Source organism: Saccostrea echinata, unplaced genomic scaffold (genome assembly GCF_033153115.1).
Source record: "Saccostrea echinata isolate AGI-Se365-2 ecotype Australia unplaced genomic scaffold, CSIRO_AGI_Sech_v1 ptg000001l, whole genome shotgun sequence".
Lineage (NCBI taxonomy): Eukaryota > Metazoa > Mollusca > Bivalvia > Ostreida > Ostreidae > Saccostrea > Saccostrea echinata.
In genome coordinates this window covers 50,124,173-50,196,261 of record NW_026889750.1, presented here as the reverse complement: position 1 = coordinate 50,196,261, position 72,089 = coordinate 50,124,173, and the positions used below count along the sequence as shown (strand labels likewise).

Genomic DNA, 72,089 nt, shown 5'->3' with positions numbered 1-72,089 from the left:
GGCAAATTCTACCAGATAATCGCCCTATGGAGTTGCGTAAAGCTAATTCTTTGATGCCAACTTGCACTCCAATACCATCAAGAAAAAGCAAGTGATTGACTTCACTGGAGAACGGACTATTTGCATCACTTACAAGAGCGTAAGAAGTTGCAAGAACATTCCAGAAACGTTAAGGTTGACAATGTTATCTTAGTCAAAGTTGACGAGTGTAGACGCAATGAATGACCTACAGGAGTTATTCATAGAACATATGACTATAATGAGAGAAGTGATGGACTTGTTAGGAAGGTGAAAGTTGCCGTTATAATGGACAAGAAACGTACATTGTATAAATGTTAAACTGGTAACTTATCTTTTTTACTCTTTTTGGAAGTTACTAAATGAGTAATAACTAACCTGTTTGTGAAGATGTTGTTAGATACAGCCCCCACTTTTTTTTTGCAAAGATAGACATAAGATAGGCATTAAACACTGGGGCATAGGTTTAGCCCCCCCCCCCCCCCCCCACACACACACACACACACTCAACAGGCACATTGCAGTGTAATCAAAGAAAGGTAAGTGGTAGCGTTTGGAAAAAAATTGGTACTGAAAGAAGTTCAATCTTTCTATTAGTCCCTCCACTTTCAATTTGCTTCCGACGCCTATGTATGTACAGTGTATTCTTGAATTTGTTAATTGAATTGTGATGTTAGGTACCTAATTTTTCTGACATTTTATAATTTATGCGTAAGAGATTCGCTAAGTCAGAAAATTTTGTGTATCATTTGAATGAGTATGTATATAGAATCAGATTGTAATCATGTTTTGTATAGAGATTTTGAATTTTTATGAAAATTGTGATTTTTTGCAAAATCAGACGGGGTTGTTTCCGGGTTCGAGAAATTTGTCCTTTAAGGAGTTTTCCTTTGTAAAATGTTTAATGTTTCCGCCCAAGAGTGTCGGTGGTTGTATCAAAGTTGCCTACTACTTTTTTGAGAAAAAAGCCCTCTAAAGAATTTTTCACTGTGACGATTTCAAAAGGCAAATAACTAAATGTAGGATTTAGTATTCTCTTTAATTTTATGGGTTTTTTTTACCCTCTTCACGAGAAAAGTCTTGATTGAAATGAATACTAAATCGTACATTTAGTTTACATTTTGAAATCGTCACACAACGATGCGGTAGATACGACCTTTGTTTTTCTAGCACTATAATGTTTTACAGTGCATTTAAATTGTCAAAAATTACTTTATCATTTTTATTATACCTCCACTTAAAAAGCGGGGGATATATACATAGTGATAGGGGTGTCCGTCCTTTAATACGCCCGTAACACTCTGGGGTACCTATTCCTTATCCACTACTCCTCCTATCCACTGAATAAGATTTAAGGACCCTCTATATACACCCATGAACAATGTTTTTAGGACTTTGAGAGAATTAAAAAACGTAAAGGAGTACATATCAAAACTACCTAGTACATTTTTTAACATAGGGTGAGTGCCATTTTATGTTACCCAGGAAAAATCTTCCAAGACAACAAAGTACTAATGAAGAAAAATTGCGTTTGCTTACTCAAATGAGAAAAAATGTATTGTTAAGAATACTTGAATTAATAAATTATTTTATAATACAGTTCACATTGCAATTTATTCTAGTTTATATCAAATGATGGATCAGTTTAACTTCACAAATGTACCCTAAAATTAATGTGCAGTGTAGAGAGGGTCATTAATGAGGCTTTCACGGAATCTAAACTTACATAGTGGCATTGTGCCCCCCCCCCCCCATTTTTCGTTTTGATGGACAGATATTTGGTGTTTGTCATCGCAAATTATGGACACTTTATAACATGGGATACCCATCTCTTATGCACAACTTCTCCTAAACCGTTGAATAAAATTTAATGAGACTTGCAAAGAATCTTTCTTTCGTAGTAGAATTGTGCATCTATGTTCTGATGGGAGGAATATTTTGGGTTTCCCATTGTAAAACATGGAATTTTCCAATATACAGATAAGGGAGAGGGGTATCATCTTGTTAACCCAGTGCTCACAGTACCACTAGTTTATATATATATATATATATATATATATATATATATATATATATATATATATATATATATATATATATATATATATATATATAAATCATTCCATTTATGATACAAGAATTATGAAAGAAATATATGATTTCAATATGATATGTCTGTTTAAGCAAATAGCAAGTATCTTGTCCTAAACGCGATATAAAAGTTAACTCGAAATAAAAGACACACAAAGTCTGCCAACTCTGTTTCATACTTGTTTTTTTTTAATGACTATAGACAATAACGAAAAACTAATAACTAAATATATACAAATGGTATGACTTAAACTTTTCCATCGTCAGTTTCCCTTATTTATGTAGTAATATTCCAACATCACCTGTATATGGTTTTTATGTTTCATAACTGATTATATACGCAAGAGCATGCTCCGAGTACAATCAATTTTTAAACCGTGGCAAGCTACTGACAAATAAGTTCCCATTGATGTTACAAGGATTTTCAACAACTGATTTTGTTGTTATAATGACCCTTTTTGTAAATATTACCTATCATTGGGTTGTATTTTATCTGACATGTTTCATACCTAGAGTCGCGAAGTAAGGAGATGATCCTTACGTCGCGGGTTCGAATCCCACTGTGGGACGGGGAGACCGGTCCTTCGGATGAGACCGTATAAACCGAGGTCCCGTGTCGCAGTAGGTGATGGCACGAAAGAGATCCCTAACTGCTCAATGGCCGTAAGTGCCGAGTATAGGACAAAATTTGCAGCTCTCCATCGGCAAGTGGTGGCGTCTCCATATGTGTGAAAAATTCTCGAGAGGGACGTTAAACAACAAACAAACATACCATTTGTTAAATCAGTGTTTTTATATTAAACTTGACTACGGAGTACTCTGTCACTGTAACTTATCAATTCATAGGTCCCACGGCAAGTGTGACCGGTCGACAGGGGATGCTTACTCCTCCTAGCCACCTGATCCAAGTCTCTGGTGCGTGTGTTTACCCTGTTCACGATTCGTTTTTGTCTACTGTGTTTATGAAATTGATCACTGTTCGTTATCTTCACTTTTTACAAATTATCAGCACATACTGTTGGTCGAACATTAAATCTGTATTTAATCATGAAATATAAATACATTGGAAACATTTTTTTAGTTGTACAATTAAAAAACTTTTAAAAAATCCTATTTATCATATAAAATTTATAATAACATAATTGTAAAATTAAAATTATATAAAATTTAAAACAGAAAAATGTTATGTAGAATCAAAAGCAACATCCGTTTTTTGTATAATTATATCAAAACTGTCTGAAAATGGAATTACTACTTCGAGACAAAAGTTATTTATGTACATTTCTGCAGAATATCTTGTTTTTTTTATCACAATAATAAAAAGAGAACAAAACCAGATCATAAATAAGTATCGACTGTTTCCGTCTGCAGATTAAGTATTCCTGACGTTTCTGACACTTGCAAGGGGAGTGTATTTCGAATAATCGTCTCATTTTCAAAGTTGTCTGATCCTTTTTTTTCGAAAATTTCCTGTGCTTTTTTTCTGCGACTCGGATGGAATCTTTTGTCTTTTTTATACTTCCAGAAAGAGTCCCTGTTCACTTTCTTAATATGTTGTAATCTTTTAGCTGTTAAGGACATCACTATACCAGCTTTCCTACGAGTTGTACTGTTTACTGAGCTAAGACTGCTAACTGTGTCGCCGTGAACATTTTTGTGTCTGAATGTGGAAGCTGGAGAAATAGAATTAGCTGGTGACTCGCTCCAATCTGCTATACTACCCGATGTTAACGAGGGACTGTTAAAATGACCACCAGTATGTAACCTATGACATGTACATTTAAAGTAGTTACCAGTTGTAACATATTGTTCATATCTTTCTTTTAAACACTGGGATAAAACTTCTGCTCTATCACTGTGTTTAATGATGTAGAAACATTCGTTCCATAATATTTTTCTTGCGCAAAGTGTTGATCTGTTGACTCTGTCAACGAAGGATTCGTCAATTACTCTTTCCTGATATAGTTTGTCAATAACATCTTTTAGTTCGACTCTTGATTTGATTTTGCAGTGAGCACATTTAGGTGTTCGCTCAGTTTTCCCATTTCTGTATTCATTGTATCCCTCTCTCAAGATATCCGCTAAATCTTTTCGTTTTTCTTGTTGCAAAGCTTCAGTAAAGTGCATAAAATGTGTTTCATCATATTTAGATAGTCTTAATAGCAAACATCGCACACGTTCGGATCTGTTTGAATACGACATGATTGCCTCGCTATCGGATGGATAAATAGCTTTGTTTTCGACGAGTAAGTCCAACATATTGTCTTGAAGGGTGATGTTATCCATCAAATGCTTATGCTTGTCTTTAAGAACATCGACGTGAAAATCTAAAATAAAATAAATAAAAGATTTCCAATGACATGGTTTTAATTTATTTAAAATATATACAAGGCTTGTCCATAAAGTTCGTGGACAATGGCTCTTTTGTCAAAATGAATGGTTCCAGATACTAGTATACTTATTATATACCAAAACATTTGTTTTGAGAAGCCAAGTCAGAACAGTTTGGTTTTGATTGTTTGAACTTTTTTGGTAAAACTCGCGGTCTGCAAAGGTCGCAGATAGTGCACAAGTCCCTTGTTTTAATTCCATAAGCTTTTAAATTAACTGTTCTGATTAAAATGCTTATTTCCTTTATAAAACAAGTTGAAGCTTAATAAAAATTAAATGTGTCTTGAATAAGGGGTTGTCGTCATTTTCTAACTTAAGAATCGCTTACTTTATACAATGAAAATATTAAGTAAAAACCGCAAGAAATGGAGAGACATAGTTTGTCGAAATGCGCATATAAATTATCGTGTATTGTTTTGAATTTTATAAATTAAAATCAATTATTGTCTATACATAAATATTTTTGAACACACTTGGCAGTGTAGCATAATAAAGAAAATGTAGCTTGTGTCCATGAACATGTGCTAAAAATTCAAAATCCATATTTTTGACGTTATCATGAAATAATCTTTACGTCAGATTGGGCCGTGCGGCTTGAATATATTTACATTAAAATAGTGTGTATTGTTTTAATTTTTTATATATTTACTCAAACATGGTTTATATTAAAACATTATCGTACACGTTTGCCAGTTCGAACTTCGTATATTATAGGATAATATGTATGTAGTAATAAATCTGTTAACCTACCATCGCCTTGCTCATGGGAAGAGGGTGCTTTTGGTGTATATGTTTCTGGTCTCCTCTTTGTTTTCTTTTGTTTCATCTTTCTGACATTAGCTGAAACATTATCCGATGAACAAGGAATTTGATCACAAAGAAATTGTATTTTATAGGACATGTTCTCAAGTTTTTCTTCCATTAAAGGCAGTGTTTGAACTATAGTTTCCACTTTGTTGGTCAGGGCATTTAGGATATCCCATATCTGTAACACAAAATATATATTAAGCTAATGTAGTACACCTCTGTGATACCTCTGTGATGGGCAATAATTTCTGCTGTTTTGGAACTAGATCATATTTTGAATTGCACATATTTTATTGACAAAAGGGGCAAAAGGATTGGACAAAAGTTCTGAAATTTAGATAAAACTCTACTATTTGTAAAATTCAAAAATATAACTACATATAATATTATTATATGTATACATTTTGTTATTATCTAATGAAAATAATGTATACAAATCAAAACAATCTCTGTTAAATGCTGCACTTCGTTAGAACGTCATGGATTTACAATTTGACTCCAATTAGCGTTACGCTTTTATGACTTCACAATGGATATATTTTCCACATTTTTTTGTTTCAATATAAATATCCTTTTTTACATGATTTATTGATTAATAAACACATTTAAATATAAGAATCATTTACAGAAAACCGTCATATTGATAGCACACGTTTAGTACGTTTGCCGTAAGTTCATTTGTTCCTTTTTATTTTTTTATGTGTCAATATCAAGAAACAGACAACATAGCTATCAGTTAATTCGATAGGCAAGAGCATGCTCTATGTACGAACAATTTCTAAAATAAGGCAAGCTTTTGACAAACGAGATGATGAAACAGGAATATCAACAGTCTCGTTTAAAGTCACAATTTTGGAAGTTTTATGGTCGATACAATGACCTTGTCAGCAAATACAATTTATCATTAAGTCAAATGCTATCTGATGTTTTTCATACTAATTGTTAGGCCATAATTTACAAACTGAATTGTGTACGGATTTTTCCGTTTTTCCCCCGATCATGATAAGGAGCACACGGCGGGTGTGACTGGTCTGCAAGGAATGCTCACACCTCCATGGCACCTGATCCCACCTCTTATGTTATAAAGGTCCATGTTTGCTCTGCTTCTGACTTGTATTGTTTGAATGGACTTATGATCTTGAATACTGTTCGTTATCTCCATATTTCATATACAAACTATCATCATGTCTATTATGAAGGAACCATTTCCCTCTTTTTCCCCAAAGAACATACCTGGTTTTTCTTTTTTCATATTAGAAATTACAAGGAATGGCGATTTCTTACAAGTGAGCTATCTATCAGTGACAACTTCTGTAATCAATTGCAAACGTCTCAAAGGGTTAATCAAATATATTTTTGGAGGTTCATTTCAGACCTTTGTAAATGATTTTGTTTCTCTTGCTGTGGCCTTCAATTCAACATTTAGATATATCGACGACGATTTATCAATTAACAATATTATTTTCATTCCTACGTGGATTCGATATATCCCTTTGAACACGAAATAAAACGAACAAAACCACAAAGTCCCCCACATCTGTTTCGTATTTGGTTATTTTACTGGAAAAAGGAGTTAATGGAAACCTTACAACAAAACTTTAAGATAAAAGTGATGACTTCAACTTTTCTATCGTCCACTTCTCTTTATGTAGCAATATACCATTATCACCTATATGTGGAGTTCATGTCTGCCAGTTGATTCGATACACATGAGCATGCTCTACGTATGAAGGATTTCTAAAAAGAAGCAATCTATTGACAAATAAGTTGATGGTACAAGGATAGCAACAGTCTCGTTTAAAGTCAAAATTAATTTTGCAAGTTCTATGGTCGATACAATGACCTTATCAGCAAATGCAATCTGTCGTTAAATCGATTGTTGACTGACGTTTTTCATTTTCAAACTGTTTGGACATTATTTTCGCACTGAATTATCTATGACATTTTTCTTCTGTTTGCTCAAGGATGACAAGGAGCAAAGCTGATTTAATATTTTGAAAATTTATGTTTGGATTTGAAAACGTATTTTAATATATTTAATTTCATATAAATAACTCACATATATTTGATGTATTTATTTTAATTGTATAGTCATATATTAATTAATACAAACGTGTATTGTGATAGGTTTATAAGGTAACGAGTTCAATTATTACATTTACATTTAAATATTTACACTAATAATTTTTGTTGATACAACTGAAATTACTTATAGCAGTCATTCTACAAAAACATGACAAATTAAGATTTTTTTATGTCGCTTACAAATTTACCGTTGTAATATCTAAACGATGAATTTAAAGATCTATTTCTCAACTCTACCAACTCTAAGACTTAACATACACACATGGTTTTGTAAATATTTACCGATATATATGCAGTTACGGTGTTGATATGAACATAATGTAATGTTTAAACACGTATTCCACTGCAAATTTCAGTGTCGCTTCACTTATTTACAAATTTCAAGATGAAATTTTCAGCAGTAAAAGCGTGCCAAATAGATCGTAATGAATGTTTAAAAAAGTTTTTTTTATCCTATATAAAAGGAAATCAAACCAGCTCTCGCAAAGAAATGCATGGATTTTCTTTTAGGCGAAATTATAGTATGTCCCTAAAAATCGATTAACTTCCGTAACGATTTTGTACTAAATTTCACGCACAGAATGCAAATTTAAAAAAGAACTGAAACTTATCTGAAAGTGACCATGGAATCTGGTATATCAAAATTGTTGTAAAAAGTTAACGATACCAGATATGTGGACAATTCTTTTTTTTAAGTTCACCGATATGTCCTTTAGAGAATTATGATGTTCATTTTGCTATTTGAAACAAGTATTTTTTTTTCATGTTTTATACCCTGAATTGGTATCTTTATCTTAGAATGACTGAGAGGCAAGAATGGCACGTTATTTGAAGTATTTATTTACATGTAAAATCGAATCTACTGTATTCGCCAAGTTCAGTTTAATTCCACATGAAACATTGACTGTTTTTAGTACTTTGATTTTATTTTACAAACAACCCGAGAACTTACCTATGCCAAATTATGGAATGCCACAGATGTCTTAGATATTTATTATGAAGGGGTGTTTTTGCATTATATGCCGTGATTTCTTCATGAAAATGAGGTGGTTTTGCATTGTATGTCGTGGTTTCTTCATTAAAATGAGGTGGTTTTGCATTGTATGTCGTGGTTTCTTCATTAAAATGAGGTGGTTTTGCATTGTATGTCGTGGTTTCTTCATTAAAATGAGGTGGTTTTGCATTGTATGTCGTGGTTTCCTCATTAAGATGAGATGGTTTTGCGCCATGCATTATGCAGTGTGGGTTTTTTTTTTTCATCATGATGATTTGGTTTTTTTTTATTATTTGTGTGCTGTGAGACTTCATTATAAATTGGGTGGTTTTGCATTATATACTATGGTTTCTTCATTATGATGGGATTGTTATGCATTATATGCTGTGTTTATTTCACAACGCTGAGACGGCTTTAGCTCGCCTGAGCTGAGGGCTCAAGCGAGCTTTTCTCGGTGTCCATCTGTAGAGAATCGTCTTTCGTCTGTCATCGACTTCTTCTCAAGAACCACGTGGGCAATTTAACTAAACTTGATACAGAGCATCCTTAGGTAAGGGGAATTTAAGTTTGTTCAAATGAAGGGCCATGTTCTCTTTCAAGGGGAGATTAATAGTCAGTGAATATCTAATGGCATCTTTTAAAATCTTCTCAATAATCACTGGATTAGAAAAGGTGAAACAAGTGAAAGGTTCGTCATATAATATAGATTCAAGTTTGATCAAATCATGACCCCCGGAGGTAAAATGGGGCCACAATGAGTGATCAGAGTTTTACATGGGAATACATAGGGATTTTAAAAAAAATTCTTAGAAACAGCAGTGTCATGATTAGTCATATCTATATAAAAGCATCCTCAGGTAGGTAGTGTAAATTCAATTTTATTCAAATCATGACCCTCGGGGTAGGGCGGGGCCACAATCTGTAATCAAAGTCTTTACACAGGAATATAAAAGAAAAATCTTTAAAAATATTCTCAAGTACAGCAAAGCCATGATTGATCATATTAATATGGAAACATTCTCAGGTAGTGTAGATTCAAGCTTGCTCAAATCATGACCCCCGGGCATAGGGCGCTATGTAAACTATGGGCCTCTTGTGCATAATATGTTATGGGTATTTCATTTTGATGAGGTGGTTTTACATTATATGCTGTTGTTTCTTCATTATAATGAAGTGGTTTTGAATTATATTCTGTGGGTATTTCATTATTATGAGCTGGTTTTATATTTTGCTGTGGGTATTTCACCAGTGTGGTACTTTTGCATTATATAATCTTTTAAATTATCGCCAATATAGAAAGGGTACTGCAATCGGCAATCCTCCATGGTCTTTGTGAGCACATGAGTGTGAGAAATTCCAACTGATCACCTCATCAAAAGATATAGAAAAATCACCATATAATACATAATCATCTAAAACTGAACAAAAACCCACATCATATAATGCCAAACCACCTCATCATAATGAAGACACCACAGATATAATATAAAACCCTAATCATAATAACGGAATACTCACGGTATCAAATGTAAAACCACCTCAACATGTCACTTAATTTTTTTCTAGCGACAGCTAGGTGAAATTCAGTGATTGCCACCGGCTAGAATATGATACATGAGACCACCATATAGTATATCAATCCTGGTATCTACACATGCATATGTGACTAGTAAAATAGAAATTCACATACTCGAGGGTAATTGTCAAATTACATCTCTTTCACTTGGATTATTTCTTTACAGAAATTTTCAATCTGAATAATGTTGATAGATTTGAAAAATTTATTACAAATCCAATGATGTATAATTTGTAAAGTTTATTTTTTGGCAAAAATAAGATAGATGAACGGAATTTAATGTCATACCTTTAAAATAGGATCCATTTCAATCCGGCGGCATTCAATTTATGTGTTTAAATGTTTAATTTTAGTAATCAATATTTAGAAACCGGTCCAAGACTTTAAATTTATTTTAAATGCTTGCTTTGTATAACAGGTACTTCTGTTGGTCTTGTTTCTTTTCGTATTTATATGTTTTTGACATTGAATTTCATTCTAGCGTTACTTTGCACATCAAAACATGTACACGGTTTATATTTAGAAGAGAATAGTAAGGTTGTAATGTAATGTCTTATATCAACAAAGCTTAAACCATGCCCAAAGAAATATTTTGTATAAATGTTTCTCAAAAACATATAAAATAAACAATCTCTAGGAATACACTCAGCATTTTACAATGGTAAATTTCACCAATTTTACCTGTAGGTCTACAGATAAAAATTAAAAAATAAAAACATCTCAGTGACAACAAGGGCTTGCGAGTCATATTATAGTGAAGCATTCCCATTATGTGCAAATCCGGATTTGGTTATATTATGACCCCTTTAGCCCCTTCAATAATTATTGTAACTTGTATATTTTCCGGATCTTTCATTATTAAAAAGAAGTTTTAGTGAAATGGATCCTTTACCTGAAAAAATGGATACTTTACTTCTGAAAAGGTTGAAATTGGATCAGCGAACAGCTAGAGACATATTTCAAGCAATCAAAGATCAGAAAAGTTAAATGAGCCTTTGATATTGGTCTAATAACTGATACTATCCTGGAAGCTAGAAAAGCAAATTAACGTCTGCGCTTAATTGAGGTCTTTTATAAGATGAAATGCTTTCATAGATAATTTGAATTGTTAATGGTGTCAGCAACGTGAATGATGGCATTCTTAGAGTGTTGCATAAGGAATTCTAGATTCCTGCCGTTTGGTTGCTGGCCTTAAATATTTAAGCTATAAGTCCAATGCCCCAAATTCTATCAAAATTATCGACAATCAAATGACAATCAAATGAAACATCAGGGTACACTCACACATATAAAATAAGCTTAATATCAGCAAACTTCTGGTAAATACGTCCGTAAAACCAAGTGGGACAGGCTCAATGACAAAGGGACAGACAAACGGACAAACAGAGAGGAAATATATACTCCCCTCTAGTGCCATTATTAGTGGACTACAATAGGAACTGGTTCCCCTTTTCCCTTGCGTCTGTTAATGGTATTTAAATTCTGTCCTTTGGTATCCCTCGTTATTCACAAATGAAAAAAAAAATAGAAAAAAATAATTTATTTCAATAAAAAAAAATATCTCATATAAAACAACAAAATGTTAATAAAAACAAAATAAATTACAGTAAATAGCTAAGTTCTAAAAAAGGTTATCCATTACAAGTAAATGTACATTGTTGTGCACGTTCTTCAAAACACGTAGTTCCAGGACAGAATCGAGCTTGTGGAGCCTCACGTGTGCACGTGATGTATTTATGTTTATCATAAGGGTGTCGAACACTCCTATTAACAGGTACTCTCTCACATATCGTGGCTGTAAAGAAAAATAAAATCTTTTAAACAAAACATTAATAACATTTGCTTGCTAATTTTAGAGAAATTTTAACATTATTATTATATTAAACAAGTATAAACATAGGGAAAGCAATTGTACTCACGTGGTATGAGGTATACATTTGTTTCATCATATTTTTCGCCACTTAAGCAACGAATTTTGGCCTGATTCCATTCCATTGTAAATAGATACGTGGCATTAACTGTTTGAGTTCGATAACAGTTTTTGTCTTCATTTGTAATTTTGGCACTGTAAAACTGGTAAGGTCGGAATTCTGTTTCATTTGACAATTTGATTTCAAACTCTAAGTTTCCGTCTGGGTATCCTGGTCTACCAGTACAATTAAAGTCAATATTATTTTCACCAAAAAGTTCCTCAATCTTTGACAAGATTGGTTTTCCTTGAGGTGGAGCTGAAAGAAATAAGACTCGTTGTGGAATATATGATTTCATATTAAACATTGATCAATTTACACGTTCTTCAAGCCATCCCCTGTATAAAGAATGACGTAGTCATTATACCATAGCATTCATCATGCAAAATACAGAAGAAGTAAAATATTTTATGTATACTCATCAAAAACATGACAACTTACTTGTAACAATAGCTTCCATATCCTCAGGTTGTTCCTTATCTATCACACAGGTATACCGTCCCTCGTCTTGACAACGGAAGGTGGCAAATCTCATATTGATTTGAGCATTAGGTCCATCTATGTTGGGTTTTACAATCACCTTTCTCCGATTAAATCTCGACTGAACTCTGCCATTGTGATTAACACGGATAACAGGTACGTTGTTTCTCACAACATCAAAATGCTTCCATTCTTCAACATTTCTTAAATCACACATGATGTCCACATTCTTGGTTCCCATTTGTTTACGTGCAGAGGTTGCAAACATGGCTAAAAATCAAATTTTACAAATAATAAACATGTATGTAATTTAAATTTATAGGCAAATTGATTTATAAAAACTACCAAGACCTTACAGTTTATTAAAACATGGGTATGTGAAACAAACATGTACATTATATTTAGGCAATATAAACAAGATTCAAACAAAGAGAGTTGAAATTCAATAAATCTAAAACACTTGTATATACAACTAGGGTATAGATTATATGTGACCGCAACTGCGAAAAAGGGTCCAGATGAGTAAAAAAATCGAAATTAATTTTATTGCCTTTTTTAAACAGTTTAAAATATTATTGTATACTAGTATATACAGCATTTCATCAAATCGTAAATGAAATTTTCAAGGTAATTATGGAAAAACTTCCAATTAACATAAGCGCAAAAGTAACATGCAAAAAGAGGTGAATCCTAACTTCATTTGGATTTTAAGAAAAATGCTGCTTGCAAGTCCTTACCGCTTTCACAATTACGTCCAAACCAGGGGTCTGTACACTTGCATTCATACGAACCAATGGTATTTCGGCACGATCCACCATTCTGGCATGGTTTAGACAGGCACTCATCAACATCTTCAAATAAAACACCAAATGATATTTCAAATTAATGACTCATAGCTACCCTGATCTGAGTAGACCAAAATTATCAGAATTTGCATATAAAAAATACCGTTTGTTATAAATTTTCAATTGTATTTGTGCGGAAAGTGTCACATTTTATATAATATTTTGATGAAGTTTAATAACTGTCCTTACCTGTCTCACAATGTTTATCAGTCCACCCGGGCTTACAGTCACACATGTAAGATCCTGGCTGATTAACACACGCACCATGGCTGCATGGATTCTCAATACATTCGTCTACATCTGTAATAAATAAGGGAAAAATGAAAACAAACCTTTTCACAAATTATTTGTATTTGAAAATTTTTTCATGTAAATTATTTTCTGCAATACTATAATCTTAGTCGATACTATAGTCTCTGCTAAGATTCAGCTAGGCTGGATTTCAAGTATTCAACTGATGCCTTCGCCGAAGGCATCAGTCTTAATATCAAGCAGAACCAAACCTCGAGGTTAATGTATAAAACTATTTGGATATATAAAAAAAGAATCTATAAATAATCTTTGCTAACCTTCTCCACATGTCTGGCCTGTCCATCCCTCCGTACACTGACACATGAAAGATCCTTCATTATTCTGACAAACACCACCATTTTCACATGGGTTGTTGAGTTTACATTCGTCAATATCTATTGAAAAAAAGAATTCATACTCATTATTCTCTACACTGATTATATATACATATATAGATTATATATATAGATTTTATATATATATATATATATATATATATATATATATATATATATATATATATATATATATATATATATATATATATAAGAATTGCAATACAAAAATAACACTAGCAATTTTAAAACTACTTACCTGTTTTACAATTAGCCCCTGTCCATCCTGCAGCACAGGTACATTTATAAGATCCTTCAGTGTTTGTGCAGACCCCGCCATTTTCACAAGGATTGTTCTCACATTCATTGACATCTGTTTCAAAAAAAATCGTCATCTTCTGTAAACTACCTTAAAATTATTCGCGTGAGAAATATTCGCGAGTTTCGAGTCCTTTTTATCGCGAATATTTCTCGCCGCAAACCCTTTTTATTATGTATATATGAAGAACGTTTTCTAGGTTTAATTAATCAATCACATGGATATGAATATAAAGGGATATGAATATAAAATCTCAAATGTACTCATCACCACCCATAAGACCATAATCTGAGAACAGAGTTTACTCAAAATATCTTGTTTTTAATAAGTTATGATTTTATAAAATACCCAATTATAAACATCTGATGAAAATGTTGTTTTATTTTCAAATTTATTGCAAAATTATTCTAATTTAAATTCTGACTTGTCCGTTCTCAGTTCATGGTTTTGGGATAAGATTTTGTTCTTTATTGATTGGAATTATAGACTTTTACAACTTTTAGAAAATGGATTCTTCCAAAACAACCCACTGATTATGAAATACAGAAAAATGAGTCTTTAAAGATTCCTACCTTTATTACAGTCTGGTGACTCCCAGCCTCTCTCACACTGACATTTGAATGAACCCTGAGTGTTTTGACATGTTCCACCGTTCTTACAAGGGGATGACAAACACTCATTGATATCTGTAAGAACATACATATACATATTCCTTTTTGCATGATGTGGTTTTTGAAATGGACTCAATTAAAGATGTATGTTTAACATCAAGGACAAGGAATTTTTCTCAATAACATTGGTATATGGACTTGAATTGAATGAATCAAAATTGTGCACTCAAAAAATTATAATAAACAACAACACAAAAAAATTGGGAGCAAATGTTAAGAGAGGGGGCTGGAGGGTTGGCTGACTCCTTACCTTGCAGACAGTCTTTACCAGTCCATCCTTTCTCACACTGACAGGAGTAGGAACCCTCGTTATTGATACACGTTCCTCCATTAGCACAAGGTAGGGTCAAACACTCATTTTTGTCTGAAAAATGTCAGAAAACACATTTCTTATCCATGTAGTTTGAGATGATTTCGAGACGAAATTTTAAACTAATAAGGGATGAATATACGTATAGTAAAACTGGTAAATCATTTAATTCGCTGTAAATACTTTGTCTAACCTTTATCGCAGTGTTTTCCAGTCCACCCTGCAGTACAAGAACATCTGTAGGAGCCCCGAGTATTCGAACACGTTCCGTTATTTACACAGGGGTTGTTCGTTGCACATTCGTTAACATCTGTCAATTATTTGATTTCTTTAGTTGAATGATTTTAGTTAAAATGCAAGCTTTTTCAAGTAAAAAATTATAAAGACGAATAAATCTGTTTTATATCCACTATGACAGAACGACATGATCATTAACATTAATTTCATAGGAAATTAAAAATTCTTTCTTGATTATTGGTTATTCATTTCTGTTGAATTAAATGTGGATATATCAATACTGATTAAATCTTATCTAATGGGAGAAAAAAAGAGAACACATAAAATGTTGACGTAATCATACCTGTTTCACAAGTGGCACCCGTCCATCCTTCCCTGCACGTACATGTAAACGACCCCTCATTGTTGTTACATGTGCCGCCATTTTGGCAGGGAAACTGGTTACATTCATTCACATCTGTTTAATTAAACAATTTAAGATTATATTATATAATTTAAAATTGGCTTTTATTTCAATTTAACTTTACCTTCTGAATATTGTGTTGCTTTCATTTAAAAAAAAAAAAAAAAGTTTTACTATTTATTGGAAGACAGATAATTTTTTTTCAAAAGTCTTTTTTGAGTCCCATTTACGATCAATTTACAATATTCTTTTAAGGTCTTTATTTTTTACCTGTCTGACAATCCTGTCCTGTCCATCCGACCACACATTTACATTTATATGAACCCTCTGTATCTACACACGTCCCGCCATTAAGACAAGGCGAAGATATCTCACACTCATTTTTGTCTACAAAAAATACACCTTTTGTTACCAATTTATTAAGAAAAAACAAATTCTTGTTATGCCTTTTATTGTGGATCTTGAATTCTGAGTATTTTTAATCTGTTTCTACTCACTTTCTGAGCAATCAAGTCCCTGCCATCCTTTTTCACAGTCACATGTGAATGACCCTTCATTGTTAAGACACGTACCGCCATTTAGACAGGGAGAGGTAAGACATTCATCAACGTCTTAAATGAAAACAATTAATTTATAAAATAATATGTCAAAGTAGTTCAATTGAGAAAGATTTGGTAGAATCATAGATTTATGAATCCTCTTTTAATTTTTCCCCTTAGAAATAATTACGGTGTAGGTTTTTAATTCTCAGTAGATTATAATTTGGATAATTTGGCATATTTTTCCCATTTGTATTTCATAAAAATGTTCGATTTTACCCCCAAAATAAAACAAAATACATATTAATTTATTTAGAACGAAAATTAACTAATTATTTTTGCCCAATGCTGCAATAAACATCAAACTTTGTTACCTTTGTCACATTGTTTTCCCTGCCAGCCTTCCGTACAATGGCAATGGTATGATCCCAGTAAATTGGCACATGTGCCGTTATGTTGACATGGCGAATTTTCACATTCATTTTTATCTGCAAAGATAGGAAGAAATTTCACGTATAATCAATGAAAAAGAAACCCGAAGATTTCTGCTGTGTCAGGTCTCAAGAACATTTAATTTGATTCATAAAAGAATTTCTAAGGATTAGAAGACATCAGCACAAGAATACAGAATGTACATACCTTCCTCGCAGTCATATCCCTGCCACCCCTCGGTACAGTTACATTTATAGGATCCGCCCGTGTTTATACAGATTCCTCCATTGTTACAGGGGTCATTATTGCATTCATTGACATCTAAAAAGAGAGGGTAAAATAGATTACCAATATCAGTCAAAATATGCTTATACAATCATGCCATTCATGGATTATAAATCTACAAATCTAAGGTAGTAAATGATTGCCTTCTCTGCAGTCTTTCCCTGTCCATCCATTGTTACAGTCACATTTATAGGAGCCGAGATTGTTGATGCACGTTCCATTGTTTTGACAAGGTGAAGAAAGGCATTCATTCTTATCTGACAAAGATAAAAATTAAGCATTAAAACTGATACTTTTCATCGGAACACATCATCATCCATTCACGAATTTTGAATTTACTTTCAAGTTAAATGATCATTCTGCATTTCTTCAATAAAGTTATATGCTTCATCTAAAGATACAAAAATAAAATCTTACCATTCTGGCATTCGTCTCCCTCCCAACCCTCAGTACAGTTACACGTGTATGATCCGGCGGTATTCAAACAAATTCCACCGTTTTGACAAGGAGAATTTGCACATTCATCACGGTCTGTTAAAAAGAAAAGAAAATCACCAATTAAAATCATATCAAACAACATACATCAAACAGTCAGAATTTCCTGTTGGTTCACATGCCTTGTTTGCAGTCTTCACCATGCCAACCATCTGTACATGCGCAGTCGTACGATCCCTGGTTGTTTATGCAAGTTCCATTATGTTGGCATGGGTTATCAAGGCACTCATTCACATCTTCGAAAAAAAAAAAGTAAACTAATTACATGTTTCTTAAAAAAATATCATTTCTTTTTAAAGTAACAATTAAATGACATATTCGGTACCTGATTCACAATCTGTTTTGCTGCTCATCCATCCCTTTGTACAAATACAGTAGTATGACCCATTATTGTTGATACATGTTCCACCATTCTGGCAAGGGGAATTATCACACTCATTGACGTCTGTGAAAAGTGATAACATGCATTATACATATCATTTTTATTGTTTTGGTTGTTATAAGATTCATATCAAAAGGTTAAGATACCTGTCATGCAGTTTTGTCCTGTCCAGCCTGTCTTACAATCACAATCATAAGATCCCAGGGTATTTATACATGTTCCATTGTGCTCACATGGCATGTCATCACATTCGTTAATATCTGTTCCAAAGAAAAAAAAGACAATTAATACAACTTTTCAAGCTGGTACATAATATTTGAAAAGATTTTTGGTTTTTGTAAACCTTTTTACCTTTTTCACAGTTTTGTCCCTCCCAGCCCTCCGTACAGTCGCATGCATAAGAGCCTGCACTGTTTATACAGCTGCCGCCATTTTGACACGGGGAATTGTCACATTCATTAACGTCTGCAAGATAATCATTGAAATTACATACTATAAATTAATTCACAACAGTCAATAATATATCCGAATAATTATTGAAGTATATGTATTGTACCTGTGTTGCAGTCTTTGCCCTGCCATCCTCTTGTACAATCACATTTGTAGGACCCTTGATTATTATGGCAGGTTCCATTATTCTGGCATGGTGAAACTTCGCACTCGTTCATATCTATAAAAATTAAGTTAATCATGAAAAAATAGAAGCTATATAAAATGAATTTCAAAGCATGTATTTATGTTTGGTCGATTGTTTGAGTATCAAGTGGGTACCGTTTTCACAATTGGGTCCCATCCATCCCGGAGCACAAGAACACGTATACGATCCTTCATTGTTAATGCACGTTCCATTATTGTGGCATGGGGAGTTCATACACTCATCAACGTCTAGAAAAAAATACAAAAAACGCAATAAAAAACAGACAACATCCAAATATCTTTAGGGATAATTATCTAGTGTAATGAAAAAGGATGATAATTACAAATATTCTAAAAAATAACGAAAAACTAGATATATTTGATTAATTAAAAATCAACACAATGGATTATTCTGTACCGATTTTGCAGTCTTTACTTTGCCACCCGACGTCACAGTCGCACATGTAGGAACCCACGGTGTTAATACAGGTGCCATTATTCTGACAGGGAGACGATTCACATTCATTGACGTCTAAAAAAAGGAGAATCAAGGTAAGTTTTGATTTATGATGGTAAAATAAGCACAGCTTAATAATGTTTGGTGATTAAACCGTATTTACATCAGATAGTTTAGTAATTTTTCATCTATTTTGAAAATTAATACTGCTTGCTACAGAGTCTTATATTTAGAGGAAAACCATACCTGTTTGACAATTCTGTCCTGACCAGCCTTTCGTACAATTACAAAAGTATGATCCTAGGTCATTGATACATGTACCGTTATGTCTACATGGGGAATTGCTACATTCATCCACATCTAGGAATATTATCAAAATACTTATATTCTTCTTTTTGGTGATGATTGGAAAAAAAGACATATTTAACTGTGCATTTCTTGCAATCGTATAATTTCTTTTAAATATCTAAACCATAAAAATCCATGACATTTTCGATTTGACATTTTGAAATTTTCTATAAATTCCAGCAATATTAAAATATGAATACCAGTTTCACAATCATGCCCTGTCCAACCTGGCATGCATTCACACATGTAAGAACCATCGTTGTTCACACAAGTTCCATTATTTTGACAAGGTTGGAATTGAGTGCATTCATCCACATCTAGGAAAAAGAAAAAAAAAACATTATAAAACACTGATTTCAAATGAAGAAATGCATACATAGATAATAAAAAAAATTAATACATGTATACCTTTTTGGCAGTGTATCCCTGTCCATCCTGTTGTACAAGTACATAAATATGAACCCTCGTTATTAGTACATATCCCATTATTCTGACAAGGGTCCTTTACCGTACATTCATTCACGTCTGAAAGAAATACATGTAATAACACAACATCTAAAAGTTATCTTCCCTAAATTTGTATCGTGTTCAAAATAAGATACAACTTAGTTTTCAAAACTTTATGATAGTTTTATCATACCTTCATTACAGTGTTGTCCCTGCCAGCCCGCCGTACAATTACATGCATACGATCCCTCATTATTCAAACAGGTCCCATTATTCTGACAAGGGGCATTTTCTAGGCATTCGTCGATATCTAACATTGATATAATCTTATAAAAATAACTAGTCCAAATTGATTATACGAGCAAACAATATTCAAACAGAACGAATATTTGTTCCATATGAGAAAAATGACTTTTTAAAAATTACCATTTTCACAATTCTGACCCCTCCAACCCTTTACACAGTCACAATTATAGGAGCCATCGTTGTTGATACAAGTAGCATTATTTTGACAGGGGTCATTCACATCACATTCGTTTATATCTGCAGAAAAGTCAGGACATTATTGATTAACAATTTATTTCTTCAATATGTGACGATATAGGTAATATACATTTAGATTTCTCTCATACCATTTTCACAATTTTGATCTTGCCAGCCTTCTATACAGTCACACTTGTATGAACCAAGTGTATTGATACAAGTGCCGTTATGTTGGCAAGGAGATCCACCTGCGGCTTTGCATTCGTTATCATCTGAAAAAAAAAAATTATTTTTCAACATTAGAAGCATTACATCTTATGAAAAAAAAATTGAAAAGATTTTTTTAAAATTATACCTTACCTATTTCACAAACTTCTCCAATCCACCCCTTTACACATTCACATGAATATGATCCTACATTGTTAACACATGTGCCATTATTAAGGCACGGAAAAGAGGCACACTCATCATTATCTGTGAATATAGAGAACATATACTCATTAACCCACGGTCGCTATTTTCCAGATAATATCACAACAATACATGATTTTTGTGATTTTGATATATAAATGGTAAGAACTAGATTAACTTTGTAAGAAATACTAGTATAATGTACAATAAGCAGATTGGGTTTTTTAATTTTTTTACTCACCGCCATCACAATGTTTTCCCTGCCAGCCCTCCGTACACTCACAGAAATAGGATCCTTCAGTGTTATGACATGTACCGTTATTTTTACACGGAGACATCAAACACTCATCAACATCTGCAATATATCAAGTTAAATTTAAACTTTTCTTTACACTTTCAAGAAAATAATTCATTTTAATTGCTGATGAATCCTCCAATATATGACTTAAATACCTATATCACAATGTTTCCCACTCCAGCCTTTCTTGCAGACACAAGTATAAGATCCATCATCGTTGATACATGTACCGTTGTTCTCACATGGGGAGTATGAACTGCACTCATCCAAATCTGTTCCAAAAATTTTATTTTAAAAGTTATTAAAAAAAACAAATGTACAAATATCTTTTGAAGTCCTTTTAAAATTATGTACTTAAGGATGGACACGTGTACATGTATGTATCTTTTTTTAACCATTTAAATGATTCCTTCATAATAATCCTGCAAAAGTTGATTATAATACATGTGCATAGAAATAAGAAAGTGACACTTACCAATATGACAATCTTGTCCTTGCCACCCATCCGTACAGTTGCACCCGTAAGACCCCATTGAATTAATGCAGGTGCCATTATTTTCACAGGGGTATAGCTGACATTCATCGATGTCTTCATTTTCAAAGTAAAATAATATCAATTCATTTTTTTTTACCGTATAAGCATATCTTCGCATTAAAATATTAGGCAAAAACTACATTTTCTAAACGTACCAAACAAGTTAATATTTCACAAGGTTATGTAGTGCCATCCAGAGATAAAAACCAAAATTAAGCAATAACTTTCTGTTCAGTGTTTTGCACATACACGGTCAAAAGACATTCTTTATTCTTTTAACTCAATTACTATGGTTTTGGAAAGAAATCTTTCATTTTAATATAACATTTAAAAAAGGCTTATTACTTTTATATTACCAACAAAGTCTACTAGGATACAAGATAAAAAGAAGTCGACTCACCAGTATCGCAATGTTGTCCCATCCATCCCTTTTTGCAATCACAAGTGTATGACCCTGCATTGTTGTAACATGTTCCATTGTTGGTACAAGGTTCTAATTCCGTGCATTCGTTTATATCTATTAATATTTAAATAAAAACATATATTATCCTTCTTCTAAGTTCACCAATCAAGAGGCAGACATTTATACATGCACACAAACCAGAGGAGATAGTTTTAAAAAAAGAAAAATATTAAGAAAACCGTAAGATATCAGCTAATAAATATAAACAATTAATTGTAGATTAAACATACTATTTGTTTTAGATTCTAATTTCTTTATGCAAGAGAAAATCCCTTTTGGTATATAAAACACCTCACCTGCATCACAGTGCTTGTCTCTCCATCCCTTCTCACATGTACAAATGTAAGATCCATCATTGTTGATGCAAGTTCCATTATTCTGACATGGTTCAAACACACTGCATTCATTTACATCTAAAACATATTAACATTTTAAAAATCAAAATTCAGAAACTTTAGTTAAAATACAAAGAATCAGATGTATGTGAGATTAGGACAATACCATAAATATCGATAATTTTCACATGTACATATATGTAGTTTACCTTTTTCGCAGTCATGGCTTTCCCAACCCTCTGAGCAGGAGCACGTGTAAGAACCATAAGTGTTCATACAGGTACCATTATTTTGACATGGTAAATCCAAACATTCATCTCGATCTAAGTGAAAAACAATCAAACATCAAATAATGGAAATACAAAGGCTATGAATAGACTTCATCGCCCAAAACTAAAGCTGTCTTTACCTTCTTTGCAATCTTTATCTTCCCATCCGTCTTCACATGTGCACGTGTAGGACCCAATGCTGTTTGTGCATGTACCATTGTGCTGACAAGGTGCTCGAAGACATTCATCCTCATCTTAAATTTAAAAAAAAACATAGATGATAAGAAATCAGCAATCCTATCAAGGGTTCGAACAGCTCATAGTGAAAGCATTTCTGACAATGACACACCTTCTTGACAATGTTGTCCCTGCCAGCCTTCCGTACAGTTGCATACATAAGATCCATCATTGTTTATACATGTGCCATTATTCTGGCATGGACTATATTCAATGCATTCATCAACATCTAAAAATACATACAAATTTATCTGTACAATAGTAATTCAAATCTAGTAATTAAAATAAATGCTTAGCTTCAACGAAAAATATTGATGGGTAATAGTCTACATATTACAAAAGGTATAGGAAAAACAATATTCACCAGTTCCGCAGTTTTGATCTTGCCAGCCATCCTCACAATTACAGATATACGATCCCATAGTGTTTATACATGTTCCATTATTTTCACATGGGTTTACAATACATTCATTTGTATCTACCAAAAAAAAATATATATCATTTTCGGTAAAAAAAAATTTCATGAAATTCATATCGATTTTAATATATAATGTCATACATAAATTCGGACGGCTTACCATTCAAATTCGAATTATATTTTTTAAATATTGAAATTTTATGTTGCGATGAAAAGTACGTAAAACGAACTTTATTTATTTTTTCGTATGCTATCAATAAATATACTGTATAAGTCATTATACCTGTTTCACAATGCTGTCCCTGCCAACCTTCCATACAGCCACACACGTAGGAGCCCTCAGTGTTCGAACACGTTCCGTTATTTTGACATATTGTGCTATCATCACACTCATTAACATCTGGATATATATAAACAGACACAGTTGAATTCTATTTCATCAGATTTTTTGGATTCACTTTCAGAAAAGATCAATTTTCAAGATTTCTTTTTACATCATATCACCATGTAAGACTATGATCCAATGTTGTGTTCCCACCCTACTCCGGGGACTGAATATGTAGTGCATCAGTTGACTTTTTCAAAATTATTATATATTTACATTCACTGAATATTTCCCCCTTTATATCTTAAGAAAAACCATTGCCATTTATCAGTTCATAAACAACACTAGGCATATCACCTGTACAGATTTTTTGATCAGTGGCGTATCCATCAATGAAACGTACTATGACGTACATATCAATAATACAATAATTTATCTTTTTAATCCTACTTTAAAAGATTTTTTATACATGTATAAATATAAACAATAAAATGTCCTTTTTTTGGTTGTAAGTACAGGAATTAACGTCGCAGCTATTGCAGAAAAAAAAATTACTTAACCCGCTTACGCGGGTTATGCATTTTTTTCTGCAACAGCTGCCACATTAATTCCCGTACTAACAACCAAAAAAGCATTTTATTGTTTTAAAAAAACCTTTTTCACAGTCATGGTTTGTCCATCCCTCTGTGCAATTACAGAAATAAGAACCCTCGGTGTTAAAGCAGGTACCATTGTTCTGACATGGAGATTTCAAACACTCATCTACATCTGAAAACATACAAATAAAATATTTAACAAAATGTATATTTTAAAAAAAAAACAGAGTATATAAGGTTGGAATAACTGGTGACAGCTTATGGCTTTCATACTTGCCTATTTCACAGTTACCGCCTTGCCATCTTTGAGAGCATTTACATTCGTATGAGCCAAAGTTGTTTACACACGTTCCATTATTTAAACAAGGATCAACTGCACATTCATCTGCATCTGTAGAGTAAATTAACTTTTTTATGATGAAATATTTGTTAAGGGAATTTGTCACATTGAGAGAGAGAGAGAGAGAGAGAGAGAGAGAGAGAGAGATTACCGTCATCACAATGCTGTCCTAACCAGCCATCCGTACATAGACATGTGTATGAACCATTATTATTTATGCATGTTCCGTTATTCTGACAAATCTCTTCAGTCAAACATTCATTTACATCTACATCGAAAAAGTAATAAATTGAGTGTATGAATGAAGCTATGGATATATTTTGATAAAAGAATAAAGTTAATTATAAAATATATAAAAATCGATCAAGTAATCTACGTAATGACAATTTCTCTAACTGAAGTGTCTACTTTAGTTTTGTAACTTAAACATATTTAGTTAAAATTTTAATTTGTTCTTTAAAAAATTAAAAGCAGTACTAGTAATAATCTACATTTTTACACACTGGAGACTGAAGACATACTAGTCACTACAAGTCTACAAATATACGCCATTTCAACAATACCTTCAAGACAGTGTTGTCCTATCCACCCTTTTGTACAAATGCAGCCATATGATCCTCTGACGTTTAGACACGTTCCATTATTTTGACATGGTTCGTATTCACATTCATTTTCGTCTAAAAGAAAGTCCATAATATGAAAAAAGGAACAGAAATGTAACAGACTTTAACAGAGGAAATTGTATCAGGGAGTTATTTCGGCTACATTCTTGTAAATATTCCTAAATGTACCAATGTTTTTCTCACGTATTATACGCTGTACTAATAACTCAACATTGTAGTATCGTTGCGTTACTCCAGTTCATTTGATTTTTGCTATTTTCGCGTTTTAACAATACATGTATATGCAATATATTTCAGTATATAACTGTTGACACTCTAAAGAGGATATAATTCGGAATCTGAATTTATCTTAGTCCGTGTTTCATATCGGAATATCTCTTCTAATTAATATGGACTGTTATTAATGAAGAGTGACAGTAAGAGTTATATTACTTTTATTAAAAGTTATATTGGATTAAGTAAACTTTTTGATTAGAGACCACGGAAAAAAACTTAAATTAGAAATTTGAATTGTATCTTTTACCTTTACCGTATGAAAAGAGGAAGAATCTATTGATAAAAACAATTTGTTGGTGTTTAATTATTCAAAAATGGTGTAAATCAAAGAATACCTTGTTCACAATTATATCCCTGCCAGCCCTCCATACATTCACACGTATAGGAGCCTTCATTGTTGTGACATATACCATTGTTCTGACATGGATCAAGCACAGCACATTCATCGAAATCTGTAATATATCGGCATACCTTTATAGGTACCAAAGGTATGTGTACTTAAAACAAAGGAAGTTCATGAACAATTCGTAATCTTAAATTAGGACCTTCCATATTTGTATGTGATGGTTAAATATAATCTTTGATGCTAAATTATTATTCCAATTAAAATAAGTATATAAATATTACTACTGACTTAAGTAACTGTTAATTTAAGTATGTGAACATTCCCCAATAACCGGAGACAATTGAAATAAAATATGGAACATAACGATGGTGTGGCTTAATTAACCTTCTTCACAGTCTTTGTTTTGCCATCCATCTGTGCAGTTACAAAAATATGATCCATCTGTGTTGATACAGGTTCCGTTATGAAGACAAGGCACAAAAGAGCATTCGTCTGTGTCTAAAGGCAAAGAATTCCAATAAACCAATTAAAATTTATTGATCAAAATTAAACGTTCAAAATTATAATCAAACGACAAACAAAACTTGCATCAGTGAAACAGGTTATAAAAAAGAAATATATAATAAAAACTTACCATTTTCACAATGAAATCCTTCCCATCCTGCTCTGCAATCGCAGGAATATGACCCTTCATTGTTTAAACAGGTTCCGTTATGTTGACATGGAGAATATCGACTGCATTCATCCACATCTGAAAAAAATAAGGAGGTTTATGAAATTTCTATATCTTGAAAAATTATGATTAATCAATTAAATAAAAACTTAACCATGTTTAAAGATATTAGTTACAGAAAACAAAAAAACAAATAACAATTTGAAACTAGATGCTGTCATGAGACAGTAATACCCGCACTAAGGTGTTTGCCTCTAAATGCACACTCCTTCACATTGGGCTTACCAAGGAAAAAGTCCAAATAATTCTATAATTTACACAGTACATGTATTCGTCAAATCGAGCATAAAATGCTCAGGTGACCATGTGACCCATGAACCTCTTATACGCATTTCATATACTTAATTCATTACCAGTCTGAAATAACAGAATTTAATTAATGATGTAAATTAGGTTTTGATAAAAGGGGGGGGGGATATAAATTTTTGGCCCATAATTGGAAGTTTTTAAATTTATTTTCTCAACAACAAATAATATTATTTTAGTACAAAGCGTTTTTGATGAATTTATCAAAATGTGCAAACTTTTTTTAGTATTTGATTAGGCAAAAACCTCCTTGAAAAGCCATACCCAATCAATTTTGTCACCCCCCCCCCCCCCAACACACACACACAATTTGCCTGTTTTTGGAAATAGGCTTAGATGGCAAAGTTATGTTAAAACATCGTTTGTTATGATAATTTAAAATTTGTTCCTGTACTGTACATGTATGTGAACACCTTTTTGAAAATTTCTACATCACATTGGGCTTGCGTCACCCTACCAGTACTAGTACTAGTTTTACCATTATCATTTTTAGATTGCACATGCCATGTGACATGGTGCAGTGTTACATGTATATCAGTGGAAATTAATTCATTTTGTGTTTTAATTGGATTATATTTCATGAAGTTGACAGGACCTATGACAGTCGGTAAGTACAAGTTTAAGTATAGATTGGGGTAAAATAAACCGAAATGCAAATGGTTAGGTTAAAGATTAAAAAGGATCAAAGATCATCGGCAATCTCCCATGCAGAGTTGTCGTTCGTTTCTCTCTGACACTGAATGTATGAGCCGATGGTAGAGAGTGGATCATCGGATGCCACAATAGACGAATTTCACATTCTGAAGAGTTATCTCCCATTGTCGACATTACATTCAGTTACAGGCACAGATCCGGGAATTTTTTTCCGGGGAGGGGGGGGGGGGTCCACACCTCGGTCCAAAAAAATTCCAGCCCAGAATTTCCTGAGGAGCAAAAAAAAAAAAAAAAAACAAAAAACAAAAAACAAACGAACAAAATAAAAACAATGATGGTGGGGTCCATGTTTTTAAAGGGGGAGGGCATCCAAAGTCATTTTTTATTTGCTTCTGTAAATCAGTATGTAGTCCTTTTTAAATAACTCTGCAAATTCCAGGGGGGGGGGGGTCCAATCTCCCTAGCCACTCCCTGTCCCTGAAATGACAAATGATCATGTGACTCCTAAATAGTAGAAAACTTTTCCATTTGACTATACATAATTTTGTTTCTTGTGTTATTATGTTATGTACATCTAATGGTTTAAGGTTATGAACCCCTGGAGGTCATCCCCACTCTCTTAACCGTTCACGGTAGCTCAGTCGGTAGAGCGCTCGCTCCGTGATCGGGAGGTCGTGAGTTCGAATCTCGGCCGCGACAGACCTAAGTCGATAAAAAATAGGTAGCAACTGTTCCTTCGCCATGCGCTCGGCACTTTGGAGTGAAAGTTGCGGGTCTTTCGGATGAGACCTTAAAAACCGAGGCCCCGTGTCACGGCAGGCGTTGGCACGATAAAGATCCCTCACTGCTCAATGGCCCTGAGTGCCGAGTAAAGGTCAAAATTTGAAGCCCTTCACCGGTATATGGTGACGTCTCTATATGAGTGAAAAATTCTCGAATGGGACGTTAAACAATATACAATCAATCAATCAATCAATCCCCACTCTCTTAATGAACTGGAAATGTTCATAATATGACTACATCAAATTAAATAAAAGTGCATCAATGAAAAGATTACTTGACATTTCATTCATGAATTTGGGTCAACCCATGTACCCTCCTAGAATTAGGAATGAAAATCATTCAAAGAGATGGACCATTAAACTATTTGTATATATTCACATTTTTTTTATGTCAAACCAAAGTATTAGACTAGTTAGCATACATGAACAAACAGGGGTCTGGGAAGGGGCAAGGGGAAGGAGTTATCTCTTTATGTCTTAATTGTTGAAAATTCCTAAAATGAATGTAAACCTCAAATCCGACTTGTACGTCTTCATTATTTTTAAGTGGTGGTGTCTCCGTATGAGTGAAAAATTCCCAAGAGGGACATTTAACGACAAACAAACATTAATGACTTAAAAAACACAATATACATGTACATGTTTATTAGTCAACAGATATACTTCTGATCATATCTCTAGTTCTCCCTTGAATCAGAAATGATGATATAAATATTTTAAGAATGATTAAGAGTTGAAAAGGTTGTGCATTTTAAAATTCACTAAGCTCTCTGGTTGAATTAGCTATACCAGTTTAGCTTATTTTGCTACTCAAAGCACCTTGATTAACTATTTTTAATCATACTGTTTTCTGAAATGTGAAATTTTTTCAACATGGATACAAGTCATACATTTTCAGCTTCTGAAAACAAAACTGCTTTTCAAATACTGTAACTCTTTCCAAGTACTTGTGATCATCAGTTTTTAGCTCACTTGAGTTTTTCTGGTTTTCTGATCACATTTTGTTTGTCATCCATCTGCCCGCCTGTAAACTTTTCACATTTTTGTCTTCTTCACTAGAACCGCTGGGCAATTTCAACCAACCCTGCCACAAAGCATCTTCGGGGAAAGGGGATTCAAGTTTGTTCAAGTGAAGGGTCACACCCTCTTTCAAGGGGGGATAATCAAGAATTAGTGAAAATTTGGTGGTATCATTTTAAAAAAAGTCTAATATCAAGAACCACTGACTGGGCCCAAAAAGTTGAAACTTTCTTTACATAGACTTAGTGTAGCTTCAAATTTGTTAAAATTATGACCCACTGGGGTAGGGTGGGGCCACATATGGGGATCCAATGATTTACATAGAAAAATGCAGGGGATTTTTTCCATCATAAATCTTCTTCTCATGAACAGCAAGGGCATTATTGTCATCTGTTTTCACAAAAGGGACCTAGGGGACATTAAATCTCATTTGTCTGTTAGTCTGTCCGTTTGTCAGTCTGTCCGTCTGTCACAATAAATTTAACCTTGGTCATAACTTCTGAATATTAAGAGATAGTGCTTTCATATTTCACATGTACATTACCTACAAGAACTTTCTAAACATACCATGATTTTTGAACCCAGGACCTTGACCTTGAAGTTTGACCTACTTTTCAAAAAATTTAACATTATTTTAAATGATCATTTTGAAAGAGAAAAGATAGGGCGTTCATATTATACATGTATATTACCTGTGACAAGACCTTTCTAAATATATCATGACTTTTGACTCTGTGACATTGACCTTGAAGTTTAACCTACTTTTCAAAAATGTTATATTTCCTTATAACTTTTGATTGAGAAGAGATAGGACTTTTATATTTGACATGTACATTACCTGTAACAAGATGTTTCCAAGCATGCTATGATTTTTTTACCCCTTGACCTTGATGTTTTACCTAATTTTCAAAAACTTTAACTTTGGTGATTACTTTTGAATGACATATGATAAGGCCTGCATATTTGAAACAATATGTCATAAATAATGGCATCCCATCCACTAGGACACGGAAAGCAGGGGACCACAATTCTTTGAATTTGCTTGTTAGTCATTTTGATATGGAAACATCCTCATATAGTGTAGATTCAAGTTTTTTATGCCCTGCCATGAATATGGCCGAGGCATATAGTGTTTGTCATGTCCGACTTCAATAAAAAACGTCATATGCTGATACATACTGATGTAAGCTTTTCAACTGCATCAAAATTTTTGACCTTGACTTTTCCTTTGACCTTGACCTTACTTTTCTTAAATTAGTGTCTAGATCAGTTTTGAATAAACAATTCAAGATATATTTATCAAACTTCGTATGCTGATATATACTGCTGAGAGATATCAATTGCATCAACTTTTTTGACCTTGACTTTTCCTTGGACCTTGACCTCACTTTTTTAAATTAATGTTTATCTACGTTTTAAATAAACCATTTCTGATATTTTTATTGAACTTCTATGCTAATAGTAAATACATACTGATATAAGCTTTTCAACTGCATCAGCATTTTGACCTCAACCTTTCCTTTGACCTTGACCTCTCTTTTCTCAAATAAGTGTTAAGCTCAGTTCTAAATAAATCATTCAAGATATTTTTATCAAACCTAATATGCTGATATGTATTAGTGAGAGCTATACAACTGCATCAAAAACTTTTCACCTTGCACTTTCCTGTGACCTTGACCTCCCTTCTCTTTAATTTGTATTTTGCTTAGTTTTAAAGAAACAATCTAAGATATTTTTATGTAAGCATGCACTTATACATAATTTTGTGAGAATTTATCATCTATATCCATTTTTTTTTTAGATTTTAGTTTCAATTTTAAAGAAACTGTTCAAGATATTCTCATCAAACTTCATACACTCATACAAATTTTCATGTTGCATTAGTAATATACATTCGGCGGGACATTTATGTCCTATGGACATATTTCTAGTTTTCAAATCATGACCTCCGAGGATAGGGTCAGGCCACAATAAGGGATCAAAGTTTTATAGAGATTTAAAAGGAAAAAAAATCTTCAGAATTCTTCTTTTTAAGAACAACAAAAGCATGATTAATATGGAAACATTCCCAAGAAGTGTAGATTCAAGTTTGTACAAATCATGACCCCATGGGTTAGGGAGGGGCCATTTTTTTCCTGCCCCTATTTGCTATCCACATGGAAATGCAAATTTTAAAACCATTTTACACATCCACAGGACAAAATCAATCATCTTCCAAATGATCATGATTTAAGGCTAGTGCATAAAATATAAGGGAAGTTCTGGGAACCAGGATGTTTAAACATGTTAAATATTTTTTTTAAAAAAATTGACCCCCATTTGACCCCCAGGGGGAAAATAAGAATTCCGAAACCTTACTGCACATCTATAGGACACCACCAACCATCTCCCAAAAGATGATTAGGCTACTGTGTAAAATGTAAGAGGAGTTCTGGGAACCAGGGGCTTTTTGCATAAAAAACGTCATTTTTCGACCCCTATTTGACCCCATTGTGAAAATGAAAATTCCGAAACCTTACTGCACATCAACATGACACCACCAACCATCTCCCAAAAGACGTAATGCTACTGTGTAAAATGTAAGAGGAGTTCAGGGAACCAGGGGCTTTTTGCATAAAAAACGTCATTTTTCGACCCCCATTTGACCCCCAGGGTGAAAATGAAAATTCCGAAACCTTACTGCACATCTACAGGACAGCACTAACCATCTCCCAAAAGATGATTAGGCTACTGTGTAAAATGTAAGAGGAGTTCAGGGAACCAGGGGCTTTTGCATAAAAAACGTCATTTTTCGACCCCCATTTGACCCCCAGGGTGAAAATGAAAATTCCGAAACCTTACTGCACATCTACATAACACCACCAACCATCTCCCAAAAGATGATTAGGCTACTGTGTAAAATGTAAGAGGAGTTCAGGGAACCAGGGGCTTTTTGCATAAAAAACGTCATTTTTCGACCCCCATTTGACCCCCAGGGTGAAAATGAAAATTCCGAAACCTTACTGCACATCTACAGGACAGCACTAACCATCTCCCAAAAGATGATTAGGCTACTGTGTAAAATGTAAGAGGAGTTCAGGGAACCAGGGGCTTTTTGCATAAAAACGTCATTTTTCGACCCCCATTTGACCCCCAGGGTGAAAATGAAAATTCCGAAACTTTACTGCACATCTACATGACATCACCAAACATCCCCCAAAAGATGATTAGGCTACTGTATAAAATGTAAGAGGAGTTTGAGAAATAAGAGTGTGACAGACGGACGGACGGACGGACAGACGGACGGACGGACGGACAGACATGAGTAACAACAATATACCCGAACTTTCTTTAGAAAGTGCGGGTATAATGAAATAATGTCTACCTGTTTGACAATTTTTATCTTCCCATGCATTTGTACATATACATGTGTAAGAACCATTATTGTTAATACATGTACCGTTGTTCTGGCATGGAGGGTTAACAACACATTCATCTACATCTAGACATAAAAAAATTAAGTTATATATATAATGAACGAAAGTTTGATATATATGATTCTGATTTAGAATTACCATTTGAACTATTTTTATTTTACACTCTTTTATACAGTTATTGAATGTTCCGTTATTTTCACAAGGCGAGTTTTTGCCTTCATTATCATCAAATTGTAAAGGAGGTTCTATCTCTTCTATATTTGATAAATTATCAATAAAGTGATAGAAAAATCTTATGTTGGTACGATAGTGAAATATCTTAGGAATTCATTATACAAAAGACTATATATATTGTCAGGTGTAGTCACAACATACCTGTTTCACACTGTTTTCCTAGCCACCCATTTTCACAAATGCACTCGTAAGATCCAAAACTGTTAATGCAGGTTCCATTGTTTTCACACGGTTCCTTTACAATGCATTCATCAACATCTATAGAAAAAAAAACATAAACCTTACATGTATTCTAGTCTTTCTGTCACATAGATTAGAATTGTCAGTATAAGTCAGTGATATTTTTAACATTGGACATACTGTACAATTTTGTGATATAAAATGTATCAATTAGAGTAGGAACCACAGAATAAAAATAAATAATAAATAAAAGTAAAAAAAATTGCACAACCTTAATATTATATGCTTTTTCGTTTCCTGTATTTGTCTTTATTCTTATCCCTTCTATAGAATACTTACCATCTTCACAATGTTGGCCCTGATAGGCCTCCATACATTTACATGTGTACGATCCGTTATTGTTGTGACATGTGCCGTTGTTTTCACATGGTTCAATATTACATTCATTGACATCTGTAACATCAATAACAATGTAAAATTTTTATTATAAACTTGATAACCTTAGAGATAATATTTCACCAAACCAATTCATGAAATAAAATTTAATTTTACCTTTATGGCAATTTTTACCCTGCCAGCCTTGTTGACAATTACAGATGTAGGAGCCATATGTGTTGTCACAGGTCCCATTGTTCTGACATGGCTGTGTCACATTACATTCATTAATGTCTACAAAGAAAAATTAAAAAATAAATAAAACCACTGCTTAGATTCGAACAGGTGATTGAATCTTACTGTAAGCCAAAAAAGCTACATTTATTCATTATACCAAAAATTCTTTTACATGTAATTGTGATAATTCAATGAGAATAAGTCGAGTTTGCTTTTAAAGGTGCTTGGACACAGATTTGAAGTTAGTATTTTCTCAAATTTTCTGTATAATTTCATGACTTATATGTTGCTATAGCATTTCATACTAAAATATAATAAAAATCTTATTTCATCTCGAAGTTATTAAAATTTCTGGACGCGTTGGATTGACACATCCTTGCACTTTCACATATTTAGTTCTATTCTTAATACTTAAGAAAAGTGGAAATTTTGTTGTGTATTAATGAAAAATATTAAAACTATAACCCAGAAATTTCAGAGTAGAAATGTTCGAAAGCAAATACCACTCACAGTATTGTAAGTCCGTGCTCAGTGGTGTGTGCAGAGTTTAACAATTGAACACACCCGATGAATCGTATACATTAACAATAATAGAGCTCCTGCCCTGTTTACAAAAACAGTTTACGTTTCACGGGTGTGTTCAATTTGTTAAACTCTGTACACATCACAGAGCAATACTGGTGAGTTGGTTTTGCTTTCGAACATTTCTACTCTGGATTTTCTGGATTATAGATGTAATATTTTTCATTAATACATAACAAAATCGCTTCTTTTCTTAAATATTAAGGATAAAGTTAAAATTTGTGTAAGTGCAAAGATGTGTTAATAAACCGCGTCCCGGAATTCGTAGTTCCAATAATTCCAGATGAAATAAGTTTTTTAATTATATTTTCGTGTGAAATGCTATTGCAATATATAAGTCGTGATATTATACAGAAAATTTAAGAAAATATTAAGTTCAAATCTGTGTCTAAGCACCTTTAAAATAACTAACCGTTTTCACAATGTTGACCCTCCCATCCCTCCGTACATCGACAGGCATATGATCCGTTAGTATTCAAACAGCTTCCGCCATTTTCACATACTCCAATAAGCTGACACTCATTGGCGTCTAGATTGTGTACAATAGAAATCTTTAATAAAATATATTGTAAGCATATCCACAAAAGCCCCCTTACTTTTCCATATATTACATAATAAACATACAAAATGAATCACGTCTGATTTTAAATATCAATTTTCCATTCTTTGTTAACTGTACCAGGCTTTATTTTACAGAGAATGGTTGATATTGTACAGCTGTAATTAGAGAAATGAAAAGTCTTCAATAATTGTTAAAGTAAATCAAAAAATAAATCTAACCTTCTGTACAGTTTCGCCCTTGCCATCCATCATCACAGTCACAAACATAGGAGCCATTTGTATTAATACAGAAACCATGATCACAAGGGGAATACAACTCACACTCGTCTTCATCTGCATTAAAAAATTAATATTGAAGTAAAATGAATTTTCAAAAGATTATCCCTGAAAAATACAAACATTTATAAACGGGATTTTACTTCAAATAATTTTAATGTGTCTGCGAACCCTGGTTTAGATATAGACAGTTAGGGGTATGATGGGAGATATTGGTAGGGTAAGAATATACACATGATACAAGGGGAGGAAATACGATATATATTTGTTATATACATATATGATTTATACCTTCCAAGTAATAAATGGCTCTCTGTAAAACAAACTTATCACCTCATTAAAAGGACGTGTTATAAAATTCCATTATTACCGCAAAAAGGATTAAACTACGGAAGAAATTACTGGAATTTTGGAACCAAATGAAAGAGTTATCAAAATTCATCACCTATATGACATATTTTTCCTTTCCATCCATTTACACATTCACAGGTAAATGACCCTTCGTTGTTTATGCAAGTTCCATTATTTTCACATGGAATTTCATTGCATTCATTTACATCTGTAAAAAATACATCGTGTACTTGTTAACATAAAGTCCTTCAACATAAAACCAGTTCAGGTTTAACTCTATGAGAAAACGTTGTAGAGAGCTATCAACATTCAGAAAAAAATTACTTTAAATATCTTTAAAATCTATTTATAAGAGATCAATTTCATATTTTACTCAAAGGTCAAATTTACCTTTCTTGCAGTTGTATCCTTCCCATCCCAAGGAACAATTACAATCGTATGATCCATTATTGTTGATGCAGGTCCCATTATTTAAACAAGGCATTGTCGTCGTACATTCATCGACATCTACAAGGATAATTCAGTTTTGAAGAATTTTAATTCTGATCTACAATACACTTGTCATAGAAAAAGGTGTAATCTCTATAAAAAAGGGTTTCTCCATAAATGAACTTCTTTACCTTCTCTGCAGTCTTTATCCGTCCATCCTTCCAAACAATTACATGTATAAGACCCGTTATTGTTGATACAAGTTCCATTGTTCTCACAGGGAGAGAAATTGCATTCATTGACATCTAACAGAAAAAGACAGGAGTTTCAATTTAAGATTTTTTTTTTAGTTTAAATTGATTTTTTTTTTTGGGGGGGGGGGGGGGTCGTTCGATATATTTCATAGGATTTACTCTCATATTGTTGAAAATCTTTATGCTACGTTTCTTACTCTTTTTACAATCATATGAACAATGTCTTAAGATATTTCATACCTTCTTCACAGTCATGTCCCTGCCAACCGTCCCTACATTTACATGTGTAGGAACCGTTGCTGTTATTACATGTACCATTGTTTTGGCATGGATTAATCTGCTCACATTCATTTATATCTGAAATAAACATAAAAAATAATTATATAAGAAAATCCCTCTTTTTAAATGAAAAAAATAAAAAAAAAAGAAAAGGACAGCGAACAGTAAACATATATTTGCATCACACTAAGCTTTATTCAACAGTACCTTCTCTGCAATTTTTATCCGTCCATCCTTCTGTACAGTTACATGTATAAGATCCATTATTATTGATACAAGTCCCATTGTTCTCACATGGAGAAAAATTGCATTCATTGACATCTAACAGAAAAACAGAAAACATTCAGATATTACAAAAACAAGATATATACAGATGGTATATATTAATACCTCAGTATGTAAAAATAAGTGAGTCAAACCTTGATCACAATTCTGTCCCTGCCAGCCGTCCGTACAATTACACACATATGATCCATTGTTATTTATGCATGTTGAGTTGTTATCACATGGCGAGAACATTTTACACTCGTCAATATCTTAGAAAAACACAATATACATTATAAAAGCCTTGTAATACAGATTTTCAAATCAAATTTCTTTTTATTTACATCCAAAAACACTTCATTCAGTATAAAGTTTGTATTGAAGACGATTGACGATTGAAAACTAAGGTTAAATACCCTTTTCACAATCATGTCCCTGCCAGCCTTCCGTACAATTGCAGACGTAAGATCCATTGTTATTTATACATGTTGCATTGTTATAACATGGAAAGGACATTTTACATTCGTCAATATCTAAAATAAAGATATATACATTTAGATTTTAACAGATTTTTCTCCAAAATTAAAAAAAAAAAAATGAAGACAAGCATGAATTTTTATCATTTACATATTTTTGTAACACATGATTTTCTATCTCATAGCTACTTTACATATTCCATTCTCTCTAAAGCCAGTTCATGACATATAATAATGCCTACCTTCTTGACAGTCGTGTCCCTGCCAGCCTTCTATACAATCACATGTGTAGGAGCCGTTATTGTTATTACATGTTCCATTGTTTTGGCATGGTCTAAACAGCTGACATTCATTTACATCTGGAAATGGTAATTTCCGAATGGAACATAATTAAAATACTTAATTTTAAAGATTGGATAAATACGAGATCTCCCATTCTGTGACTGTAAATGATATATATATTCTACATGTGTTTCATATCGAAGAAAAACACGTAAGTTAGATTGATATTTCATATATACAAATTGATTATAAAAACAAAGGCCTGAATAAAAAAAAATTATCCAAGGAATAATGTCCACTTGATACATACCTAAATATGAAATTAAGTTCACCTCTTAATTGAAATATTATTATTAAACATAATGTGTTGATTTTTTTTTATTCTGTAAAGTACAAAAATAAGTACCTTCATTGCAGTCATTATCTGTCCATCCAGTTGTACAGTTACATATATAAGATCCATTATTGTTGATACAAGTTCCATTGTTCTCACAGGGAGAGAAATTACATTCATCAATATCTGAAAAAAACAACATAAAAACAGTCTATATTTTAATGCATACTATCCTCATAGTAATTTCAGTGGATATTTACAAATCGTTAAACCCAGTCTGTGAAAAGACAGTTTTTCATACCGTTGTCACAATGTTGTCCCTGCCAGCCCTCCTTACAATTACATATGTAGGATCCATTGTTGTTAATACATGTTGCATTGTTATCACAAGGAAATAATATTTCACACTCGTCAACATCTTAAAAGAAAATAAATATGTATTTACATAATGAAACATTATATGCCAAACAGTTACTATATCAGTGAATATTATTATTATTATTCCTATGAAATTTTGATGAAAACTCTGCTGTCTCGCTTAATATTTCTACTTCATATGGGTGTTCCTCAAAGATAATCATTTACCGCGGTATATCAAATTACATTATATATCCTCTGTAGATTTCCTAATAATTCATCATAAATGTTGTCATTATTCAAAGGAAATAAATACCTTCTTCACAGTGTTGTCCTTGCCAGCCTTCCGTACAATTGCACACATATGATCCATTGTTATTTACACATGTTGCATTGTTGTAACATGGGAAGAAAGTTTTACATTCGTCAATATCTATAATAAAGAAAGATAATAAATTATAGATCTCTTTACATGAGTTTGATAATGATAATGCAATCGTCCTTAATATTTTTAAGAAAGGAAAACAAGTTTTGAAAGAGTGATTTTGTATTTTTTCTCGATTTCCTCCAAATTAAGGTGTCGTAGTATCTTTTTCAAATGCCATGGATCAAAATAATTTATACCTGTATCGCAGTCCTGTCCCTGCCAACCCTCCGTGCAGTCACATGTGTAGGAGCCATTATTGTTTTTACAAGTACCATTGTTTTTGCACGGACTAAACTGCACACATTCATTTACATCTAAAGAAATGAACAGATAGTAGAAGTTTCACGTTTCACGTTCTTTTTATTATTCAAAAAGGTAGAGTCATAATTATTTTATTTTAAAAAAACCCACTTTGTTGCATTATATCGATTGTGCATATTATTATTACCCGCTTTGCAATCTTTATTTGTCCATCCATCAGTACAGTTACATGTGTAAGACCCATTATTGTTGATACAAGTTCCGTTGTTCTCACAGGGTAAGAAATAACATTCATCAATGTCTAATGAAAAGAAAACAGACAGGTTTTTGATACTTCTGTGCATGAACAGAATTCGTAGCCGACATGAAATGGATAACTTTATAAATCTAAGAGTAGAAATAGTAAATAAATCCTAAATGGTCACAGTGATGTCCTTGCCAGCCCTTCATACATTTACAGATATAGGAGCCATTGTTATTCACACATGTGGCATTGTTATCGCATGGCAAGAATATTTTACACTCGTCAACGTCTTTAAAGAAAACATTTGTGTATACATTATATGAACAAACCTATTGAATAATTTAAAAAAAACTATTTTGAATAATTCTATTAAAATATCTCTGTCATTTTGAATGATCCTAGTGTATAAATATGTATTTCAAGATAATCATATATCATATTACTTATGATTTCCAATTAAGTTTCAAAATATTTAAGAAATTCTCCATTGTTTTCATAAATTCAATACCTTCTTCACAGTCATGTCCCTGCCAACCTTCCGTACAATTGCATACGTATGATCCATTGTTGTTTACACATGTTGCATTGTTGTTACATGGAACGAACGTTTTACATTCGTCAATATCTAAAATAAAGAAATGCATAAGAAAGAATAATACTTATAAATGTGTTTCATGTTTACTGTACCCTAAGCATTCTGTTTTACTTAACAAAGTAACACGACTCAAAATTAATAGTACCGTCTTCACAATCATGTCCCTGCCAGCCTTCCATACAGTCACATGTGTAGGAACCGTTATTGTTATGACATGTTCCATTGTTCTGACATGGGTTGAATTGGTCACATTCATTTACATCTAAGATGAGACAAAAAAAAAAAAAAGAAAGAAAGAACTTTAGTCTTGTGTTAATATTCAAGATGTAATTTTATTCTTAAAAAAGAAGCCTAGAGATGGAAATTGTTTATATTGAAATGATTTTAAAAGTCGTCGCACTTTGCCGTATTAAATTCGATTTAATATGTTATTATATCTTCTTTTCTGTGACAAGCCACAAAAAGGAAAGTTTGATGTCTATAAAATACAATGTTTCTCCACATCTATACTTTTGTTTTTACCTTCTCTGCAGTCTTTATCTGTCCATCCATCTGTACAGTTACATGTATAAGATCCATTATTGTTGATACAAGTTCCATTATTCTCACAGGGAGAGTAATTACATTCATCAATATCTAAAATATTACAAAATATTAAAACACAATCTTAAGTGCTTTAAGAAACTGGCCAGCTCTTTGAAAAACAAAACTCAAGAAACATGACAAATTCAAAACTATTGAATTAGGTAACTTTTTTCACCACAAAATATATTGAATAATTTTAACAAATGTTCCCTATCTATTTGAATGATTCCAATATGTAATTGTGTATTTAAGATAACCATATAGTATATTACTTCGTTATTATCTCCACTTAGGATTCAATTTTTTTTAAAATCGTCATTTTTTTCATAAATTCAATACCCTCTTCACAGTCATGTCCCTGCCAACCCTCCGTACAATTGCATATGTATGATCCATTGTTATTTACACATGTTGCATTGTTGTTACATGGCATAAACATTGAACATTCGTCAATATCTAAAATAAAGAAATGTATAAAATAAAGGAGAAGAGGACACTACTTTATGATGTGTTTCATGTTTTCTTTTGTTCTGCTTACAATCTGTAAGTTTTTCGTTCTCTTTGACAGAACTATAACAGTCTAAATAATTCCTACCGTCTTGACAGTCATGTCCCTGCCAGCCTTCCATACAATCACATGTATAGGAGCCATTATTGTTATGACATGTTCCATTGTTCTGACATGGGTTGAATTGGTCGCATTCATTTACATCTAAGATGAGATTTAAAAAAAACCTCTAGCCTTGTGTTAATTTTCAAGAGATATTTTCACTTAAAAATGACTGATGATGAAAATTGTTTATAATGATATGATATTTATATCATGTTTATTACCATCATATTTTGCTATATTAAAGCCGATACTAAACTTAATGTATTTTACTTTATTTTCTGACAAGGGATTTGCGACTGATAAGAAGGTTTGATGTCACTGAAAAAAAAAGGTTTCTCCACAGATATACATTTTGTTTTTACCTTCTCTGCAGTCTTTGTCTGTCCATCCATCTGTACAGTTACATGTATAAGATCCATTATTGTTAATACAAGTTCCATTGTTCTCACAGGGAGAGAAATTACATTCATTAATATCTGAAATAAATGTTAAAAAGTAATGATATTCCAAACAATCCTAAGTGTTTTGAGACACTCGTCAACGTCTTTCAAGAAAAGTATAGATATATATGTACAAAACCATTGAATTAGTTAAATATAGCTTTTTTTCAAAACATTAGCTATTTCATATAATTTTAATAACATTTCGCTATCTATCTGAAAGATTCTGATGTACAAATATATATTTTAAGATAATCATATATCATATTACTTAGTTATGATCTCCAGTTAAGTTTCAAAACATTTAAGAAATTCTCCATCGTTTACGTAAATTAAATACCCTCTTCACAGTCGTGTCCCTGCCAGCCCTTTGTACAATTGCATACATAAGACCCATTGTTATTTACACAAGTTGCATTGTTGTTGCATGGACTTATCGTTGTACATTCATTAATATCTAAAATAAAGAAATGCATAAAATAATGGGAAAAATAATGATACTTTCTGATGTGTTTCATGTTTTTTTTTTCTCTTGTTTTACGTACAATTAGTACCCTTAGTATTCTTTTCTCTTTCACAAAGTAACATTACTCAAACTAATTCATACCGTCTTCACAATTATGTCCCTGCCAGCCTTCCATACAGTCACATGTGTAGGAACCGTTATTGTTATGACATGTTCCATTGTTCTGACATGGGTTGAATTGGTCACATTCATTTACATCTAAGATGAAATAAAAAAAAAAAAAGAAAAGAAAAAGAACTCAAGTCTTGTGTTAATATTCAAGATATATTTTTTCTTAAAAATGACTGGTGTTGAAAATTATTTATAATGATATGATTTTAGAATGATTTTTCTAACCTTTCTCCTTTATGTGTATGAAATTTTAAATATTATTATTACCTTATTTTCTGACATAAGATATGGCACACAAAAGAAAGTTTGATGCCTATATAATAAAAATAAGGTGTCTCCTTTGTACCTTCTCTGCAGTCTTTATCTGTCCATCCATCACTACAGTTACATGTATAAGATCCATTATTGTTGATACAAGTTCCATTATTCTCACAAGGAGAGGAATTACATTCATTAATATCTGAAAAAAAAATGTTAAATTTTAAAAATATATGTTAAAAGAAACAAACTATAAAGTATCTTTGAGAAAAGTTATAAGATTTTGTGCATTTCAACGCACCTTGATCACAATGTTGTCCCTGCCATCCCTCCGTACAATTACATACGTAGGATCCATTGTTGTTAATACATGTTGCATTGTTGTGACATAGACTGATAAAATTGCACTCATCAACATCTGCAATTTGGAAAAAGATATCATTAGTCAAAAGGCAAATGCAGCACTCTGTGTTTTTTAACATGTTAAAGTTACAGAAAACTTTAACATTAACTATTTTTGTCTCGTTGAAAATATCTTGTATTTAATTTGTAAATAACGTGATCTAAAATAATGCAAACGAAAATATAAACGAAATTCATTTAAAACCATATAACAGAACCTATATAATGAAAAGTATATAGAACATTCATGATTTTGAAACATGGAATGTATGAACATAACTGATAGGCATCATAAATTGATAAATCGCAGTCGCTCCAATAAATGACAATTCATCTAAAAAAAGAGGGAGGGTGAGTTATACAATTCATTTATGTAAAAGAATTATTTTTGCCTTTTTTAAAGGGTTAATACGTAAAATAATATACCTACTAATTAGCAAGTGAATAAAAGAGAACATACAATGTTTAATGGTTAGACAGGGGATGTTTACTTCTCATTGCCACCTGTTCCCAAATCTGATGTTTCTAGTGGCATGTGTTTTAACCCTGTTCAAGATTGTTTAGATTTATGAGATTGATCACTGGTAATTATCTTTACGTAGATAAGATGTCCCGCACCGGATATTTGGAAAATCACTAATGAAAATAAGTGATATTTTGAAAGTAAAAATGTTTAAAGATACTGTAGTTGTATAAAACACTTTTTTATCTTCTCAATATTTTGTATATTATTAAGAATTAATCAAATTACAACTTCGAAAATATTTTTTTTTAATTTACATTTGTTTTTGGAATATGTTTTTGCTAGCTAAGAATTTCACGTTTTAAATACAGAGAATTTTGCATTTTAATTTAGATTGTCATTTGGGATAGTGGGATGGTTAGGAGTGGGCACGTTAATTTTCATATTGAAATTTACAATGGGAATAAGTGAGGGGAAATGAGCACTTACTGGGGTGAGTAAGGCATTAAATCTGAGATTAGAACACTATAAGAATCCTACCTTGGTCACAGTGCTGTCCTTGCCAACCCTCCGTACATTTACAGATATAGGAACCATTGTTATTCATACACGTTGCATTGTTGGCACATGGCAAGAATATTTTACACTCGTCAACGTCTTCAAAAAATAAGGTGAATTTGTGAGCTTCACGATAAAAAATATTTACACTTTTTCCTTACTCCAATATAAAATGGCCTATTTAGCATTATTTAATTCACTTGAGAAATATAGTTTGAGTTCAATCTTTTTATTAAAGATTATGTAATAATTGTATAAAATAAATACCCTCTTCACAGTCATGTCCCTGCCAGCCCTCTGTACAATTGCATACGTAAGATCCATTGTTATTTACACATGTTGCATTGTTGCTACATGGCATAAATACTGCACATTCGTCAACATCTAGAATGCAAATTTGCATCGAGAAATAAATTCTTTGCAATAGTTTCATAAACATATGGTTAAGTCTTTATGTCTTGAAACATAATTTAGATAATGAATATTACACTAGAATAATATCTATAATTTTTATATTTCAAATAGTTAAATTCTGATCTCTTTTAAATAACTTCTAACACATTTCAAAAGGGAATTCCTACCGTTTTCGCAGTCATTTCCCCGCCAGCCCTCCATACACTCACATATGTAGGAACCGTTATTGTTAAAGCATGTGCCATTGTTTTGACATGGACTAAACTGGTCACATTCATTTACATCTAAAACGTTATGAAATAATAAGTGCTTCAATCCAAAATATAGTTCATTAATATAAATTAACTGAAGGAAAAATATTAATGTTAAAGAAAATTCTTATTAATTTTCTAACTAAAGAAACATTATTAATTCAATTATGATGACAAATTACCCTCATTGCAGTGTTTATCTGTCCACCCAGTTGTACAGTTACATGTATAAGATCCATTATTGTTGATACAAGTCCCGTTGTTCTCACAGGGATAATAATCACATTCATCAATATCTACAGGAAGACAAAGAGAACATTCAGAAGTCTGGTATACATTGGGTGTACAAATCCACTTGAATTATATATCATTCTACATGTATTCAGTTCTTGTAACATTAAATTAACACCTTGGTCACAATGTTGTCCCTGCCAGCCTTGTGTACAATTACATACGAAGGACCCATTGTTATTTATACATGTTGCGTTGTTATGGCATGGACTAAACTCAATGCATTCGTCGATGTCTGGAATGGAAGTGTATTTTCTTCATCAAAACAAGGGGTTATTTTATTTATTGATAAGCACATGCTGCAACGATAGCTGAAAGTTAATATTACCTTTATCACAATCATGTCCCTGCCAGCCTTCCGTACAATCACATGTATATGACCCATTATTGTTTAAACATGTAGCATTGTTTTGACATGGACTAAATTGTTCACATTCGTTAACATCTGAAAGCAATCATTATGATATCATGTTTAAACATAAGACTTAAAATGTTGCTTGAAACCTTAAAATATATTGATATATTAATTAAATTAATCAATTACAGCGAGAATATTACCTGTCTGTAAAGAGAAAAAAAAAATGAATATGCCGATAATATTTCAAATTCAGTTAATGATATAGATTCGTACCTTCTTTGCAGTTTTTGTTACTCCATCCTTGTGTACAATTACAACTATAGGATCCAAGAGTGTTGATACAAGTGCCATTGTTTTCACAAGGAAATGATTCACATTCCAAGCGATCTACAGCATAAAAATGTAAGGAATATAATGTTTTGAATTTATACAATCCATGAATATTCAATACACATTTATTTTCAGACAAATACCAATTTCACAGTCATGTCCCTGCCAGCCCTCCATACAGTTACAAAAATAGGATCCATTATTGTTGATACAAGTACCATTGTGGTGGCATGGATGAAACTTTTCGCATTCATTTATATCTAAAATATTTTGCAAAAATATTACAGGTAATGGGATCTTAGATTCAATATCCAAAGCTTACAATGATATTTACTTATGTAAAGTTACATATTTTTACCATTTATACAATCTTTATCCGTCCATCCTTCCATACAGTTACATGTATAAGAGCCATTATTGTTGATACAAGTCCCGTTATTTTCACAAGGAAAGAGATTACATTCATCAATATCTGAAAAAGATCATAGAGATGATATTTAAATAAAAAAAAATAAGAAGTTGATTCAATCTTACGCACTGTATGGGACAGGTTATAATATGTGTGAATCAAGATTCTTATGCACTAAACTCACCTTGGTCACAATGTTGTCCCTGCCAGCCCTCCGTACAATTACACATGTAAGATCCATTGTTGTTAATACATGTTGCATTGTTATGACATGGACTGATAAAATTACACTCATTCACATCTGTAATTTTGATAAATTAACAGCCGTCAAAAGAAATACATCACCCTTCATATTTGTTACTGGTAAACTCAGTCCAAAGATTTAAAAAATACCCATATTAAATTCATTACATTAAAATCTAATTTCAAAAGAAAAAATACCTTCTTCACAGTCATGTCCCTGCCAACCCTCTGTACAGACACATTTGTAAGAACCATTATTATTATTGCATGTGCCATTGTTAAGGCAAGGATTCAGGACGTCACATTCGTTAATATCTACAATTTATTAAGATAATGGTACAAAATCAAACATTCCAATTTATACAGCGTTATTTTTAAATGATGTGCAGGTATAAGTTTATATAATTCATATTCGTTATTTATCAAGATTATTATGAATAATACCTTAATTATGAAAATGAAATAAAATATCCTGTTCTCAATTATTTCATCGTTTTAAAAAAATTCTTAAAAATAAAAGTATTCACCATTATCACAGTTATGTCCCTGCCAACCCTTCGTACAATTACATATGTAGGAGCCGGCACTGTTGTTACAAGTACCGTTATTCTGACAGGGACCATACTTTTCACATTCATCAATATCTAAAAAATTGAAATATTAATTTGTTAATAGTATATGTTGCAGATATAATACGTTATTATTGTTATATAAACATACTGCATAGTCACAACTTTTCGAAAGGGAAAATTAACAAAGAAAGATGGTCACAACAAGGTTTGCACTGTTACCAATTTAAGAATGGAAAAATACATGAAGCCGAGCTAAATGAAAACTATTCTTTTTAACTCCATAGTGTTGTATATTATACTTAAATTAAAATTATTTCTTAAAGCTAAATATTAATTTTGTAATTTTGTTGAAATTATGATAAATTTTTTTCCACACTTTTCCTTATTTTAAATCAAAATCCACATTTACAAAAATAAAAATAATAGAAACCTTTTTCACAGTCATGTCCCTCCCAGCCTTCCGTACATTGACAAGTGTATGAACCATTATTGTTATCACATGTACCATTATTTTGACATGGGCTAAACTGCATACACTCATTTACATCTGTAAGTAACAATCATATCGTAATATGAATTTGAGTAAAAGAACCAAAAAATATGATTAACCTCGAAAAGCGACAGCGACTGTTCGGATATTTTTGTGAATGAGAATGCGTTAGTATTTAATATGACGCATTTAGAAATTTTATGATAACCAGGGCTTTTTGTATTTTTTAATTTGCAAAGTACTTATTCTTCAGAACAAGATAATTTTTTTCTCAGATGCGATAATAAAATAAATTCTTTTTCAAATAGTTGATTTACCGTGAATTATTATTTCAAAAAAGATAGGAAAATGTTTTCAATAAATAAATTTCCTTTAATTTGATTTGATTATTTATTCGTCTTCTAAAAAAATCACATGTTGCTCTCTTGATTTTTGTTGTTTCATAGTAAAGGAGAGTGATTATTACAGATTATTACACATCTTAATGAAAAATAAATCATTATTGAAGGAAGTTAAGATATTTTCCTATATACTGTTGATTTGGCCCCGTTATTAGTTAAGATATACTGTTAATATCGTCCCATCATTAGTTTCTTATTTTAACTGTGATGTAATGATATTAAATGCCCTCACCTTCTAAACAGTCTGCGTTACTCCATCCTTTTGTGCAGTTACACGTGTAGGATCCTTCAGTATTGATACATGTTCCGTTGTTTTGGCAGGGAAATAATCTACACTCATTTACATCTAAAACAAATGTTGATTATTGTAAAACTATACTTAACTATTATTTCAAATGTATCCTTAAATCTTTGGGGGTTTTTTGTAAAAAATAAATTTATATCTAAAAGAAAAGATTAAAGGAACACGTGACGTTGGTACATTTTATAAATCAAATGCAAAATTCTACAATCAAAGAGGTAAATTTATTCAGAGGTGACCTGGAAATCGACTCATTACATCTTATAAATAAAATTTCCATAGTACACATAGACGAAGTCCTTATTATGATAAATATGAACATAACATGCTAAACCGATGGATACCTTGTTGGCAATGTATGTCCTGCCATCCTGGAGAGCAGATACAAGAGTAAGACCCATCACTGTTCACACATGTTCCGTTATTTTCACACAGTCCTTTAACATCACATTCATTTATATCTGAAACAATAAAGTGTCCAAACTGCATATCATTTCAATATTTTTCCTTCAAGTCCGCTTTTATTACACTAAGCACTCAAAATTTCCAATATCCCCTCACTCACCTTCCTGACAATGCTGGCCCTGCCAGCCCTCCATACATTCACACGTATAGGAGCCATTGTTGTTGTGACAGGTTCCATTGTTCTGACATATATCTGTGTCTCTGCATTCGTCCACATCTATATTAAAGTTGATATAGTTTTATCTGACACAACGATGTTAATAATTTTAAGTAATTTTTTTTTGGCAATTTGCCAATTGGTAGTACCTATCTGACAATCTTGACTGGACCATCCTTGGGTACAATTACACATATATGAGCCAACAGTGTTGATGCATGTTCCGTTGTTTTGACAAGGAAATTGTTTGCATTCGTCCTTATCTAAAAATATGAAAGAATGGAATATAATTTATCCGAAGAAATTCATGATCCCACAAAAAATAGTTTATGGTATAAAACTTTAAAAAATGGCGAAAACATTTTTTCTGTAATCTCTATATGAAAAATACAGTCACAAATAAATACTATATACATCTATATGTTATGTACTGTATCTGTATGCACCTTTTTCACAATGTTGTCCTTGCCAGCCCTCCATACACATACAGACGTAAGAGCCATTATTATTGTGGCAGGTTCCACTGTTCTCACACAATCCAAGTTTTTCACATTCGTTTCTATCTTTGAAAGGAAAAAACACACATCCAATGAAACATTCACGTCAATTTAAATTTATCAAAATATAAGAGTTGAGTATAATCATAAACTAAAAATGACACGTAAAAAGTTGTTATTTAAATTTATTGCAAAATTAAGATGAAAAATGACTGGTCATTTATCAAAATACTATAGATTTCTTGGATGAAGAATTGAACAAATAGGATTTTTCCTTGTTTCTAAATTGTTGATTTATTCTTTACCAGATTAAATCGGTTTTTTTTATGTCCGGTTTACCTCATAAATAAAATGATAAATGATCAAGATGACGAATTGGTCATTATGAAGTAGGATTATTTAGATTCACCTTCCATACAATGCCTTCCAATAAAACCCTCTGTGCAATCACAAACGTAAGAGCCATTATTATTTATACATGTTCCGTTGTTTTGACAGGGATCGGAAATTACGCATTCGTCAATATCTGCAAATTATATACACATCTCTTATTTTTCTAGGGTTTTTGTTTATAAAAATGAAAAGGGTCATTGACATTAATGTCTGAAGTGTGCTAAATCATCGCGTAAATTATTACTCAAGTGACTCAGGTAACTTCTGATAACACAGATGGCATCGTTACCTTTACTACAAGTGTGTCCCTGCCATCCTTCTGTACAGATGCAGTCATATGATCCAATGCTATTTACGCATGTACCATTATTTTGACAAGGATATAAATCACATTCATCCTGATCTAAAAACAAATATTACAAAAACTAAAGCTCTACTCTTACACATATAACCCTTCAATTTGAACATTGATCAGTATTTTTTTCTATTTTATTTTCGTAGAAGTATTTCATAATTTACCATCTTGGCAGTTTTGACCCCGCCAGCCCTTTAAACAGCTGCAGGTATATGAGCCGTCGTTGTTGTAGCAAGTGCCATTATTCTGACACGGTTGGGTTTCTGAACATTCATTGATGTCAGCTTCACAGTTTTTGTTTCTCCAGCCCTCTGTACAGTTGCACGTGTATGATCCTTCATTGTTAATACACGTTCCATTGTTATGACAAGGGGAACTGTTGCATTCATTCACGTCTGGGAAATATTAAGGAAAAAAATGAATAATGCATGTGAACTCATTAATGATTATTCAATATTCACCACTATAAAACCTCAAAGAAGAACAAAATGTGTTTGAAATGTAGAATAAAAATGTTTTGTACTTTAAACATGGGAAAAGTACATTATTGGAATATATCACTTTGATGTATGTTTTAGTACCTTTTTGACAATGTTTATCCTGCCATCCGTCAGTACAATTGCATGTGTAGGAACCTGGGATGTTTGTACAACTACCATTGTGTTGACATGGAGACAAAAGACATTCATTTTGATCTGTAAATATCCAGAAACTTAAAAATAGCTCTGTTTCTAACATTTCTGATTTAATTTCAAGTTTTATCAGATATTTGGATTATTTTTTCATAAATTTTTATATTGAAATAATTCAATTCAAATATTTGACATGTTATTATGTTTTGGGCATCCGTAAATCATACCATCTTGACAATGTTGTCCCTGCCAGCCTTCCATACATTGACAAACATAAGAGCCATTATTATTTAGACAGGTACCGTTATTCTGACAAGGGTCTAATGTAGAACACTCTTGGACATCTTCGGAAAAAGATTGAATAAAAGTAAGCCCTACTTCTTGATTTAAAGATTTGCTCAATAAAATTATATTTTTAAATTTTTTAACTTATCTCCACATTAAAGGATAATTGAGTTGTATGTATAAATCTTAAACTTATGAGGTTATGTTCATTCTGTATGTTGTTTTACATTCACTTGCCATTATAACAGTTGCGTCCCGTCCAGCCCGGTGGACAAACACAGAAATAAGATCCAGCAGTATTTATGCAGGTCCCATTATTATGACAAGGTGATTTTTCACACTCGTTTACATCTTAAAAAAATAATGAACCATAAAAAAAAATAGTGAATTGTTCATTTAAGGCGTTTCCATAGATAAAATGTAACTTTAAAATGTAGAATTTCTATAACTTTTATCTCTCTACCTTTTGTGCAATTTTGGGCTGTCCATCCTTCATCACAGAGGCAAAGATAACTTCCATCAGTATTAATGCATGTCCCGTTATTTTTGCAGGGATATTTCGTACATTCGTTGATATCTAAATACAAATTCACAAATGATTACTTATAATTCTGTATATGTTTAATTTGGTTGTTTTTTAAAATTCTTTTTAAAATTTTGTACAGTATCATTGTTATGATTTTTTAATCATTGTATTATTAAAAGATTCTGCAATAGTTCTGGAATGCATGCATCTGATATAGATCTGATGTAATATACCTGTTTCACAGCGTATTCCCTTCCAGCCTCTTGCACAGATACAGCTATAGAGAGTGGGACCATTACTTATACATGTGGCATTATTCTTACAGGGTTCTTCTGTACATTTGTCATCTATAATTTTAAAAAAGAATATTTATCTTTGTTAACTTTATCATTTCTTCTCATTCAATTAATACAACAAGATGCACTTTCTCTCAAAAGACATTGTTTACTTTCTATCATATAAGTAATATATGTAATGTAAATTTCTTTAATGTTCGCCATCACCATATATCATACTTACTTAAGTTGGTTTGTAACTTTGATATTTTTTATAAATGGGGACAATTCGTTTGTTTATATAATTCTCTATGCATTGAATTTATATATAAATTTACACATGCTAACAAAAACAAACTCTTTACGGAGACAACAAATTTTATTTAAGCTGTTTACAAAAGGGGAAAAAGTAACTGCTTAATGTAAAAGTTGTAAAAGAAGTCTTCCTTGCTAAACAAATATTTTAAGTGTTGTCGATAATCCGCAAATTTATTAATACGGAACCAAATGAAAAATGTTTATTTTAACATTGATAAACAAGAGATAAAATCCTTAAATTCGACACCTACAAAACATTCCACAAAAACATGTATTAATAAATAAATATTAATAATTGCACCGTTACTGCTATTAGTAAAAGACTACATGAACAATCTACGCAAGGCAAAACTGTTACAAAAATGAATATTGAGATCTAGGTGCTGGAGGTACGCTTCTACGAAAGCTGATTATTGGGAAGATGGCGTCTAGAGGAGTCTAGGTGATAGTTGTGCACATTCTCACCAGGTTTCTTCGGCGGCTTTGGAAGGGATGAACCCTCTTCCACGACACCTTCCCTTAATCCGTATCTGTTCAATAATAAATCCCAAAAGTTAGGATTATATATAGTGGTTGACAGCGGAGGTAATGCAGTGGACGCACTGGTAGTGGTAGTGGTCGTGGAAGTGGTATCCACTTCAAGCGTTCCAGTTCTCAAAGATGGTGCTTTACTAGAAGTTGACGACAGAGTTTGGGCTGTACTTAATTTCTCGGTAGTGGTAGAAATTGTAGATGTCTCTTTTTTAAGTGCGCCTACTCTTAGAGATGGCTCTACACTAGTTGTTAACGTCATAGGTGTGGTGGCATTTGTTCCCACGCTTGTGGCCAGTATTTCTGCTTGTGAATTTGGAATTCTACTTGTTTTTGGTGCTGGTTTAACCGTAGATGATGTGATTTCATCCGCTGGTGTTTTCTCCGTACTCAAAATAGTAAGAGTACTGTCCGCTGATGGTGAATTTATTGAATTCAGTTGGTAATGATATATTCCATTAGTCCCTTATGTTTTGCTTATTTTTACATGTATAAGCAAGCTTCAGGTGATTATTAAGTGAAACAAAATATTAATTCTATTTAGATATTACAATAGGCATGTTTCTGAATAAATCATAATGAAAAAAAAAATTAATGATACCAAATAAAGCAATATTTCATGCAAATTGCAAACACCTTTTACCTTGCATGTATTGATGTAATATAAAACAGGCATTTTCTTTATCAGGATGAACAGACACAGATTTTTAAAATCCAAAAATGGAGACAAAAACACGAAGGAATCATTGTATTATACGGTACCGTAGAATGGAATACGGGGCAAGTTGATTGGTCCGTCTGTAGGAATCTTTTCCAGTCGTATGCCGAAGCTCTTTATATAAACCAAGAAGTCCCGGATGACAAGGAATAGGGCGTTGTCCTTTACTAATCGTCCAGACTTCTTCAGAATAACATCCTGTATGTCCTTAACGTTCTGTGTGTAAATATTGTCCAGAAAGTCAACTGTAAAGTATACACCTACTTTCCCGGCATTATCCCTGTAAATAGATTGAAAACTGGTGAGTACTTTCTTGGGTTTAACATTAAAGAAAAAATCGAATGTTGCTTCATTCAGGATCTGTGACTTACTTGAGGTCATGAACTTTGCACTGGAGGTAGAAATATTTGAATTTACTGGTAAAGAAATATTTGTCCATCTGCAAAATATACAACACAATTAGTTTGAATATTTAGAGTCAATAAATTGACAGAAATTTCATGCGCAACAAATAAGATAATTTAACTCGCCTCATCACATAAAGGTTCAGCTATGTTTCTGAAATCAGATGATGTGTGGTTGTCCATTGCGTCAGTGAAATTACGATTATGAATGGTTAAATCTATGTGGGCTCGGATTATTGCTGTAAATAAATTTAAAAGTCAGTCGTACAACTTCTTTTATTTAAACTATAGGAAATAGTGTTGGTTATTTAATCCTGGTGATTATGATGACGTAAGCTTGATGACGATTTTGTTCATTAACAATTTGTACAGGAAGTGTTTCTAATTGGTAAAATACCTTTATGATACAGAAAGTAGAGCGTAATGCCAAGAATGACAGCAATGGCGGCCAGTACTGCAATGATCATTAGTATGACAACCACTGTGTTCCTCCGCCGGAGGTTCTCCTCTGACGGCTCCTTGGTGATCTCTGATGCCGTGGTGGACCGTGCAAATGTAGAAAAAGAGGAGAAGCGTGAGTATTTTCCGAAGTCTGGAGTGTCCCGAAGGGAACCCAACATTCCTGGAAGCCACCATGGCTGGGACGGGGTATACCTTAAGGCAGGCTTCAAGGAAGAAAATAAACCTATTTATATTACTGGTCAAAATGTGCTGCATCACCTTACAAAAGCCTAAATAATATGTAAACATACTTTCTGTTTTCAAGGCCTAGGTATCTAATTCAAATTGATTGATGTTTTTTTTTTTTGACAATTAAATAGAATTGTACAAACAAATCGAAAATCAACGTGACAAACTATCACGATACGTAAAGGTCAAGTTCTCTTTACTATTTTAAAATAGGAATTGAAACTTAACAATCCCCTTTTTTCAAAACAAATTTATGTTGCTTATAATTGATTGTAGAATATTCCAAAATGTTTACCGGAACGTCATGAAGATTTATGTTGAAAAAAATACAAAGCAAATGCTTTAGACACATATAATATTTCATGTCAAGGACCTTTTAATGAAGGAATACTTCCATATTTTATGAATTAAAAATGTCAATTTCGATTTTTAATATTACAGTGTACCCTTGGATATCCGGACACTTCAGCTTCCGGACTATTTTTCATGGGAACGGAATTTTTTAACGTCATTTTGTTTCGTTTATCCAGAATTCCGTTTTCCGTAACCCGACGGTCTTTTTCACCACGAAATGCATTTTTACGTTATATCTAGGTTCATTTAATTTTTGATTGGTGTGTCTACTCTGCTCAGATTTCTTGTTCTGGGTGTTAATTGTTGTAAAAACACTGGTCTGGTTGTTTGTTTTAAAAGTTGATGCAGAACTGAAGCGTTATGGTTTTATATTTTAGCCTTTGACCATAACGCTACAGATCCCGTAATGCCAAAAAAAGTGCAATTTACAGCGCAATATTTTCTGCGCACGGTTAGAGATGTATTTCTCCACTTTCCAGCATTGGTTAATCAACTATCTTTCATTCCTTAATTCTAGACATATTCTATTACCAACCTGTATATTTTATCCACCTCCTTACCCTTTATAGTCGTATCTGCAGACATATCTAGAGATATTGTCAGTAAGTCAACATGGCTGTCGGAAGACGGAAAATTCAAAAAAGTGAATTTATTTGTCTGTAGAGAAGATTATTGCTGAAATCCTTGTAACAACTTATTTGCCAATAGCTTGCCTCGGTTTAACAATTGATTGTACTACCTGTCAACCGGTGTGCTCGTTTTCATGATCGGGAAAACGGAAAAATCCTTAAACAATTCAGTGTGTGAGTAATGGTCTAACAATTGGTATGAAAGCGTCAGTCAGCATTCGACTTAATGATGGATTGTATTTGCTCACTAGTTCAATGTATCGACCACAAAATCTGCGAAAAATGACTTTAAACGGGTTTGTGAAATCCTTGTAACAACTTATTTGCCAGTAGCTTGCCTCGATTTAACAATTAATCGTACTCAGTGCATGTTCTCGTGATTGATCCATCGATTGATTGATAGTTTGTTGTTTTACGTCCCATTCGAGAATTTTTCACCCATGTAGAGACGTCACCATATACCGATGAAGGGCTTCAAATTTAGACCTTTACTCGGCACTCAGGGCCATTGATATTGAGGGATATTTATTGTGCCAACGTCTGTCGTGACACGGGCCTCGGTCTTTAAGGTCTCATTCGAAGGACCCTCAACTTTCACTTCAAAGTGCTTGGCGAAGGAACACTTGTTACCTATTTTTTTTTATCAACTTAGGTCAGTCGCGGCCGTGATTCGAACATACGACCTTTTGACCTTTAGTCTGTAGAATCTAAGTACGGACTTACTTTAGCTTCCTCAGATAATCCATAATAATACGAGTTTCAAGGGCGCAGAGTAAAGTTTAGTGCGAATGTGATGAGAGCTAATTGTTTATTGTCGAAAGGTAGTAGCGAATTAAATGAAACATCGTGTATATTTGGCTTATTGTATGAACGATGTCGATGACTGCGCTTACGTCTTGGTGTTCTATTAAAAACTCTCATCACATTCACATTGTACACTGTGGGCTTGAATTTCCTACATAATTAATGTGATCATTTCAACCATATGGAAATGTACTTCCTAATCCAGTACTCTCGTTGTCAACAGAATGGAGTATTTAAAGTAGGGCTAATTGTGGGGTGGATATTTTTTTCCTAAATTTCTGAGCCTCATAGAAACAACAGGATGGTCGGGAAAATTGAAATGTTCATTCAGATGTTGCCATTCCCATTATTTATTTGAAATCTAGGTCCTGAAATTCTCTTGCTGAGTCAGCCCTTGTGTTTTCCCACATAAGTAAGGTCATAAAGATTACATTCAATTCCATAGGCAACTTTAGAAGACTTGCAGCTCAGATCTTCTCAAATTTTGGTATTAAAACATTGTCCTGTGAGTTCGTATTTAAAACAAATTTGGTTATCAAAATATCACAGGTTTTACAAATTTTTGAACAACATTTGGGACTGAAATACATTTTCTCCAAATTTGAATCGTCAAAAACATCTCTGGTTGAAAGTTTACAATCTTGTATTCCAGTAAAGTTGCTGTATGTTTTATACCAGAACTGGTTATCTGTATAATGTATGTAAGACAGTCTCGAAGGACAACTCGAGGGGCACCAACCATTCTGTTAGAGGTTGTGCCTCTTGTAGACTCAACAGAGTGACACCTCTTTACACTAAACGACAAGTCAGCTAGTGTGGAATTCTTAATCTTTCTATTATATATGGAAGGACAAGTATCCTTTGGGGGGGGGGGCAGGTTGTCCACCAGCAGAGATACATGTGAAGATAACGAATAGTGATCAATCTCATAAATCCAAAAAACAAATCGTAAACAGAACAAAAACAAGGAAATATCTTCATAAATCCATTTAACAAAACAAAACAAATCGTAAACAGGACAAAAACACAGAAACACAGAAATATTTCTTCCGTTATTGTATCTTGAAATAAATTCTCTTTTTTTTTCATTATCCGTTCCCATGAAAAAAGAGGATGCTATGGTAAAAATGAACAATGTAAAATGTGAAAAAAAATCTCAAGTATAATTGCATTTGTGGATTTCTAATCAAGAAAGACTGGGCAGTTACTGTGACATTCATTAGATATGCTTATCATCAGTTATAATAGATCCTTTACAGGAATTTGGGTTTCAGAGGAATGATGCACTATAATAATCTTTGATATTTTGCGGATTCCCTCTTTTACCAAAATTAAGCTGGAAAACTATTTTTAAGAAACTCAAAGCAGGAACAAGAAATAGCAGAAACAGCTAATGAAATTTATAGGGTTAATAACTTACATTTAAAAAGAAAAAAAGAACTTAATTAGTCAAAAACCTTTACATGTTTTGTTTTTTTTTTTTTTTTTGGTTGAAAATTCATTCTTAAAATAATCTTTCATAATTTAGTTTTAGATCCTTCTCAGCAAATGGAGATCACGAAAATCAGTTTCGTCAATTGTGTGATTTTCTACGGAGTTTATGGCTTGATATTTACATATCCAAACACACATCTTCATTAGAAATAAGTGATGTATAAAAAAATAAATTTATTTATTTATTTCATAATTAACTTAAAGAGAGGAATCTGTGGCTATCAATCACGAACCCTTACAGAGCTGTAGGATCTACGTTATTTGACATTCAAACATTCCGGGACACCTTCTTATTGGTGGGTTCGGTAGCAAGGAAATTGTTGTCATTTTTTCTGTCGCTACTCATCAATAATAAGAATTTCTAAAACGGGTCAAATTTTGAAACAAATTTCATATTTGTTACATACTTTGTTAAATTGTATATTCATTCCAGCTGTTCTCTGAAATTGATGTGTGCTTTGAATAAGAAAAAAATATTACTTCTAAATAACCCAAACATAATTTGCATTAAACACCTGTTTCTAGAGAAAACGGTCAATTAAATATTAGATTTTGGTTTTGTCAAGCACATTTTATGCAGCTTTTGCCACAACCACAGCTGTTCTCCATAACAATTGAAACTTAGTGCTAGCCTTGCGCAGTATCTCTGACATACTCACCCATTTTTCTCCTTTGAATCTTGTTATAAGTTGTTAAGTGTAAAACAATCATTTCACAATTAAACAGGTCGTGTTAATTATTTTTATCTACATGTTTGAAATATCAATCATTTAGCAAGAACACCATAAAGAAACATGATAAAGTAAGAGGTATTCTAACACTAATATATGTCAACATACGGTGAAGACTTTTGCAATAAATTTCAAAATAACAATCCGTAAGGTTCATTTTCTGCATGCATAGCCCTGTAATGACCATTTGTGTCTGGATACATATCACTGTCAACGTATTATGATGATTAACAAACAGAGACCAGAAATGTACAAAAGTCAATTATAAAATCATCCAGCTGTTTTGATTTATGCTCATGCTTATTTTAAAACTTCTGTGGTGTGCAGTTCAGTAAAATGGATGACATAAAAGACACACTTTATCGCTTTGCCGCATCCTTCTTTTGGGACATGTTTTTGTTTAATTTATTGCTTAAATGTGCATTAAAAGCACTGTTTTCTGTTCGGAATGTCGAGGACACATATATCTTTGTTAGAGTTGAAATAGTTTGATCGGGATCTGTTTATACACCACGTGCACCCCCCCCCCCCCGAAAAAAATATTATTATGAGATTTAAATAAAAAAAAAACTTATATCATTTTATCATTTCCTAACATGAAATCTCCCTAAGATTGTTTATTCATTTTTGAAAGTGTTCGGCCATATTTCTTTATACATTTTTCTTAGAAGAATCATTTACATGAATACATTTTAGGACAACCTTGGTAATGGGAAAGTACTCACAGCTGTGAACATAAAAATTATACGACAAATGATCATATCAAAAGATGTGTCTTCATTTGACTCAGATAGAAATACGTCGTCTTTTGGGGTTCCTCCGCATGATCAATACAACGATGACAAAAAATTGACCTGATCTTGTCAAAGATCCCAGATAAATTGGAAAAAAACTTAACTAATGCAACGGATCTTATCTAAGATTTTAGTTGCTTGTCTCAGAGAATGCAATTACATGTTAAAATACCAACCATTCAAATTTCAATACTTTTTCATAACATACTAGCAATGAACGAAATTTCTAAACAAACAGAATGGACAAAGGGAATATTTTGATTAAGTACATGTAAACAAAAAAGCAATTTAATTTGTGATTTATTTCGCAAATTGGAAATTTAAAACCTGTTACGGCATTGAAAAAAAAAAATCTGAAATCTACAAATAGCTTCCAGTGCTCCTGGTTTCTCGTGTCAGTCATTCATTTTCCAGTTTTATTATCATTTTTCCAGTTTTATTATCATTTCACGTTTTCTTTAACTAAAACAGGACATTTTGTGATTCATTAATTAGGGCAAGTTTTTTCTCTCTCGTCATCTGTACGCAACAGATGGACCTCTCTAACCCTGGAATTAGAGATACAAGGAATGGCATGGAATAAGTGTCACATGGCATGTTTATATATGGCGGTTTGTCACAGTTAAAATATCTCCTGTGATAAATAAATGTTAGCAGAGCAGATTTCACTCGTAGAAAATGAAGGTCAAAATTATGTAGCTCATAAAAGAAATTGCAGTCAATGCATTCATGGTCTATTTTTAGAATTTTAATCTATTGTTGACAATGAACATGAAGGGATAAAGCAGATTAAATCATATTAGTTTTTTTCATTGGTTTTCCTCCAAAATTCCCATTCAAATTTTATATCATTTTTGAATTTTAAGTTTGTATAACAATTTCAGGGCCTTTAATATAAGGGAAAAGATAGTAGTTCAGTCTCAAGACTGTCTAAACTTCCCAATTAATCAATCAAAGAGATCTTCAAGTTTGAACAGATTATCATTTTGTCTGCCAACTTCAATAAATCTCACGCAAAAAAGGCTAGAATTTTCAGAAATCAAATTGGGCGTGCCATGCAGTCCCAAGACAACAATAAATCAGTGAAGCACATGTTATGCAATGTTTTATTATTATTGATATTGATCGGGAAGATTCATCGAAAGAGTATGCAGGTAAAGAAAAATAAATTTTACTTAATTACAGCGGTGTTTTGTGTTATCTCTCTGGATAAATGTAAACGAGATTCCTAAGTTTATTGTCCGATAAATCATCTCCCTTTATTTGGTGCTGAAAAAAGTGATTCTAAAAAAGGGAGATAACGAACAGTAATCATTCTCAAAAGTCCAATTAAACAGTTTTAATTATGAGCAGAGTCAACACAGACCTCCGAAAACAGGTTGGATCAGGTGCCATGGAGGAGCAAGCATCGCCTCAAGACCAGTCACGCCCACCATGTTCCTGTCATGATCGGGCAAATGGGAAAATCCATAAACAATAAAGTGTGAAAATAATGCCCTAACGATTAATGTTAATGTAAAAGATGAAGATAACGAACAGTGATCGACCTAAAAAAAAAACTGCGAACAATACAAATCTGTGAACAGGACATAAAACACGGACCCCTGGAAATTCCAGAAATGGGATCAGACCTAGGAGGAGAAAGCATCCCCTGTCCGGTCACATCCGCCATGAGCCCTATGTATTGATCAGGTAGACGGAATATTCCGTCGTCAAGTGTAGTAAAAAACAAAGACCTTACATTTCTACATTTGCTAAAAATGTCATTATAACATACATAGAATTTACGAAATGCTTACTTTAAACGAGATTGTTGCAATTCCCTGCAATATCAACTTATCTGTTCGTAGTCTGTCTCGGTTTATGAATTGATCGTACTCTGAGCATGCTTTTGATTATTGGATAAGTTGGGAGACATAAACAAGATATGCAGATGATACTAGTAGCGGAATATTACGACATAAATAAGAGAATTTGACGATGGAAAATCTGAAGTCATCTAGTTTGTCATACAATTTAGTTGTTAGTTGACCCTTATCGTTTATTGTCTGTAAAATTTCCATATATGAAACAGATGTGGCAGATTTTGAGGTTTTTAAATTCCGAGTTCACTGGTATATATCAAGTTGACATATGAATGGAAGTAACTATTGTTCATTGATAAAACGTCGTCGGTTTATCTGAACGTCGAGTTGAAGACCACAGCAAGTGTTTTCTTCTTCTCATGAAAACATCATTCAAAATCCTTAACGACAGATTGTCTTTGCAAACAAAGTCATTGTATCGACCCTAGAATTTAAGAAATTTTGACTTTAAATTGTTGATATGCTTGTAGCATCAATTTATTTGTCAATAGTCAAACTATTTCTAGACAATTTTTTTCAATTAATTTCGATTTTTTTGAACGATATAAAGGTGCATTTAATATTTCTAAGACATATTTTCATTGATATTATTGTACAGAAAATCACGAACCTTTCATCAATTGCAATTTATTGTCTCAAAAATTGTTTGCTATTAATTTTGTCTGGCTCTTTTTTTCCAATTTAAAAAGTTAGTTTTGAAAAAAATACAACAGTGCAACAAGAATATATACAATAACACTGATAAATTTTGTAGTGTACCACGATTAAATTTGCCCAGCGATTGAATATAATTGCCTGTATGCATAGTTTAGCTTTAAAGACTACCTAAAAATATATGCCATTGTAAAACTCTTCAATCTGTTAACTACAATATCAAGATTAAAAAAAAAAATTCCCTTAATGTCGTGTTGTCAGTTTGATCTTTAAAAAAAGACTTATTATGTGCAACGTATGCGAAAAAGATATTGGAATATTTAGTTATAAGTCACCGTGTTCTTTTCTCATTGTCTACGCCCATGCCTTGAGTGCACCAAATACGTAATTTTCTAATGATTTATAATGGACATGCTATGTAACGATATGCTTGTAGTAAATGCCTCAATCTTAAAGATGTTTCATAACCTACAGAAGGTAAAACAGGTTATTTAGTATCAAGATTTATAGACATTTCAACTACTAGTGGAATATTTTTGTATTATAGTAGCGAAAAGATCATCTATTTACGTTGGAAAAGAAATTTTATACACAACTTATTCGATTGTTTTTAATGACAACGGATAACATGGTGACGCCGTATAACCTATTTGGCAAGACCTTGATGATAACATAGTAAAAACTTCAATAAATTTCAGTCGCCCGCGTGGTGCAGTGGTTAGAGCGTCGGCTCTAGAGTCGAGAAGTAAGGAGTTGATCCTTACGTCGGGGTTCGAATCCCACTGTGGGACGTGGAGACCGGTCCTTCGGATGAGACCGTATAAACTGAGGTCCCGTGTCGCAGTAGGTGCTGGCACGAAAAAGATCCCTCACTTCTCAATTGCCGTAAGTGCCGACTATAGGACAAAATTTTCAGCTCTCCACCTGCAAATGGTGGCGTCTCCATATGAGTGAAAAATTCTCGAGAGGGACGTTAAACAATATTCAATCAATCAATCAATCATTAATTTCAAGGTTAACAATTAATACATAACAAAATCAATTATTTAAAATTTCTTATTATTAAAATCCCATTACCCAGTGACCTAATCATTGATATATGATACAGAGTGAAGGTCAAAGAAACACCCCCGCTGTCTTCTGCATCAATGTACTACGTTTGAAGCTAATCCAGGGGAAACATTTGCTATAATATTATCTTGACTTTTTAAATAATTTACATTTTTCTCTGGAAAGGAACATTCTAATACATCAAATGTTGTTATAACATTATCTTGAATTTTTAAATAATTTACATTTTTCTCTAGAAAGGAACATTCTAATACATCAAATATATTACGTCTTCCATATCTATCAAGTATAAAAAAAATCTATTTAAGTATTCATTTTCAAATAATACCTACTACTATTGGAGAAAGATATGTGGCATGGCATTTCCCGCCTCTGAAGATTTCAGGGGTCCGTGAGTGCTCTTAACTTGTATTGTTGATTTGAAATTTTATGCACGATTAACGTTCATTATCTCTATATTTCACTCCTTTTTAGTTCTTCTATACATTTAAGGTGAAAATGATGACAAATGTTTCAGAATAAAACAAAACCAGGTTATCTTTAGACAATGGTTTGAGAGAAGGTATGCTACAAGTTCAATTTGCTCTACCTTATAAAAAATATGACTATTCGTAGTTATATACAAATAGTAGTTTTTTAGTTAGCCCTTTCATTCATGAAATGTGAAGATTGCACACAGCGAACATTCTCAAAAGTCAGTTTAAATAATACAAATCATGAGCAGCCAACACGAAGCTCCGAAAACAGAAATGGGGCCAGGTGTCATTGAGGAGTAAGCAACCCCTGTCGACCGGTCACACACAGTGTGCTCCTTGTCAAGATCGAGTAAACGGAATAACTATAGGCAATTCAGTGTCAAAATAATGGCCTAACAATTTGTATGAAAGACCTAAGTCGACATTCGACGAACGACAGACAAGTTCGCAACAAGGTTATTGTATCGACCATAGAATTTGCGAAATGTTGATTTTTAACGAGATTGTTGATATCCTTGTGTCATCAACTTAATTGTCAATCGCCTGCCTTGTTTTAGAAATAGTACGTACGTGGAACATGCTCAAACAAACTCCATAACTCTTACAGAAAAGTTAATTGCTGAATTACGTTAAAAATCCGGAGCATAAGCATAAGGATGACAATATGAATATCTTAGTTATTCCAGACTTGTACACTTTGTTGTCTACAAAGCATATGTGTCGATAGTTTGAAAAGACTTTATATTAAATGAGGAGATCTGGGGAATTGCTCAAATTCATTACCCTTCAATGAACCTTGTATGCGTGGTTACTCTATATTTATGTTTAGTTTGATACAGGAAGAGTTACAAACTTTTAGAGTTTTAACTTAACTTTCGCCAGGTTAAATGGCCCATACAACAACATCTTATTTGTGTTCCAATAACGAAGCTCAATATGAAAATGATGATTCAAGGTAACTTATGTTGAAAACATTACGTAAATGATTGTATAAATAATTCCTACCAATGAATGGTAAAAGATGAAAATGATGTTATGTATTTAAGGGACATTGTATATACGTATCAAATACTCTAAAATTGCATATAAACATACTTCGCATAAGTATTCAGCATGTTCTGTAAGAGCTGTGTAAATTGAATGTCTCGGTACAAAGAACTAATAAATGTTGAATCTGAAGTATAGATATTATTTATATATAGATAAAGAGAACTGAAAAGAAAACATTTGTACTATATATTTAATGAATTTATGCTACACATAGCTAATGAAAAAGGGGAAGATAACAAACTTTGATCGATCTTTAAAAAATCCACAACAAACAATACAAATTATTTCAAATGATCATTAATTGTTTTTAAGACGAGAGAATGCTTCATTGCTATAAAATCAGCACGAGCATATTGCCAAAAATATTTGTTTCTGCGCCTTTTTTTTTTTTTTTTTTTTTTTTTTTAAATTTTTGACAGTATATTTCAAAATATTTCACATACATTACCTTTTGGGTTATGTTTCATTGCAATATTATTATTCAATTCTCATATAATGATGATTAATTGATTGTATGTTGTTTTACGTCCCGGTTGAGAATTTTTCACTCATATAGAGACGTCACCATTTGCAGGTATATGGTGACGTCTCTACATGAGTGAAAAAGTCTCGAACGGGACGTAAAATAACACACAATCAATCAATCAATCTTCTCATGTATAAGTTTTTTAAAATAAATTCTGCTTCATATGAATACAGAAATAGGTCTGTTAATAACGGGGCGTAATTGTTACCCATGGGAATACCGATGGACTATTGAAAGACATGATCTCCAAAAACTACAAAGATGTTGTCAATCAGAAACTCAAGCATCTTTTTAATATTTACTTTCAGAGTACCTGTGTGTACAATCAGAATGTTTTTAACAAAATAATTTTGCAAATGACCAATGACAAGGTAAGTAAATTTACGAGTTCCTCTTTTATTGAAAAAGCAACTGTCTATGATGTCAAAATGCCTGTATTTCTTACATGTGGAAAACTCATCAAATTGATAAAGTAATTTATTCTACACATGAAAATATACAATGTTTAGTAAGAGAATGTTGAAAGTTTATAAAACAATTACAGTAGAGGTCATTTAGGGTCATTTAACTTCCATTATTATAATTTAATGAGAAACATTTATCACAAACATATAACATGGCAAGAAATGTAATTACACCGAGTTAGATGTTTCTATTCTCATTAAAGTTTATAAATAAGTGTTCTTTTAGAATTGATAATGAATCGCAACACAAAAGATTAGATATTAAGAATGCCACTCATCTAGCATCAATACGTGCAACCCTGTCACATAACTTTTGTACTGTTTCATTTTCATTTTTATCGTGTACTTGATTTGTAAATATAATTTCATTTTATATACAAAGAGAAGAAAGGATACTAAAAACGGCAATTTGCATTTCATTACATCAAAAAACAATTTTTAGAAAATAATTATAATAATCACCTCAAAAGTTTAACGATCAAGTAACGTTAAATATTTAGTCGTTATTCAGTGTTTATCACTATTTATTTCAGAAAAGCATGAAAAGAAATGACATATTTTTGATAAAAAAAAACATTCAACGCATTGAAGACATAGGGTAACCGTTACTGCAATTACTAACCTGCCGTAATCGATTACATTTTTCATGTAATTAGATGAAATCATAGATCAGCAAAAGTATTGAACTTGATTACATGTAATTTGATTTAATCGATTTCTCTTAAAATACCCCCCAAAACAAATGCCTGTAATCCTGAACTTTTTTATTACGTTTTGATTATTTCTTCATATACACTGGTGATACTTAAAAAAGCCAATTTTTGACATTACTCCTCAAAATTCTATACATGTATATCATCTACTACTACTACTACTACTACTACTACTATTTTTATTAATAAAAAAAACTTTTTCACTTTTAAATAAAAGCAACATGTACACACATGCATTTCTTCTGTATAATTACTTCTTTTTAATTAATAAGCTTTCGGATTAATCAGTTTTGTGCATTTTTTGTATTCGGTATGAATTTTTCTATCTCTACTAAAAATAAATCTGTGGAAAAAGAAATACTGAAAAGAAGGATGCAACTCTTTAAGAATTTATAATGATAAGTAATCCAAACACAGAGGATCACCATTATAGTAATTGTGACACATGTACCTGAGTATCACAATCACCTAATTAGCTATTTTTCATTGTTATACCTATTCTTATAACTGAAGTCATTCATCATAATTAATCCCTGTTAACACTTGATCTAATTGTGTATTACTGAAGGCAATGATTAGGGAAACACATAGCTAAATGTTGATAAATATTTGGGATATTTATTTCTAGAGAATTCATACTAAATTTTTCTATCGACGTGGAAAAGTTCTACAATATATGGGAATAATGAAAGTCAACAAACATCACTTCTACAAATTGTCCACAATAAAGATATTAAAAACAGAGAGCCGCAAAATAAAGTTGAAATACCCATTGTCTTTTGTTGCACTAGAAAGACCATGTTTCCCGAATTTTTGTGAATTGTGTTTTTACGATATTTATATAAGTAAACACATAATTATTTCTTTTGAGTTAAATGATATTACTTTTCTGTTCATGCAACGAAAATTATCAAAAAGTAATTAATTGTAATCAATTGATTATTTATAATATAATCATTAACACAGTCGATAACATTTCAAAATCATGTATTCACTGATTTAATCGATTACTAATAAAAACCAATAGAATTGTTATAATATAATTACATCCACACGAAATCGTAAATATAGCAAGAACATGGATTTTAGCTATGGGATTAGATAACTCTACTTACATTTTGTAATAATGACAAAAGTAGATTTAGAAAAGATATTGTGAATATCATTAAAGAAACTTCAATTTAAAAAAATATGTTCAGTGTATACAGTAATTTCTGTAATATTGCAATATCAAACTATGGTGGTCTCCAAACTTACATGGCATATTACATCTCTTTTACTGCGCATATGTTTTAATACAAAAGGATGGCTAACAATAAAACATTTCAATGAAGAATAGAAAAAATATTACCAATTGATTATTAAATTATGTTAATGATATTCCATGTCTATCTTGAGTCATTCAATCTTATTTTCACGACTAAATTAGCAATGGGTTATTCATGACTTAATATTATCTATTAAATGAATCTCAGACAAACTGCGATTGAAAATATATTCTTTTATCAGCATTTTTCTTATTTGATTTCGTTCAAATACCTACAGATATGTTACATTTATCACGTACCATCATTACTTTGCTACTAATGCAAATTATGTAACTCTTTCTTAGACATTGACCAGTAATTTAAATTGAACAGTATTGTTAGTATGGTTTACTTACCTTGAACACTTCTTGATCTACAGTCTCATTAGGTTTATTTTTTATTTCCGTTATTTCTGTTTCTGTAGTAGATTCCACAATGCTATCAATATCATCTGGAAAATCTCCGAAGCCTAATTTCATATCTACAAGTTCCATCCATTTTGGTGGCTTATCGCGTGTGAAAGATATTTCGGGAAGGGAATTAGATCTTGGAGCCAAGTTTTTCCCTACAGAGACCCGCCTATCTTTTAAGGAGGTGTTATCCTGAAAGAATACTTGAAGTTCCTCGTCCTCTCCGGCTTCATTTTTCAATATCCACTTACGGACTTCAAAATCATTTTGCTTCACTTGAGGACGTGGTGCCTTGTCTAGATAAGGACAGTAATCCTTCTCCGGAATCACGATTGTGTCATCCTTTATATCATTGGATACAATTGGAACAACATCGTTTGGATCACTGTTGATTCGTTTTTTCCTAGGGGGTTTATCAAGGTATGGACAATAATCCTTTGTTGGAATATACACATTTTCGACAATGGGACTAGACAAATTCATACCAGCATCCGGTAGAGAGAATGTTCTGTGAAACTTAGGAATAATTTTTATTGGATTTGGTAAATTTCCTTTAAGTTTTTCGTGAATGTAATCATGATGTTCATCTCCCTCATCACCATCATTCAAAGAAGTCACAATATTTTCAGACATATTTGATTTTTTGATTAAATCAGATCCATTATTAACACTGTCAACTTGCTTTTCGATTGAATCCAAAGAATTTTCAGATTCTGATGATTTCTTAAGCTTTCTTCTTAGATGAGAATCTAATAAGTTACGCCACTTCGGTTTTCTTGAGACACTTTTCTCCTCTGAAATTTTACGTGTGATCCATTTTCGCCAGACAGATCCGAATTCTTTTTCCTGATCAGTCGGCAAAACCTTAATTTTCTGGAGATCCTCGTCACCCATCACTGCTCAATTTATGTGTATTCTATATTGTTTTACAACATTATGTTAATTAAAGTAATGCGTCAATCAAAGATGAATGCATTCATTCTAAAGTCTTCGAACACATTTCTCGGCACGTTTTATTAAACTGTTGCAGAGCACCTTACTAACAACACACCATCCAAGTACAGTTCATAACAACTTCTAAAAGAAAATTTCCATGTACATAATTAATTACACTAGTACGTTGTTGCTACAAAGTCCTGTCAAATAACTTTAAGGCAGCGTGTTACGAGAATATACGATTCCCATGTATTATTTTGCATAATGAATATTTGCTTTAAAAACCCAAAAGGTAAGAATGAGAGAAATGACCAGTCCATGGAACTTAGCGTGCCAATCACAGTTTCCCCGCCTGTTTTCGGCACATCATCGTTCAAAAGAGCATTTAAGATTCAATTTTATGCTCTATTAAGAATGTCAACCTTAAATGTCTTAAGATAACATAACTTTGTTTCTATTGTATAATTTTTGAATAGATTAGATTGCAAAGTATTGTGATCCTCATTGAGATTTTAAAATTTTTTTAATTGGAAATACGTTAATGATAATTTATAAAAATATTCATACGGACATTTCAGTCAGAGATATGAATTTGGTATAAATATTGATACAGGATAGATACTTTCAAGGTTGTTTCGACAACTACGAAATTGGCAAATAGACTAGCATAGCTTTTGTTACCAAAACAATAAATCGAAGATGCCTTCATTAGCAACCAATTTGTAAAACTTTATATCAGTATGTTTTGGTCTGTTTGTCTGTACGTGTTGATGTTAGTACATGTCAACGTAAGCTATGTTAGATGAATATATTTTTTGTGTGTTTTGTTTTACAAACCTGTGTACAATGTGAAATAGTTATTTCTTAGGCAAAAAAGTTTGATGTATTTTGAAAATATCAGTATCTGAATATGCATTAAGGGCAATCAATTATATTTTATTCATGATCAACTATTATATCTGTCAAAAAAAATTCTTATTGATGTCAGGAAAAGTTTTTCAGCCACTACTATAAACTATAAATAGGACAATCACTTAACTTAGTATGGAGAGAAGTTAACTGACAATAGTAAGAATATACTTCATTGATAATTAATCGAATTGCAGATCAAATATCCATAACAGATATTTTTTTCATCAAAAGGAAGGGGTGCCTTTTTTTATTTAATCTATGCCAAAATTTCCAGTTCAAAATTCAAATGAACAATTTTTTAACAGCCATTTTACATATTGTGATTAGTCAATACATTTTCAGAGAGTGTGTGTGCGTTGGGGGGATAGGAAATACGGAAGGTTTGAGGAATAACTAACAGCAAGGGAATTTATTAGAGTTCTATTTAATCGCAGAAATGTAGCACTATATTTGTTCACCCTTTACAATGTGTTTTAGGATATTAATGTGAAAACAAAAAACAACATCTATGCTAAAATTAAACGTTGGTTCAAATAAGACATTAATTTTATGAGAATTTTACAATTAAAGGTTAACATGCATAAGTGTATTCAATAAAGCTAAGGACATTATATGAAAATGACGAATTTTTTATTTGTATACGTATTCTTTTGTTTTAAAAACCTGCTAAACATGCAATGTTTAAAGTTCATATTTTTTTTCTTTATGGTGTAAAAAGTACCTTTGTCAAATCATAGTTTCTTATATAAATAATTAATTTAGTATAGTATGAGTTTAGAATAGGGAATTTTAATAAAATACAACCACCTAAAATCAATTTAAAAAATTCTGCCATTTATTTCCAGCAGTTAAAGTTTATCTAGTAAAATTAATTATTTAGTGACTTATTTTAATCTGTAGATTGAAGTACAAAATAAGTGTTTATATAGGAGTATTCAAACATTGCTTGATTTGTATATGGGCATACTTGGTTATGTAAAGAGTTCAGTGAGTTCAAAAAGGCACCATATACTATAATTTAAACTTGTGATCACCAATCTTCTCGAGATATTTTGAAATTAATGCATGTTAAAAAATAAGATAGCATTTTTTGTGTAAATGATATTTTTTATGAAAAAAATATTAAAGATGTTATTCTCTAGATTTCCTTCCATCAGCAGTGACATATTCATTTTTTTAATTGCTATAAAATGAGATAGAATTTACTGTTTCTGTAGAATTTCTGTTAGGATAAATGTTATATAACACTTGAAATTGTTCAATATGCATATATGTGCACTTTCTCGTAGATAATCACAATCCTTACTAATGCATAATGAAAATCACATGCATTATCTGGTAACGTCAATTCTGAAATTAAATCATTTTTTAAAGAGCACAAGTTTAACATTAGACTGTAAAATTCCAAGAGATCATAAGATACTATATGACTTATAAGGATAAATAATTGTCAAATTATCGAATTAAATAAAATCATTCATTGTTTTGATTGGAAAAGAAGTTTAGGAAAATATCAAGCATTATCAATTTTGCTTGATTGTGTGTGTGTGATCAGATATTAAAAGAATTTGCAGAAAGCAAGATTTTCTGTGTTACAGTGAGGGATAATTTACAGCAAAAAGGTGCTAAAGCAAATCAACTTATACATTTTTTGGCAAAATTTTAAAAATAAAATTTTCAGGGTATAATTCTCAAGAGTCTTCATCTTATAATCACTTTTACTTATATTGAAAGTTGAAATTGAAGCATTTTGTCAATAACATATTTTGTTTAATTAGGAAATAGGATTGGAAAGGTAAAGGCAATTCCAAAATCACTTGGTATTTAGATTAATTTTGTTGAAATAACTTATTTTGATAGGTTAAGTAAACAAAAATGCATTTAGCTATATTTAAAATGCAAAATGTCTTAGTGGATTTGCCTTATCTTACAAAAAGTGCAAAAATAATTTGAAAATAAATAACATATTGTGTGTATTCAAATTTGTGACTTCTCAGAGTCCAAAATCTATGCAATCAAATTTAAATCGTGAAATAAGAATTGATAATTAGAATTACAAATTGCAATCTTCCATCGTGCGTATTTGTGGTGAACGTCTTCGAAATCTATAACGGTGCTTGTACATCTAACTCTAACCTTTATTCATAATTCATAGAGGTCACCTTTAATAAGTCTTTGCAAAAGCAGCATAAAACGAAATTTGAAATTCAAATAAGGCGAAGCCTCAGTGCAAGTGAATTTCTAAAAGAAAAAGGGCTGACCTACGACGCTGAGTGTTGTTTTTATGTCCTTTCCGTGGTTGAGGAAAGCAATGATAGATGTAAGGCTTACTTTCAAGTCACTCACGTTGACCATCCCAGGCCGACTTTTAAATGAAAAACAGAAATAAATTTAAATTTTGAAGGCATATTTACATATGATTAGTTCACCATATTATTGAAATCATAAACCGAATTCTTCAGTTTATAAACAAGTGAGATTTAAGGAGTAGTTGGTTATCATAACTACTTCGACAACATTAACCTAGGGGACTTTGTATTTCGATATGTTCTGAGATTTTAATGGGATTCAGTTTTTAAAAAGTTTTCTTAATGATTTCAGTATCCTTATCATGATTGGACTTGAATTCAATTTTAGACTGCCGTTTACCTAATTCTATGTAATTTTAGATATTATCCCTTTGAAAGAAACTAAACTGATTAATTGACTTCACTTATTGCTTCCTTACTCTATAGGAAAAAAGGTATACAATAGTTTTAAAAAAGTTAAACATATTTCAAGAATTCTATATTACAGAATTTTGATGCGATGAACTCTCCCGAAATTCTTCTTCCAACAAAATCTATACATTTGTATTCAGAATCAACGAAACATACAGTTAATCGTGTTATCAAATTGATAAAATATATTATATAAATATGTTTCTAAA

General features: G+C 32.2%; 1 protein-coding gene across 1 annotated transcript; it reads right to left on the bottom strand.

Moving 5' to 3' along the window:
* Positions 1 to 11,528: 11,528 nt before the first annotated feature.
* On the bottom strand, positions 11,529 to 68,206 carry LOC133198285 (fibrillin-2-like). Its single transcript, XM_061334403.1, has 100 exons — positions 67,259 to 68,206; positions 53,678 to 53,945; positions 53,407 to 53,519; positions 53,248 to 53,315; positions 52,921 to 53,156; positions 52,093 to 52,572; positions 51,268 to 51,381; positions 50,451 to 50,567; positions 49,756 to 49,986; positions 49,253 to 49,369; positions 48,793 to 48,909; positions 48,496 to 48,609; positions 48,290 to 48,406; positions 48,069 to 48,185; positions 46,963 to 47,079; positions 46,488 to 46,604; positions 46,159 to 46,275; positions 45,902 to 46,018; positions 45,667 to 45,780; positions 45,452 to 45,568; positions 44,949 to 45,065; positions 44,739 to 44,855; positions 44,512 to 44,625; positions 44,246 to 44,362; positions 43,932 to 44,048; positions 43,647 to 43,763; positions 42,543 to 42,659; positions 42,330 to 42,443; positions 41,954 to 42,070; positions 41,687 to 41,803; positions 41,269 to 41,382; positions 40,889 to 41,005; positions 40,633 to 40,749; positions 40,231 to 40,344; positions 39,622 to 39,738; positions 39,290 to 39,402; positions 39,057 to 39,174; positions 38,806 to 38,922; positions 38,498 to 38,614; positions 38,126 to 38,242; positions 37,897 to 38,010; positions 37,451 to 37,567; positions 37,149 to 37,265; positions 36,127 to 36,240; positions 35,897 to 36,013; positions 35,601 to 35,714; positions 35,099 to 35,212; positions 34,731 to 34,847; positions 33,677 to 33,793; positions 33,464 to 33,577; positions 33,086 to 33,202; positions 32,659 to 32,775; positions 26,434 to 26,550; positions 26,184 to 26,297; positions 25,789 to 25,905; positions 25,118 to 25,231; positions 24,706 to 24,822; positions 24,492 to 24,605; positions 24,273 to 24,386; positions 23,577 to 23,693; positions 23,240 to 23,353; positions 22,988 to 23,104; positions 22,779 to 22,892; positions 22,579 to 22,692; positions 22,331 to 22,447; positions 21,972 to 22,088; positions 21,512 to 21,625; positions 21,192 to 21,308; positions 20,980 to 21,093; positions 20,688 to 20,801; positions 20,477 to 20,599; positions 20,271 to 20,387; positions 20,038 to 20,154; positions 19,806 to 19,922; positions 19,598 to 19,714; positions 19,296 to 19,409; positions 19,011 to 19,124; positions 18,728 to 18,841; positions 18,513 to 18,626; positions 18,308 to 18,421; positions 18,103 to 18,216; positions 17,900 to 18,019; positions 17,697 to 17,810; positions 17,497 to 17,610; positions 17,223 to 17,336; positions 17,002 to 17,115; positions 16,737 to 16,850; positions 16,321 to 16,434; positions 16,094 to 16,210; positions 15,764 to 15,877; positions 15,377 to 15,493; positions 15,124 to 15,237; positions 14,775 to 14,888; positions 14,143 to 14,256; positions 13,827 to 13,943; positions 13,447 to 13,557; positions 13,150 to 13,263; positions 12,374 to 12,682; positions 11,882 to 12,190; positions 11,529 to 11,757 (listed from the first exon to the last, which is right to left on the bottom strand). Exons 1-100 carry the CDS (start codon positions 68,204 to 68,206, stop codon positions 11,594 to 11,596), a joined length of 13,539 nt encoding a protein of 4,512 aa, XP_061190387.1. The 3' UTR covers positions 11,529 to 11,593.
* Positions 68,207 to 72,089: the final 3,883 nt, after the last annotated feature.

Bases quoted from the DNA above. Each gene is read 5' to 3' on its own strand.
- LOC133198285 (XM_061334403.1), bottom strand. From the start codon at position 68,206: ATGGGTGACGAGGATCTCCAGAAAATTAAGGTTTTGCCGACTGATCAG. The intron at 34,848-35,098 runs GTTAGATTTATT...TACACAATCTAG, and splicing joins AGGGCGAAACTGTACAGAAG to ACGCCAATGAGTGTCAGCTT. The intron at 18,842-19,010 runs GTACAGAATAAT...ATTTTTTTCTAG, and splicing joins AAGTAAAGACTGCAAAATCG to ACGTTGATGAGTGTATGAAC.